Source organism: Diadema antillarum, unplaced genomic scaffold (assembly GCF_040938485.1).
Source record: "Diadema antillarum isolate AM-2024a unplaced genomic scaffold, OU_Dant_1.0 seq00000460_RagTag, whole genome shotgun sequence".
In the NCBI taxonomy this organism is placed as follows: Eukaryota; Metazoa; Echinodermata; class Echinoidea; order Diadematoida; family Diadematidae; genus Diadema; species Diadema antillarum.
The window spans coordinates 41,856-113,944 of NW_027271431.1; the positions used below are offsets into that span (position 1 = coordinate 41,856).

The 72,089-nt window shown below is 39.0% G+C and overlaps 1 protein-coding gene across 1 annotated transcript; it reads left to right on the forward strand.

Moving 5' to 3' along the window:
- Nucleotides 1–515: 515 nt before the first annotated feature.
- On the forward strand, nucleotides 516–38,659 carry LOC139733013 (uncharacterized). The gene is made up of 4 exons (XM_071643856.1): nucleotides 516–1,021; nucleotides 16,866–17,895; nucleotides 33,419–33,494; nucleotides 38,272–38,659. Exons 1-4 carry the CDS (start codon nucleotides 845–847, stop codon nucleotides 38,453–38,455), a joined length of 1,467 nt encoding a protein of 488 aa, XP_071499957.1. The 5' UTR covers nucleotides 516–844; the 3' UTR covers nucleotides 38,456–38,659.
- The last annotated feature ends 33,430 nt before the right edge of the window (nucleotides 38,660–72,089 follow it).

Genomic DNA, 72,089 nt, shown 5'->3' on the forward strand with positions numbered 1-72,089 from the left:
TGAGGGCTAGACTTTCAGAGGCTTGCATTGTCGTCTTTCCGACTTCTTTACAAAAGTCTTGTACACACAGGCACACTGTCACGCATACTCACCAGACGAAAGAAAAAAGACCCATACATCGAAGTATTTTAATAGCAAATTAATTCGTGTGATCACACGAGCCTAGATTTCCATTGCAGCGTGACGGCTTGCGAGCATTGTGTTTACATCCGTTACCAGGCTTTTCGTAAAGTTTGACTGAGTGGTTTGACGTCATGACTCCATTCACCGACGAAACAGAACAAGGGGAAAAAATACCTGACATGGAGAGAAGTCTGTGTTTGTTTATACCTTTCTGCCAGCCGCAATGCCATTGGCGTACGGCTCGAGCGTTGATTGGCCAATGGCTGCTACCAATAATCTGTCCATACTGGTATGTGCTGCCCCAAAGTGCACAGTCGCCGAGAAGAGCGGCTTGAGTGGCAGGCAGGCAGGCAGGCAGTAGTTTATCGCTGGCAAGAACTCGCCCGCCCGCCCACGCGCCCGCGCTGAATTCACCTCAGGTACGTCTGCATGCTGGGTGGGGGACTGACTGCGCATGAGACTTCATGCTCCTCAATGCCTTGAGACGAGACGTAGTAGTCCGTCAGTCACTGAGCATGACCTCAGACATCTCCAAGCATTCCAGGAGTTATTGGCCGATTCAAAAAGTCTTCATTCAAAGAGAAGAGTCTTGAAGTCGCAAAGCGTGTTCGCTCTGGGATTAATGAATGGAAGATCACATATTTGCGGTGTAGAGTTTGTATATTTCAGCAACATTTTTTTCTTTCGTCTCCTCATCTCACTGTGATCTGCCTCAAGCCTCATGCACCCTCACCAGAACGTGAACATGACCGAAACGGTCGGGATCTTACCAGACCTGTCGCTCTTCGGGAACGAGGGACTTCTGAACGAGCTGGAGAAGTCCCCCGCGGCCAGTGACGGGGACTTCGTCCTGCCCGCCAGCCCTTTCATGGAGAGCGGCTGGCAGGAACAGCAGGAGGTGAGTCCCTGGCTCCATCTCCCTCTCTCTCTGTAATACTCTCACTTTCCCCTTTCTCATCATCCCTCACACTCACAGCATCAGCGGCAACCAACAATTAGCAACAGTAATAACAACAATAGCAACAAAAATAACAACTACAACTGTGGGTTCACATGTAGAAATGTAGACCTACACCTACCGTACGTTTCGCCATTTGTCAATTCGATTTTGCTCCAGCTATTAGAGATGCTAAAAGTGAACCATTAGAGAGTATCCAACCGTGTGGATGACGTCACTGCTTGGTCAAGATGGTCAGTGAGATGTGCGGTGATTGCTAAGAAGTTGATTTGCTGCTTGCTTAAAAACATTATAACACAGCCTCTCAAATGATAGGCTACCTGTCTTTCACCATGCAATCTCTTGAGAAATTTGTCGTACCTTTCCACGAACCCCGACTTTACCAATTTTAAATCAGCGTCGTTATCATTGCTTGTCTGTTTATATGTTTATATTCACTAAGGCCCGTCAGCTATAATTTGTATAAATGCTTCAGCCTGTTCAAGAAGTGTACAGTAATTCATTATACTTATAGGTAAATGAATGTTCAGCCATCTTTACTTAACAGGTCTATTTTTTTTTTGTATATCATAAGCTCAAATATTTTGTTGCGGCCGATAGTGAGTGCACTTGTCGTATTTCTAATTCTGTTAATATTGCGAGCTAGCCTGACGATGCAGCTTCGATCACGATTGAGAAAGGGAGTTCCCATTGTACATCCCTGTAAACACTGTTCGCCCGGAGAAGGTGCGGGCGTGTCGCTTGGGTGTAGGCGAGGTGAGAGGCTTGTGAGCCAGGTATGCACCTGCCCTTGAGTACTGGTTCGCTTGCCTCTACTCGATGGCAACAGGGAGGTGAGACCACCTCCCCGATGGCAACGATGCCAAGAAGTTGTAGAATCAGGGGGGTGGTCACTCCTTAGCTCCTAGCTCCCTGGTAGATAAGAAATGCTTTCACAAACATGGCTGCCGTGCAGAAAAAAACCCTTATATGAATGATCTATACGGAATCCGCCACCTATTCAATCCTTTATAGCTGATCATAATTTTATACACGGCCTAGAGACATTTCACATGTTTACAGAGCTTTTGACAGGCCCCACAGCGTTACATTATACTCTAAAAGACAGTATCTCTGCATTTTTGTCTTTATGTGTTAGATGGGAGGGATCTAGGGAGTGACAATAAAAAGTAGACTGGCCACCTGTTAATGTGGTCTCCTTTGTGCAGACTGTTAACTAGCAATTCTCGTATGTTCATGAACATTGCTGTCGGCAAGAATTGGTGTGGAGAAACTTTATATTTTGTTTCTCGTCTACAATCCTTCCCAATATTCATAATCTTCAATTTTTTTAATGGGATGGGGTGTACCCCCTCTAGACAATGTGAATAGGCATGGCTTTTGTGAAGAGAGAATATCCCATTATTTCTTTCTGAGAGTTGTATGGAGTGTTCAAATCCCCTAGTGATCATAGCTTCGCAACATCATTGACATCATTATGTCATGTATGTAATGTAGTTGCAGTTGGCACTGGCGTGGTTAAGACATCTTTCACTCGTCTTTGAGTTGTGCACCAAAGGACATGACATGTTATATCAATAACACGATAGAGAGATATATACAAAGAGATACAAAGCCTCATTTGTTAGGGAATCGGCCTTGATAAGTCCCATATGGTCTTTTCTGATTCCCACGCATGCTGATTATAGCTGTTTGCATCATTCCTTTTGTTTTTTATGTAAACCTAATATGCAATATATGTTATGTCCATGTACATGTACTTGTGTTTTTTGTATACTTTTTAGCATGTGGAATAAAATTGAATTGAATTGAATTGAAAGATATAATTCATGCATAATCCAAGCACTGTAGTTACTAGGCTGACTTGTAATGTTTTGCCCCCTCCCTGGCTTTACAAAAAGGTAAATTCCAATGCGAATCATAACCGTTCAGATTCATAAATCCCCTAATCACAGACCTCCCATTTGGAACTGTGGTAATGATAAAATGTATCAATGTTCGGAAGTTATGGACCTCCCTGTTTCTTACACTGAACATGTACAGTTATTGTCACAAACCGACTATATCTCGTGTCGGTCAAGTTAATAACCATTAGATGTGTATAATGCTCAGTTCTTTGAGAGACATGCTCACTGCATAGTGGCGACGCATGTACAACAATATTACGTTGTGTTGTCTGTATCTGGCCATTCGGAGCTTTACACCTGAGACAGTCGGAGCTCCACTGACCTGTGAAATATATCACCACAGTCATCACCATCATAATCATCCCCACATCATCATCATCATCGTCATCAGTATCAAAATCAGGAAAATTCGTGATGACATATAGTCATTATCGTGTTATGATTTATTGTCAATCTTCATCGCGTCTGCGACGTACCTTGCTACCGCCCGGTCTTCACACAAGCCCACCCCGCATGCTTCCCACGTTGTTCCACACAGCTCTCCGCCCCTCGTCTATCTTTTATACACTCAAAATGGAAAAACGGGCTAAAAACAGAAACTTGTTCTGCCGTATCCTCAGCACCTCTATTGTTTTGATTTTCTGTTTTAACCTGTCCTTAAATGTACGCCTCCCGTGAACTTTTCAACATTGTAGGCGTAGGCTTGCGTTAAAACCAGCATGCAGCACGTATTATTTACACACTATCAATCATTCGTATCGAATTCATACTGTCTCTTTTTGTGTTGCCATGGTTATCTACAGTATTTATGTTTACTTTTTCGATGCATACCTACGAGTGCATTCAGTAGTTGACTTGTATGTTTTCAATAAGGCTGAAATCATAACGGTCACCACACGGACGGACCTGCTAATTCGTCTAATTCTGCAGAATACTCCCTGAAATAATATCATGAACTACCAGTTCAGGTTCGTCCTCAAAAAGTGTGTTCAAATGTCACGTTTCTCTGTAACGGATGCTGCGCAATTAACTGTCGCCCTTTTTTTCGCTCCTCTGCAATGGCAGTGAAAAACATCCGTGAAGCTACCCTCACAACTTTTAAAGTTTGCTTACCATTGCACAGTCATCTTGAAGAAAATTAAATGTTATGGCAGGGTAGACTCAAGGGTAATCCCCCTCCCCAACCATTCCCTTTGGCCACATTTTACACAGAAAAAAAAAGGATATGTACCTATAGAAGGTCTCCCATATACACATATCTGGTTAGAGTTCAAAATTAGTACAAACTGATATGAAACAGCAGCTTGTGTTCTTGCCCGCTGTGTTTTACCTCCAATAGTCACGCTCAACAGGGTCTCATTACGGAAACCGAAGAATTCACCTTCGTAAACTTTGTTATTTCCCATCTCCCTGTTATTAATGACGTTGAAGCTCCCCTTGTTACTATGATAGTGCCTTCTTGTCAGTAAAATTGTGGAGGTGGGAGACCTTTCTCCTACCTCCCTGGACAGCTATTTCCCATGTACACTTTATTGTCCTGTTGAAAAGGAAATGAAAACAAAAAATCAAACTATTCAAAGTGCCCCAAGCATTACTCATTGTTAGTGCCAAACGTAACAAAATTCAGTATACTATTAACTAATATTATATCAATGCTTGAGTAGTCAGTTGATAGACGTCATGGTTCAAATTGATTTTGTATTTTGTTTTGACTGATTTATGGAAGGACATGAAACGACCTAATTCATGGCAATGGCAATTTTCGACGTTTGTTCAATTGTTGTCGAGCTTCAAGCTGATGGAAGGATATATGCGACAGAGTGGAAACTATTATGTTCACCTGTGTTGCTGGGTTGTTCGAACTGTTAACTCCATGACTGCATTCAAGGGAAGGTCAACGTGACGCACAGCTTAGTCGAAGCATAAAGCATTTCACTCCCTGACTTTTTTAACGTCAATGCTATTCATTCTTGTTATGAGATAGAATTTGAAAGAATCTTCTTGTCATCCAGACCTCGCTCTTTTGTCGCACAAGCTTTGTAAAAGAGCTGAGATTGACCTGATTCAGTTCTTCCAACTCATAATCATCAAAACTTTGCCCGCAAGATTGGAATGTGTCGATTATACCTTAGGAGCTAGCTCCATAATTGTACTATGTATGTACATCTTTTGGGCTCATAATGGCTTCAGCGAGTTTCCTCTTGATAAAAGTGTAAAGAAAGTAAATCACTCCGTGCCATTACCATGTGCCTGGAGGCAGAGGTGATACACAAATACAATTTCTGATTCTTCTGTGTAATAAAGAGTGCAAATAGACATAAAATTTTACAACAATATTTAATTCTCCCTCTCTTTCTCCGTATATTGATATGTATATATATACCAGTATGTACGTGTATATACATTGGTATATATACACATATATGTATCTACTCTTCACGCCGACTGTAAAGGAGCAGCTATAGCAGGGATCAATGGGGGCGCTACAGGAGAGATATATGTCCCAAGAAATACAAAGTGACGTGTAGTCAAATAGACGCATCGCGTCCATCGATTCGTGAAGAGTGCGAAGCGTTCTCTGTCTACACCAATCGCTCCTCTCTTGGGCTTACTTGCCTCCACCTCACCACAACCACAAGAAAGCTTCCGAGCTTGAGGGAGAAGAAGAGACAAGTTTTCATTCTTTTCTTGAGAGGGAGATGGGAGTCTTTCTCTGATTTGATGAAGCTCTTGCACGATAAAGACAAAACCTTGGTAAGCAGATCATCCCAATTAAAAGATGAATCTCGAAAGGGAATGAGAAAAAGAGGGAGGAAGAGGTAATACGAAGAAATCGAGGGTAGGAGGATGAGGAGAAAAGAGCGAAAATGGGAGAAGAAATACTTATGCCACGAATATCGAATAAATTTATCATGTCGTTTGATATCTTCAGCATTTAAACTTTTGTGATAAGTCAAAGCAAAATGATTATTAAACTCAGACACCTTATAAGGATTTGAACAGTACAGTAGTTTGTTTTATTACTTATCCTAGATCAAGACGAAAGGAATATCGCCATAAAATTGACGCAAAAACTTTAGGGAAACAAACAAGACAAATTCTTTTGACTAAAAAAAAAAGAAAAAAAAAGAAGAAGTAGTATTCAAGTAGATTTAAACAAACAGAAAACTTCCATGCTATTATTCTAACGAGAACGAAATCTCTCACGAAGAGGCCAATGAACTTTATCAGTCTTCTCGGCTGTTTCAAACAGACATTTCATTTTCATGGAAATTCCACTCTGGAGTTTCTCGCTACTCCACTCCGTCGTAAAATCTACCCGAATTTAAAACCGAAAGGAAGAAATCAGTTCACTTCGACAGCTCACAACATAAACACAACCTCGAGACCCACTTGATGGACAGAATTTAGCCAAACAAACAAAGAGGATACATGGCTTGAAGTGCTGTTCAGAGAAAGCACAGTAGACCTACACAGTTGTACCAGAGAGGTGGGACTACTATACTGACTGTACATACCCTGCATTTCGCTCATGTGTTACGTCCATTGTCTGAGAGTACATTTTTTTTTCCACCGTCTGAAAATAATCAAGCGGTAATGAACATAATCGCTTACATCGTGTAACATGCGTATGGCGATTATTTTTTTGTTCACGTCTGGTACACAAGGACGACACACATTTGTTTTATCCAAAGTGGATGAGGAGGAGACTGATGTGCTTGAAGGGGTGTGTATGTGTGTGTGTTTGTGTATTGTGTGTGTGTGTGTGGGGGGGGGGGGGGGTCCCGTGTTCCCGTGGAGGATGGGGGCGGGGGGAACAGTACGCATCTGCTTTACGGCTCGCGAATTGTAGTCTCCACTTTCGACTAGTAAAAATCAATTGCGTAATTGAAGACTTCCGAAATGAGAGTCTGTGGGGAGGAATCCAAACAATCAGAGCTTTACAGCTCGGGTCATGTGTTTCTCCGAAAGAAACCGATTATTATAATATCTCGAATTCCACGGAAGATCAGAAGTAGTGGTGATGGGGAAGGGGGGAGGGGATATGGAGAGGGGGGCATTGTGACCACCACAGATTTGCCAAATCTCCCTGTATGAGTCTCCCTGGAAATAGATTATCCCTCCACATCCTGACAAAGGAATATCAAAGCCTCCCTAAATTTGGTATAAATTTTCCCTATATAGTGAGATACATGTCACACACAGGTATTTCCCTTTAAAGGCATTATTTCCCATTTGCAGATGAAAGAAAAACCCAGCTTTAGTGCTTCAAAATATTTCATATATGTGAGTTTGGGATAGATATAACCAATATAAAAATTTTAATCAGTATGATCAATGTTAAGCATTGTTAGATGTACAAAATGCGAATAATAGTTATGATAAAAATTGTCTCCAGAATAAACAGTCTACACTTATGGTTTAGTGAGAAAATTAGTGTTATCTCCGTATATTTCAGGCTTTGTTACAACTTTTTTATATGGTAGGATGTTTTGTAATACTATAGGCCTACAACTGACCTACACATTATGCATCAAATGTGATAACACGTACATGTTTAAAATCACTGCTCTCAATGACAAACAGTACTTTTAAGCTCTCTAGAATCTCCCTGATTTTAATGTTTGAATGTTGGCAACACTGCTCCACAGAAGGCCTTTCAAACACTGTATTTTCTCTCTCTCAAAAAACCCCCAACAAAACCCCAACAACAACAACAACAACAAGGCGTGAAGATCTACGCAGAAGTGCAATAGTTTTCCCAGAGGCTTCTGTGTTGTTTCAGGGAGACGGACTCTGTTTGTTAATGCCAGGTTGAATTGAGGTCAAGTGTATTCATCAGGACTGAATTTCAATAATCATCACTGTGATGGCAATGACTTCAGCTGATGGTGATGAGATTATTATGAAGATGATCTTCAAAATCGTTTTCATCTTTGCCCTCGTCACTGTAATCATTCTTTTCACAACAAGTCCCCACTGAGCACTGTAGAGGAGACTGTTTGATAAACCTAATCGAAGATCATCCCAATTTCAATGACAGGGATGAAATGATGATACCCTGTCTAAAGGCGAGACCGAAAAAATGACAAGCAATTTTTTCCCCTCTCTGCTTGGTTATTTCAATAAGCTTTCGTCATTTCGAGTGTCTACAAGGAAGATGATCGAGCATATTTGCCCACTGAAGAGGGCAGACAAATTCGTTACCAAACTGTTATCGGTATTTTTCTTGAGGATAGGGACTTATTGTTGGCGGGAAGAACTTAGCGCAAGGAATACGTGCTGCCCGTCATCTTTCTCTTCGTGTATTCAGTCCAAACTGCAAAAATTTCCGCCTATATATATCAAGGCAAATATTTACCGAGGAGGACAGAGTCGTGACGAACAAAGAGCTGGGGGCAAGAGAGGTGTGAAGTTCTGCGAGATCAGGGTTAACCGATTGACACGCTTAGTGTTGACAGAACTCTACTCGGGACAGAGATAGCAGTGGTGACTTCTCGTGTTGACGCTAGCCCAGGCATAACACAACGTGATTGGACAAACCATGGATCGATCTGCAAACGGTGTAGTCAACAGTGTATTTAATGAACGATGATAGCCACGAAACTGCCCCCCATCTCCAGTATAAAGATTCCTCCCTTAACATCCCACCCGCTGTCACCCTGTAACGTAACGTCGCCCTCTCCACAACAAGGAACCATAATTTATACTAGCTTTCACTTGTTCTCTTTCTCATGTCAGTGACGGGGTTTAAAGGTTTAAAGGTAAAACAAAGTTTCCACACGCCTGCTGAAACTGTAAATTTTTGCCCTCAAATGGACACATAATTACAGTACATGTAGTCCCTTTTACAGATAAAATGTGTGAAATAACGCTGTAATGACACGGTATCACCTCGGTAACGACAAAATTGCGAAATAATTGGCACATAAAAAAAGTAACCAGAAAACATAGCACTCTGAGAATATATCCGATCGTAGTTGCTACGTAATGTTTTAAAATCGATTATCGATAATTGACAAATCAGGCCAGTAACAGTATCCACCGATTTTCTGCGCGAGAGTGAAACGCAAGTATAGCTTGTTAAAAAAATACGATTGCTACATTACAGGCACGATCGATTATCAAGTATTAAACGTTCTATCTACCCACTACTGAACGGGGAAGGCGCTTCAGTCGGGCGCCTAATTATGATCGAAATTATTGTAAACTCCAAAACAAAACAACTCATTATCATGGCAAACTGCGTCAGCCAGACAAGATTCTTGGCTGAAACTTTCGATATATTGTAAGCAAAATCCAAATTATGGAAGATGAATTTTGAGCCCTTCTGAGAACTATGTTTTGTCTTCAAGTCCTCATTGGCGCAAGGAGCTCCTTGATTTGCGTCAGATCTGTCTGTCGCAATGTGTACACAACACATAACTCTAATATCTGTAGTAAAAAGTTTCTTTGCCGGTTTTTAAGTGAATATTGCCGTTTTTTCTTTCATATCAAATAAACTTCAATAACTATGACAATGTCTCTATCATGCTCTTTAATGCCATTCATTCCCTGTACCACATATTTTGAGTGTTATATACTTCAGAATGCAGATTTGCGAACCTCGTCACTTTCCCGAAACGTTCGCTTGTATCTGCTCCTTACTAGAGCTGTTGAGAGACCCATTGTTTATGATTTCTGCAGCCGATATTCTGCCACAAACTCTTCAAAACTTACCGTTTCAGAAGAGCTCCGTTGTCACGTCGAACTCTTCACTCTTTTCAAATTCTCTTACTTTTTTCTTTAACCTTACTTTTCCTCCTACTAACAAATATGTATATATTACTATCACTGACAGACTCAGGGAACGCAATACTTGATTGTCGTAGCTTGCGGCACCTAGCGCGTGTAACGTAAACACAAACTTGATAACTTGAAGATCGTCGCCGGCGGCAGTGCATAAACACCTACGAAAATTAGTAAACAGTCAACCTGATCATTACACATCATAGTGCGCTTGTTATACTGCAGAGCGATTTATTGCGAAGGTTACTCTTTCTTCCAGCAAAACAGCAATGCTTCTGATTATACCAAAGTTCAAAGGTTAACAAAGCCAGTTGGAGTGTTTGTATTCTAAGGGAGAATAATTTTCTTTCCGTGCTGACTTATGTTCGTGTGAATGTTAATAAAGTTAAGGCAGAATGGATCAACACTAACATATTTCCACGCTCTCGTCAAAATCGAATCAATTCTTATCAAGAATACCGTCTAGCGTCGTTACCACGGTTCGTGCGCACAGGCAATAATGAGAAATGTTTACATTGAGATCTGCGTCTGGAGGGTATACGACAACTGATGTGGTTGTCAATACTATAGTATAAAGTGTTATTGTTGCAAATAAACTTTTTATGAGTATCAGTGTCAGCAGCGAAGCATTGTTGGAGACAAATTCCAATATTTACGAGCAGAAGCTATTCTAAACGATCTCTTCTTTAGCTGTCTTCCCTCACCCAAAGGCATGCGTTTAAAGGATAAGCGCTTCTGTAAAGTCGACTTTGAAAAGACATCGCGATTTTCCAAGGACACGGTAATGACATAGCAGATTAGCAACATGTTGAATTCATTTGGCAGCAGCAACAACAACAAGAACAACAACAAAATACATGGGTGAGGAAGGAATATGAGATGTCAAGTTCTCACAATGATTGCCGCATTTAACATAAGGACCAGTGCTTTAGTCCTCTCTCTTAGTCTCAAAGCCTCTCGTATACCCACATCTGAGATGAACTTCACAACGGAATGATATTTCTTGCAGTTCTCTGTCATTCTAGTTAGTATTCAGTGGTGTAATTGGTAGTAAGGACCCTAATATGAGGGACCTCGCGACCCCCACCCCATCACCCATTCCCTCCTTATGTCCACATGACGATAAAATCCTGCGACCCCGCCCCCTTCCGTGTTTCTGATAAGTACAGGCAACGCTGTGCTGGAAGAGGCGTTCTTCGTCTCCTTCGGCACGGTAGTAGTGGTGGTGGTGGTGGTTGGGGATGTTGAACAGCTAGCAGGACACGCCGAGCCCCAAGAGTAACTACAACATTTGCCCAAATCCACTACCTTGACTAAGATACAAACATTCTTTTTTTTTCATGAATTTGTTTCATGAAATACAGAGGATTTTCCTCCTGAGATATCTTTAAAAATGGTCCACCAACCCCCTTAAAAGAGGAGAGCAATGGAAGGACGTAAAAACCAATTATCAGTTTGCCGGCTTACTCAATAACGACTCAACGAAAGAATGACACTCAAGTACATGTCCCTTTGATGCCTTCTTCCACTCCAGATCGTTAGAAGCAATCTGAGCCCTTCTGTTTTTCATGGGCAGCAAGATATATCATGTGGAATTCCCTCTTGATCCTGTCTTCTTTTCCAGCGGAAATGCACATATTCCGTCGAGGATATCCTTTGTCTTCCTGCAGATACATTTTGATCTGTATTAAAATCGAATTCTTCCTCGTGAAGAATGTGCAGATTTGTTTTAAATTCAAAGTTGATAGAAATGAAAGCTAATGCTATGTAAGTCCAACGTACCTTCCGCCTCAAACCACTCATTGAGAGGAGAGGAAAGAATTTCAGATTTGTGTTAGCTCACGTAAAAATAACAAAAAACAAAACAAAACAGGGGGAGGGGAGCATCGGAAGCTGTGTTTCCTCATCTCCATCCAAGCCACCACAGTCCTATACCGCGTCCCGTAATATCCTTAGCGATTATATTTTGACGATTGCTGGCATATTTAATCCTGCGGTCAAAACGTCAGGTCATTTTTCTGTCCTTTCATTTTTTCTTCTTCTAGAAGTACCAGCTGTTAGGCCTCACGATGAATGAAATCCTTGTTACAAACGATCACTGGTTGTTCTGTCGTGTCCATTATAGTAACGTTTTGCTTCTGTCTGGAATGTACGCGCATGTTACTAACGGCTCGAAAAAAAAAGACCGATGGTCATCGTAAATTCTGATGGCTATTTACTCAGAAATACGCAAAATAAGTCTGTCACCTGTTTACTCGCAGCCAATCATGACGGGGATGATTAGGATCTACGTCATCATTCATTAATTTTCTTATGTTTTGTACTGTCTGCAGCAAGATTGATAAATTTCGATGTGATTTTACAGTTGATACGTAGAACGGAAAGATTCATGATCAGTGCAGCATAACCATCACATCCAACCAATATTCGCAGGTTTTCTATAAAAAGAAATACATTCATTGGTAGTCAGAAACAATCATGGTTTATTATATATCAAAACTGAAATAGCCAAGATTATCATCCATGCAAAATGTGTGCGTAAGATCGTTTGCAGAAGAGGTTTTCCTCGGGTTGAAAAACTTTTTCGAGACACCAAAACAAATCCATATTATGCGACTGTGGCATTGCTTTTGTTCATGTGACCTCCGCCAAATACGATCATGCATGGCGGACCAGTGCACAGGTGACAATAAGTGTAGTTCAATATTTAACCAAACCGTCTGATGAACGCAACACAGTGTGAACTGCGTGGCGTTTTGTTTTACAGGTCTCATTGTCTTAACTGATTTTTCATGGGGAGCACCGTTGCTATGAAACAATGGAAATAACCCAACATTTGCCGCATTCGTTAAAGATGCAGTGTGTGATTCGTGTTAATTCATTCTTCAGCTTTGTACGTGCGTGTGTGTGTGTGTGTGTGTGTGTGTAAGTAGGGGTAAGCACACTCTCTGCTAACAGATAGGCCCTATGTATAAACATGCTCATTACAAAAACAAATACAGTAGCTATAACGTAACAAGTCAATTTTGATACTTATCTATGAAACGCGCGCAGAACGTTACATCTTTGGTTCATTTATCTTTTTACTTAATCCTTAACGTGTTTCTGAGGAGGGTTTACACCCTTACCGGTCACGAGGCGTGCTTTCAATCCTAACCAAAGCCGTCATCTTCGCATCACTGTTTGGACACTTATGCCAAAGAGAATAGCAGATACACACGATTCTTCCTGTTTTAAATGGATGTACCGACATCCCAGAGAGTTTCTCACTCCAAAATTATGGCGCTGTGGCTTGCGATGGCAAGGTTTCATCCCACCTGTCAGGAAGAACCGTAAGACAATACTAGATACTCGGTTCGCAAAGTTTAGAGTGTAGAGGGAGATGCAGGGTGTAGACTGAAGAGGGCTGAGATAGGGTGTAACTCTAACCAATGGCAATGATGTTGGTATTCATCTGTAACACATCAGGAGTGGATATGGAGGGGGGGGGGGGATGGAATCTCCGTATCCCCACGGATGAGAACTTCACTGGATGATTGATGTGAAAACATTAAGCTTAATGACCAAAAAGCTCACATGCACGTAAAATGTTTACAAACTGTTGGAAATGCGTCTTATCATACATCGACGGAAAGTTAACATTTTTGGCTCTCTTTGTAACATGTCAAGGGTAGGATCTCATCTTCAAAGCGTGCTTTTGATTGCCATTGTCGAATGTTTTAAAAATATTCCCATAACATAAAGACGCAACAACAGATAACAATCAACTTGATTTGATATCGTTTTCCCAGTTTCGTACCATAGTTAGCGACCCTATTGCAATCGTTGGAAGTGTGAGGTCCTGTTTCGTGAGCCTATGAAGTGGCACCTCCCTGGTGGGCCGGTTTTTAGTTGCCTATCCATGTATAGATTGCATTGTCTGAACTGCTATTGTCACTGCTACTGCGACAACATTAACAAAAAATAATAATAAAGAAAAATCAGCGATTCTAGTTGTGAGTAGTAGATTGAGAGGAGGCGAACGTGTATGGAGAAGTCATAACGGAGTTAACACACAAATGTGTCGCACTTTTCATACAATGAGTGAACACATTTAATTAAAACTCGTCTTGAAGACAACTCTACACTCTAGACATATCGTAATACATGTTTAGTTTGGGGATAAGCTCCGTTTGCTATTTATCATTTTTCATTTATTATTATTATTATTATTATTATTATTATTATTATTATTAGTAGAAGTAGTAGTAGTATTTACAATCAGGAATCGTTCGACCGATGGTGCTGCAAGACGCATGAGTCAAACAATAAGAAGAAAAGACTCTCCGACATTCATTTGAGCGCGTAAATAAGTGAAGAGAAAGATGGTGGTTCCCCTCAAGTTATTCCTTTTTTTTTCGTTTTTCTTTGAAGAATTTGGAATTGAAAAAAAAGGTCATTTTATTATCTCAGACAACAAAGTCAACTTGTGTCAAGACGGTGCTGTGCGAGGAATTCGCGCTAAGGATAACAGGCTCCCCGCTGTCTCTCCGCCTGACTCATCCCCAGATGGTCACTTGCTGGTGTTTTTACCTCCGTTTTGGGGGCGAACTATTACGGAATCTACGTTAAAAATGTTTTGTGGTGGCTCTCCGTAAGTAAGATCGCATCGATTCATCTATGTAATGATAAACCATGGAGCTACGTTTGTAGCTCCATGAATAAACTTACCTGAAAAGAAGAAATCGGCCTTGAATTCAAATTTGTCACCTATACAGCGCCACTGCGAAACAAAACTAAAGATGGTGATGATGATGATGACTCACATGCATATTCAAATCAGGTGAAGACCAGATCATTGTGTCAATTCAGTAACTCAAAAGTAGGCCTATGCTATTACCATTCTCTCTGATCTGATTGATAATACAAGTACATTAATCCATTAGGGGACTGTCATATCACATGAACATGAAGTGAAGATCTACCAAGATACTTATCTTAGAGTTAGAGAAAGACTAAGTAAAACGAAACAAATCTTAATAACATTGCACATTCTTTCTTAAAGGTGTATCTATTTTGTGTCTGTGAATCAAATTCAGTTTCAATGATTGTTACGTCACAATAAATGCAGCTGCTTCAACAATGATGTGTCGCTGGACTGTCGTGACCTCGGCAGTTGAAGTTTGATGTTGACAACTTCTTTTTAAGTGTTCGGCAAAGCAGTCTTACTTTTTGGCTTAAGTGCGGTGTGAAGCGCCCTCGTGTGACTGTGGCGTCACACGGTGCTCGATTTTGATAAGAGAAGAGCCTTCAAAAAAAAAAGGAGTCTCAATTGACTTGCTGTCACATAGAACGTTGGAAGTGAACATAAATGTGAAGCTGTCCAGCTCTCCATTTCACACTCACTTCTTTTATTACTATCTATTGAAACATTTTATTCGAATATTACACGCAAGGAATACGTTTCCATCAGTAAGTCAACTCGATAACTATGTATGAATGAATATTTGTGTTTATAATCAAAAGTTCACAAAGTTCACATAGCGCATGAGTTCCTACTGGTCTCTTTATGGAGGGAGGCAGACTGAAAATATTTGTTTTACAACTTTTTTCATCGTGTCATCAGACAGACTTTCTAGGAAGCAACCAGTCTCACTAGACCGCAAGAAGAAAATGAAGTGAATGGTCTGCTTGTTCCAAAGTCGGTCAGAAGTTTAAGGATAGAAGTCGTGAAGATCACGACCTGTCACGCATGAGATGCAGTCATGCAATTGCTGAACCAATTTAGTCCAAATGCTTTTTTCGTAGTGTTGTTCAAATTGACAGTGTACTTGTGCTTTATTTAATACCAGAAGACATTACGCAGCAGAACTCTGCTCTTTCATTCATTCCATGGTTTAATAGGAGAGTGACTAAGGAGGATATAAGGATTTATTCATTATTTATTTATGTATTTATTTATTCATGTATTTATGTGTTTATGTATTTATTTATGTATTTATTTATTTATCTATTCATTTATTTGATTAATTATTTATTGAAAGTCTAATTATATCAATAGTGACAGGGAGTTCCTGAGCCCTAAGCTGGCCTGAGCAGCGATGCACTCCAACACAAATGCCTACTGATGCCGTCCGGTGCTATTCTTGCTTATAAGAACGAAACAAAACAAAAAACAAAAGCCACGTTAGGACCTCTATGGAAAACAGCTACCTGACAACCTACCCACTGAATATGGCTATCCGTGGACAATATCATCCTTATTATTTTGCATGTCTGCCACTGTTTTTTCCGTCGGAAGTGAATTAGGCATGAATGAAAAAAGTGTGCAAATACACATGTTTGTGTTTGTGTGGGGAACCATGCCGTTATTTTTGATGCAGCATGTAGCGAAGCAGCGATGCAAGCAAACGCTCATGTGTAACAGACTTGAACGTTCGTCATCTCTCACGTGTAAACTTGTTTGAAATCATGATATTTATAATGAAATGTGGCCCATCTATTCAGAGAAATCTCTTCAAATGTTTGCTCTGTTCTCCCAGAGGGCCTCCTATTATCATCACCCCAGTAAAATATCAGTTATTTTTAATAGTCCTTACACCTGAGGACTAAAGGGAGTAAAATGAGTTGAATATCATGTTCATAAACACATGCATCGCATAAGATTCGAACCGGAAAGTTCGCTGTTTATGATCCTATATAGAGTCCACTATATCGCAGTGCTCCCTTAACACGAAGATATTGCCAAACTTTTGCAGAATGAAGCGACTGAAAAATTCTTAATGATTGATTTCCAGCCTAGCTGTACTATGACTCTGATTACTGTACTTGGATGTCATATACCCTAAGAAGAGACACTCATCTTACTAATAGACATCTGAGTCAATTACACTTCACTGATTTCCATGTAAAAATGACAAATACATTTGCTTACATTAATATGAAATATATAACTTTTGTCACTTGCTTCTTTTCGTCAAAGTAGGGCAATTTTGTTAACGATACGAAAGCACAGCGATAGAGTGGATTATATAGACACTAAACAATATTGTTATAATTGTCAGACTGATACTGATGTTATGATTTATATTTCATGTCCTAACTTGCAGGGAGAACAAGGATGTGACTCTTTGACGGATATCTTGTTCAAGAAGGAGCCCCTCAGCCCTGCTTCGGACTCCAGCGACATCATCAACGGCAAGAACCGGCGTGAGAGCGCTTCGATGATGGAGGACTTCTTCTACTGCGGCGACTCCAAACTCGTCGTGGGTATCGACAACGGGCACGCCGTGCTCGGCAACGGGACGATCCTGCCGAATGGGCAGCAGTTTGCCCACATCAAGGAGGAGATGGACTGCGACTTCCCGGCGAGCTCGCCGGCTTCAAGGTTGGGAAGTAGCGGACTAAATGCCAATGAAGCGAGAAGGCTCTCCATGAACTTCCAGTACATGGATTCGAACAACAACAGCATTGGAACTTGCGGTCCGAGGATGCCGTGTGGGGAAGGGATGGTGTGTCATTCCCAGCCCATTACAGTGGATGGTGTGACTATCAAGCAGGAACCTGCGGACAATTTATCTTCTCCATGCCACATGCATGGTAACGGACTCAATAGCAGTGTGCCCATGGGAATTCCCCCAACCACACCGGATGCCTGTCATCTGGGCATGGACACCAAACCTATCATGCATTCCCCCTCGTTTCAGCACCACAGCCAACAACCACAGGGTCATCATCACCATCAGCAGCAGCACCACCCTCACCAACACCAAACACCAATCACGAACTCTTTCACATTTAACATCAACTTTCCTCCAGTGGACCACCACCACCAACACCACCCCCAGAGCCAACATCACCATCATCACCACCAGCAACAACCCCACCACCAGTCATACAGCGGCTTCCCACCCACCCCGCCCAACTCTCATCCTGGTTCCCCCGCTGACCTTCCCATTGGTTTGGAAGGCTCCGCCCTATCGTTCAGACCACCGCCGCCTCCCTACCCGATGGCGATGGCTGGTAAGTGTGGTACGATGTCGGGGGTCTCGACAACATCGATCACGTCATCGGTCAAGTACAACCGAAAGAACAACCCTGACTTGGAGAGGCGAAGAATCCATCACTGTAACTATCCAGGTAAATCTTGATTTACAAGTAACACGGGTAAAACGTGATTCATGGATTCACTGTGCATAATCATGTTGCTATTTTAGAAAAATCGCAATCATGGCTGGAAACTAACCACTGTTCTCAAAATCCGTCATGAAAGATGTGTGAAAGGATGTCTGAAAAGAGTGTGGTAAGGTTTACAGCAGAAGGATCACATCTTTAATCCCTTTAAGATGCCATTCTCGAAGTAAAACATGTGATTCCTCGAATACCAAACACGAAACACTGACTCCGCCGATTGTCGTTGGTACACCAACTGTTGGTACACTAACTCTTAACCTACGTATGAAGTATTAGGCAGACTTATCTACACAGGTGCGAGACCTTTAAGGCTCTCTTTGCGTGGGCGAGAAGGAATGGCTGGCTTGTCATGACTGCTACCGACACTAACTGAGAGCTTCAGAGGTCAAAGAATAATCGCAATGATGACATCTATTTTCATAGTTGTATCATAACCATCAGTAGGATAACGCCCACGATCTTCACTGTAGTATAATTATGAAAAGCACCGAATGTACTTTGCATAACAATAATGTATATTTATTTAGGGAATGCATGTGTGCAAGCGCGGGGGGGGGGGGGATGATATGTTGTATATATAGCGATATACATAAAGACAAAATCTAATTCGTGCTGATCGTGACCGAGTAATGCAAACGCGCACGTACGACGAACAAAATTGTTTTGTATCTAAATGCAATTCTAGACGTGGCGTCTGCTTCTTGTGTGTTTTTATGTGTTTATGTGAGTGTGTGCTAGTGTGTGTGTGTGGGGGGGGGGTAGGGAAAGACAAGTTTGTGTAGGGCCTATAGTTCTCATAGCTGTAAATGGTGTTCCGCAGATACGCTGCACAAAATCAAGAGATTATAATCATATAATACACGAAAGATCCAGTGTCTTTCATGTTTCATATCTACAATAAGTGATAACCTTATTTTACTCCATTCCTCAAATCTGCAAAAGGAGGAGGAGTCTGCTCAAACTCCACTTACTGGTCCTTCAAGAAAGACTTGGTTTAATTTACTTCACTCAAAAATTTCACGTGTTTCCTGAATCTACGCTAAAACAAACTGTAGTTCCCCGAAGTATAAGAAAAAGCGTGCCACACCTCCAAAGTTGGTGTATCTTGTAGGAGGATTCACCACCATCCACCACGCCTAATTCGTTATCAACAAGCTGGTAACGGTCATTTTGATTTTCCCCATATTTATTTAAATTAGTATCTTTGGTATGACAAGATGATGGGACTATTGCTTGTCCTTTTTCATTTATAGGAGTGAGACATTTTAGTGCTCTCCACAAGTGTAGGACAGAATCATAGAGGAACCATTACGAACAACAAGAACAACATGGACACTGTAGAACATTAAGAACAACAAGAAGAACAACAACAATGCAAGTGTTACAAACAGGACAATATCATTAACAACAGTGACCCGTGCATCTCCATCGTTGCCATTGGCAACCATGCTGAATATGATACCTGAAGCAATATGAAAAGATTTTCTCTTGCTGGAAGGGTGTACACAGGCCGTCACCTGAGGCGCGACATTCGAGAGGGGCAAGTCTTTGAGCGTGAGCGTTTGGGCGATAACCCCGTGGAGCGTGCTGGAGTTGGGTCAGTCGGGGAGTTTTTTGGGGGGAGTCGATAACCTTACGCCGTTCCCTCTCTGTGCTGAAGGGAGCGAAGAGGTAAAACCTGGGTCCCGCCTCACGATGGGTTTAGTTGAGGTCAAGGCTCGAAGTGATCAATTCTCAGGCCGACAGGCCCGCAATGCCCTATGGGAGATGAGAGACGAAGGAGAGGGGAAGCGGGGTTGGCCCGGGGGAGGAGGATGGGTGAGGAGGGGGAGGAGGAAAGGATGAAGAGGGGAAAGTGGAGGGGATAGAATTAGGAAGAAATGGATGTTCGAGGAGGAAGGATGGAGTGGGAAGTGTTCGTGGGAGAGGATAGATTGAGAGACACTTCAGGAGAAGAGAATTCAACACTAACGTCTTAAATGGTGTGAAAACACGCTTTGAACACAAGTCTTTAAGCGTGCTAAGACATATCCAACAAAGCTCCTTACTTGAATTCAGCTGCAATTAGATAACACTGGAGACAACTTTTGTGTCATTAAGGGAAGTAGTCAGCTATAAGTTGACCAACCTTCCTACTGTTCTTGGTTGTCCGAATGACCAGCCTACGAAACGTGACGTAAAAACATAGACCATTATTAAAGTATATAAATGCTCTGAGTTCGGGTTCACGATATGTAGCCTAGTCCATAGACAAACAAAATTAAAAGGAGGAAATTTCATCCATATGAAGCATGAAATGATATGCGTCTATGTATATCATATTTTCACCAAAAGAGCAATGTTCGTCGTAACCAGATATGCAAATCAGATTAAATGACCATGTCATGACCTCTACACTTTCTCTTCTTATGTCGTAACATGAAATGTATAGTAATGCCTTGGGTCGACAATTTAAGAGATGCAAGCTCCTTTCCTTCAACTAATTACAAAAGCTTTGTATAAATCTATTATACCTGTAATTTGATTACAGGTACAAAGCTCAAGCAAAAGATATATAGTGAAGATTCGTACCCAGGCCATATGAGACTTTAAAACGATATTAAGTTCATTCCATTAATATCTGTTTGTTTGAACTTACTATAGCCATCAGGGCAAGTATAGAACAAGGGATGTTATTTTACCTAGAACTCCTCTTTGGCAACCAATTATATTGAAAGCTGACACAAATGTGTTTGTGCTTTTATCTGACCTTGATTACCAAAAGTGAGATCAAAATAATCTGCAGCAAAAAGTAGGTCCTTCTGTTAGTCATTTCTTTCAAAAGAATTATTCAAAGGATTTCCTCTTGCTCGGTTGAATGCTTCTATGGTGGTGAAATAAAGAATCAAGACGCCTTCGAATGGTAACAGGATGCACGGTGAACAGTTCGTCAAAAAAATACACCTCAAAGTCATCGCTCCGAAACGTGTCAACTCAAATGGGGTAGTCAAATGGAAAATTTGAACTTGTTTTCCCCGACAGTCCTTTTCTCCCCCCCCCCCCCTCCAACATCTATGCAGTTTTGGGGTTTACAAACATGCGCCCGATTATCTCGATTATAGTTATTATTATTATTATGTTATAATTGTGAAATTGAAAGAGCAAAGAATAAGTGGAAGCAAGGCAGTCCTTCAACAACCCAATACAGTAATGCTGAGTTTAAGATTAGTAGAAACACCCGATGAGTCACCATCACTTTAGTAGTGTCACTAATCACTTGGGAGTATGTCGGCATCGTGGACAAATCATACGAGGAGGGAAAAAAAAAGAAGGATATTAGGTAGGCGTTATCACAGAATCAGCAGGTATTAATGTGATAACCAATTGACACGATCAGCGTCCCCGTTCACTCGGGATTGGATCCTCCGAAGGTTGCGGGTTTTAGCGGGCGACATTAACTTTGTTGATGGGAATGATCACAACTCCCCGAGCAAAACAAGTCGGAAGACTATGCAAATAGTTATAATCACGTATCTATTTGTGTGTTGTAATATTTTGGTTTGCTATAAGACATAAATAATGTTTCTAAACTTTATAGAGGGTTGTATTGACGATATTGATGTGCTCTCTGTATATTTCTATTCTTTCTGTTTCTTCCCCTCTTCCGCGCTAAAAAATTCCCCTTTTCCCTGTTCGCTACCTTACATATCCATAGCTTGTAATCTAATAATCTATACATCTGTCTTCCTTTGATTACTCTTTCTTTCCTTCTTTCTTTCCTTCTTCCTTCTGTCACTTTCAATTTGATAATCATTTCGAGGTTCCAATCTCTTGGTGTTTGATGAATTCCCTTTCAAATACACCTGTTGCCAGCAGCGATTAAAGGAGATATCGATCACCAAATGCGGCGAAACCCAACACGTCTGGAAACATACAGTATTACAGCAAAGTAAAGATCAGTCTCAATTCGCGATCGCAAACCAAAACCGAGTGGAAGAGCATCATTGATCGATCGCTTTATGAGTGTGTATATAATTCTGTAGTGATGGTAATGGAGTGTGCGTGTATTTGTGTTCTTGTATAACATCTCCGATAATAAACAGAGCCGCAGGCATCTAGTAGCCTGTATTATGCATCGTGTAATTGACACTTAACAGCAGTCGATGCGACTGAAGATTATGAACGACAGCAACCATGAAGGACACGCATGAGACATGTTTTGATATACAATTATTGACTTCTCTCTCTCTCCTACTCTCCCTGTCCCATGAAGATTATAGACTCACGCGATCCTGAAATGTTATCTCATACATCAAGGTTTGAGTGTGAATTTGATTGAATATTGGTTCTCACACCTCCCTGGTAAGAGCGAGTTCTTTTGTGATGTGGGACCGCTCTGCTCCTCTCAAAACTTTTATACTTCAATTAAGATTGTCATCTTTTACAGTATCGATAGCTGTTGTAGTGAGGAGGATAATTTACAGTGAGATCAAAACGATTAAAATCTTGATACTGAACATGCCAGGATCATCTCTACGTACAGAGGAAGAGGACGTGTAGTCTTTTCAAAAGTCATTGCCCAAATTAACATCGATTTTTGTCTTTTTGTTTGTATTACGAGACATTTGAAGAACCGTGATCCTTCCACAAGACATCCCTCTACAAGTAACTTCTGTCTCTGCTCACAGTGCATACCATGAACAACGAATGATGGTTATAACGTTAGAGGACTTGAAATTGAATCTTGACTTTGCAATGTGGGAAATGACCAAGGAGGTACCTCCTTGGAATGACGATTGGAAGGGACAGTTACAATAGTCTCATGGAATGGTGCTTTATAAAGTTCATCGTCCTCATCACGTTCCCTGGTTCTCTCACGTCACATCTTGAAGATTTATACCAGTACTCCGTGATTCCACCGATGATACCAGGGAGGTGGGAAGAGGTCTCATCCAAGCTCCCTGGTGATAGCAAGGAGGTACCTTTTCGGTGATTGTAGATATGTGCTGTGTATGTGGGGGGGGGGGGGGGAGAGCTTGAAGGGGGTGGGGGAGGGGTGGGAGAGAGGAGGATGAGGAGGGATACCATGGAAAGATGTAAAGAAGAAGGAGGAGAAGGAGGAGAGATTGATGACTTCTGTCAAAAATGGCTGGTCTTTGATAGATGAGAGAGGGGAGGGATGGTGTGGGATATCCCTGTACTTTTTTTTCATCGCTCTTCCTTTCTTTGTTAGTGTTTGCTTGCTTATTCGAAATCACAAATGTGTGGATAAACAGAATGAAAGAAACAAAGGTAAAGAGAGATCGATAGAGAGAGAGATGGAGTTAGAGAGGAATGATCTCAGTCCTAAAAGACTGCTTCCAAGGACATCATCATTCCTTCATCACCTAGCATGACATTGCAGTCTTTACCTTTTTGACCTTTTATATTCGAGGGATTATTGCATTTATTTGATGTGAGTTAGAGGAGAAAACGTTCATTCTTGATTTCGACATAACCATGATAACCGTATCTAATTTAAGTTTCACTTCATATCATTAGCTTTAACCGGGCACACAATGGAGAAGCAATGTCATGACCCTGTAATTTAAAAAGTTCATACAATTATAACAAGTTTTGAACCGATTTTCCCCTGCACGAACGATCGACTTAGTCGCAATTATAGTTTATTTCCATTTTACTAAGCATAAACCACATCATAAAACCATATAGGACCTACATTTCACAAAGCACAAGTATGTTGTTAAGGGAAACTTTGCAAGATTGACAGGAAAGTAAACGTGATGTTTGAAAAGAGTGATCTACTGCAAAGCAGAACTTGTAATTCTAGATACACTTAATAGCTAATGTGTAAATATCATCCCAAATCTATGTGCATCTTTGACTAAAATTAAAGAAATTAATGCAGTTGATATAAAAGCATATTGTAAACAGTAATTATGTCAAAGTCCAGGAGAAAATGAGAGTAAGATATTCTAGTCGCCTCTACACATAGCATGTCTGTACTTGTTATTACGTTAGAGAACAATCATTATACTGTTTATAAGCAATTAATACCTCATATTGCTGTGAGTAACGCCAATGGCTTCAAACGACAGTAACGACGTATTATATGCATATGGATGGAAACGTAGTAAAATCTCAACTGTAGATGTAGATAAATTGATGTATAAATCGATACATCTATCGATAGACAATTGATAATACAGCATTAATCGGATTGGAAGACAGTCAGATAGACAGAAGAGGTAAGGTGATTGATGGTATTCGTGTGTGTGTGTGTGTGTATGAGACAGACAGACAGACAGACAGAGAGACAGATGGAAAGGGAGGGGCGGAAGAGGTATATAAGGTAAAGAAGAAGAGAAACACTCGATAAAAAAACACTTCAAACTTCAGTAATGATTTACAAAAAGTTGACACAGCTGCCCTTCTCTTCACCCTCATCTTGAACACTCTGCTGTCTTGTTGATGATGAATATTTTGCGTGTGTGTGTGTGTGCTAGAAGTTTCTTTCAGATTATCGAACAAGACTAGTGTTTTCATTCTCCCGTCCAGAAAACTTCGTTTGAGGAATATTTAAATTCTGTGTCGTAGATGAATAGTTACCTTTGTTTTAAGAGTCATCTTTGGTTACACTGTAAACCAAGTAGTGTGCATTTGATCATGGTTCCATAACACGGACTGAGTGACCAAGTTGCACTTGTTTGTTTACCGCGGGAGAGCAGATGCCTTCATGCTATTCGATACGTAGAAAAAGTTGTTCGTCATATTTATTTCGTTCGAGTTGAATCAATATGTGCTTTGCGTATATTGCCTAGCCCAGAGGGCATTGTAATAGGAGCTTGGCATATGCCGTGTGACAAGGAAATTAATTTCGTTTCCAAGTAGTAGGCATCAATACAGTGCAGCATAATGGCCCGGAATATTCTCTCCACTTTTTGCGGGAGCGATTTTGTGGGATCATTACGATGTATATACTAGGATTGACCGAAAGAAACATTCCAAGAATGATTTCCTCCACACTCTGTAAATATTTGTTGAATAAGACAAAAGCTGAAGCAAAATGGGTGTAGTTTAGAAGAGTTTCCTTTCCCGAGGAATTTTGCGAGCAGCCGACAACTGACACTCGTACGCGTAGTACGCACGCACACAGTCACGCACAGGCACACTCCAAGACATCACAAAATACATCAATGAAAATAATGCGCTTATATCGCGTAAAATACATGTATTTATCACGTTCTAAGATAGACAACCCAATCCATTGAATAATTCTTTGAGTCTGTGATTTTTCTCTCAGGACAATGTCATGGAGCAGAAGGTCTGTTATGGTGCAAATAGACTGAAGGATTGTAATATTTCTGCGCGAATAACTCCCATGATCAATGCATTTAACTTGTGCTGACTCACTGGCGCAGCAACGCCACAGTTGTACAACTAACTCTCTCCCTAATTTTCATGATACTCCAAGATCTCATGATTATTTCATGAATCCTCGTTCACATTGGTCTCTCTTTCCAGAGACTCCCTTCTCATGGCGTACTATACCCTGTTCTTCCAATTTCTCTCCTTCAAGTTAATATTTACTCCCCTCGGATGAAGACTACACCTTCACATCCTCCACTGCGATGAAATGATTTCCCTTTCTATAATAATGAGAAACAATTTGCCATTTCTCTACATAGGTACACACTTTCCGAAGAAATTTTGATAACTTTACTGATACTGCGTAGCCTGTGAGATAAAGAGTCTCATTTTTTATTCATTCCAGACCTTACAAAACAAACAAACATCCAAATGAAATAGTTGAGCAGCTAACGAAGCTTTCATCTTTGGTGGTAAAACATGACCCGGATAAAGCCAACTGGTCCCCGTATCCCCCGCCGCACAATCCCCGGACTTGAGCCATACGAATCCCGTGATGATCCCTCCGGCCAAAACAGGTTAATCCCCGCGGCAATATTGTTCATGACCAAACCTCATTCTCCCTCCCCGTTCTCTCTCTCTTATATAGGAAATATCCCGCTAGGAGAATTAATGTTTCTCCCTCCGGTTTTTGTTTTCTTTTGTTTGTAAGATGTTGAATTGAGACGATCACTTAGGAGCCCCTAGAAAGGGAGGCAGGAAATCCCGCTTCGCTCACAATTGCCAATCCCATTAATTGGAGTACCTCCTTTGGTTCCATAAGTACCAGGAAAAAGGGAAGGAAGTTGAATAAACTTTGGAAAAACCAAGAAGTTACTGTTGACGGAGAGTCCAAAAGTGATGCCTGTCTTATAAGTGTATGCACCTTCATAGAAGTGTGTTGGTTGAAGAGATGTCTTCTTCTTCTTGGAAAGTACAGTCCACCATCGGGTGTAATGGGTATGAATAACGCACACACACACACACACACACACACACACACACACACACACACAAAACGGTTTCCAAGCGAATTATTCACCCCTCATTAAAGATGAGACATAAGAATGCGTTCTGGAGTCACGTTTTTCTATTATTTACACGAGTGAAGACTTCGTCGATTAAAGCCGGATGACATTGTAGACTAGCATTTGATCAAGCTTAAAACAATAACAGCAAAAAAGAGTCTCATGAACATTAATGACGTATTTGTACTTTTTGGGGGTATATTGATGGGTTGAACTTGAACAACGTGACTGGTATTAACATTTTTTTCGTTCAAGCAACAGCATGGAGCGTGATGGATATGAAACAATCGCCAGCCTTGATCTGAGCCTGTAAGCGTCTCCGCCCACGCCTCATGTACACCGTGCATCGAACATCAAAAAATGGACACTGAGATAGAGGGCATACGCAGGTAGCGAAACAGAAACAAATATTTTGTTTCCATGGAAATTTTGAATTGGCTATTCTGGGATGAAAGAAGTCAGTGAACTGAATAAATTTGAATTTAGAAAACACGAGATGTGTAAGAAAGACAGCCCAACTCGTGGCGAACATTAGTCAGTCGTGAGCAGACTCAACACTTTTCTCCAACAGTCCAAAAAAGTGTTTGCTTTAACATTCAAGACTCATGAGGCTTATGCACTTAAATTTGATTAGCAGGCACGCTTGTCTCATTATATTTCATTGCATTGCATTAAATGGTCCGAAGCAAGCAGGGAATGAATACAACTCTCAGGGAGAAATGTTTGAATACCATTAACACGCAGAGACAAACGCCTTGACGGTTAGCCGGCCAGATCTGATTTATAAGGTGACTAATGTTTTGCGTTGTTATTATCTCCGTTTTATAAAAGGAGAAGGTTTGACCCGATTCATAAAGAAGTTGCGTACTTCTAGTCTTTATTTATCTACTAAATATATCCAACAATTTGACGTCCTCATTACCGCTTGATTGCTTTAATGAGCTAGACGCAAATATGTGTACATAAATATCTAAAGTTACAGAGCAGAGGCACAATTGGATATGCCCATTGGCGCATGAAGAACGAACTTGACCCAATGACACCAGACAATATAGATTCCACATTGAAAAGAGTCAATGAGGTGGGAACAATTGGAAATCCTCATGACTATAATTCCAAAGCAGCAATTCTATGGGACTTTTTGTGAGTGTGCCAGTGATGACAGGTACAGGGATTAGATGATATCTCAGCTGTATTCTTGTGTCTCTTTTTTTTTTGCCAGGTGTACTAGATATTTTGTTTATTCAACATCAGTTGCTCCAATTTAAAACCAGACGCAGTCACCCTACATGTCTGAAATACAATCTTGAACAAATAAGGGCAATCGCTCCTCTGTCGCCTCACAACCGCAATAATGGTTGTGGTGACAGTTCTTCATGGGCCAACAAGTAACGTATTTGTGAAGAATTAGATGTCTTATCTTGCGGCAGTATCATAAGAAAAGAAAAATAATGAATTAGATACATTTCTGGCCATCCTATAGCAGGGATATTCTCACAATAATGCTCAACACCCAGAGGGTTTTTATTGGTGGCACGTTGATCATTATTTTCATTTGCATAACAATTGTATTTCGAGATGTAGAAATGTTGATCATGAAAATGCCATAAAGATCTAGTGATTTGTGTGTGCGTCTTTTTTAACTTACTGACGTGTTATTACAACCGTCATCATAGGCTGCGTGGTCCCTCATGCCACTAGCGTTTTCAATTTAATGAAGAAAATGAAGCCATGAAAACACATTTTGTTGGAAAGGATGGTTGGATCTTTCAAAACGTGAATATCTGTAAATGGGCCTATTAATCGTCCTCGTTTGTTTTCTGTATTCACACTGTACCACTTAAACAACCATTCTGTAAACTTTGTTGTTGTTGTTTTTTAGCATGGTGACAGTTGGTCATAGACCGTTGATACCATTTTGATAGCAAAGCTAGTGTTTCAAAACTGTGTATTTTTTTTTTTTTTTGCTTCATCAATTTTAACATCATACAGCTCAATCACAGTTTAATTCGGTTGAACCACCACGATGCTAAGTGAAAGAAATGAAACGTGATTGAAATGGTTGGGTGAAAAAAAAAATGATATGGTATTGCTACTGATACAGGGGCGGATACAGAAATTCCGTAAAGAGGGGGATCCTATACAATATTAAAGGGGGGGGGAGCACTCATCCCTCCCCCATTTTTTCTTTTGATATCTTTTGTTTTAACAAAAAATAAAGGGGACGCGCGCCTGGCGCACTCCCCCCCCCCCCCCCCCGATCCGCCACTGTATTATGTTTGGCTAAACAGTAGTCATAGTAAATAGATTTGATTAGTAAAGAAAGGTCTTTGGTCGCAGCAGAATGACCAAGCTTAAAATAATCACACCGCTGATCAAGCATTGTGTATGCAAAATATAGATGAAAGCAGAGAGGTAGAACTGAGCGTAAAGAGTCACAAGTTCAAACTCTGCAACTGTGATCATATTACTACGTCAGTTGTTTTCCACCGACAATACGCGGCCGGTTTGAATCTGTTAAAGGTTTTCGTTACTGCAGAAAAAAAAAATTATTTTCATAAATGGTAGAACTATGTTTAATTAGTAACAAAATTGACAGGAGGTAGCAGTGGAATATAATGACTCGAATGCACCTTGTGCTGAGTATAGGATGAGATGTTGTGGTTTTTTTTTTTCTTTTTTCAATCGACTCTCCACGTCATTATCAACTGATGGTTTTTGTAGATAAGCGACAATGCATGTCATTATTGAACATCGCTGACTAGAGAGCCAATCACTGAAGTCAAGGAATGTGTGTGGGAGAAAACCATTGCCCGAAAAATGCACCATGTTTTGTTCAGTTTTACGACAACAACAGAAACAACAAAAATGATAAAATTGCGACAGTTCTCATGTGTTTTTGTGCTGGAATTCACTTGTTAGACTATTAGAAAACTTCCGTGTAGTGAATACAATACCAAGGAGGTATACCTCGTCGTAAATATCAAAGTGAATTCATGCCAGGCACGCATGAAATCCATCATTACCCCCTTCTCCACCCCTAAGCGCCCCTCCTTCCCCCCCCCCCTCCTCCCACCGTGTTCTGTTTTCATCCTCTGGATAACAATCGATCAAAGAGCCATGCATTTTATGTCTGATTCTCTGCCATCTTCATGATCGATGTTTGTCGGAAAACAGTTTCCCCCAATCTTTGTCCAAAAGAAGCTTGAATTCACTATCGCATACCTTCAGTGAACGTCGTTAATGAGAGAGGGGGAGAGAGAGCAGGGTAATGATGTAAGTGAGCACATCTATGCGTTGGGGGGGGGGGGGGATAGAGGGGGATAAATAGAACGATACCTCTATTGTACATACATAATAATGAAACTGTAATAGAAGGATATTTATGCGATGATTTCAAAACGGGTCGTGTATAATCGATCCCCTCTGGCGGTTGCTTGGCATCTCTGTCAAAAGAGTGTCAACATTTTTTCCCCCGTCATTCCTCCACAATGCACCTCCACATTCTTTTCTGTCTACATAAGAGCTTAAATGAGGCCGCCTCGAGCTCTAATGAGTACTGATGGAGATCACGCACATTATACTTTATACCCTGGAACATTTCAGTCGCGAATTCAGCTGGTTGACGCCATTCTTAAAGGGATGGTATCGTATTGGTTGAGATGAGGATGCCGTTTTTATTTATTTTTTTTTTGCGAGATACTTAGAAACCCCTGCATGAAATGTTAAAGAGCATGCAATATTCTATGATAATGTCAAATTTTACTTGATGAAAATCGGTTTTGAAATGACCGAGATATCCAAAAACGAAGTGAAACAAAGCGATGCTAATAGGAGGTGGGTCCAACCTTTCATCAGGATGACTTCGTTTTGGATATCACAGCCATTCTAAAACCAATTTTTATTAGATAAACTTTGAATTCCCCTTAATGCTCTTTCATATTTCGTGGGAAGTTTTCTTATTATCTTAAAAAAGAAAAACGATCTTCAAAAAAGTCTCATCCTATCCGAAACTATACCATCCCTTTACTATATACCATCCCATTAAGACTGGATTTATCAGATATTAATCCTCCTTGCATCATTACCACCCCGTCCCCATTTGAAAGGATCAAACTGTGCGTGCTCTGGCTGCTAAGATCAATGAGGGCAACATTGTCATTCAGCCAAAGGCAAAAAGAAATGAGAGTATTCCAAACAGAGAAATACATCATTTTAGATCACGGTACAAATTAGACGAAAGAGCCATTTATCACATCGAGGTAAGCCGCTATTGGTTGACTGAAAGTTTTGTTCCCAACGAATCGAGAGGCAAGCATCATTGTAGTGGAAGAAAGGATAGATGATAATTAAATGTTAAGATAAGCGATTTTGGTTGATGATCAGTTATATATCGTTATTCGCAGAAGCTTTATGTTGTCGACGGTTGTGTAAGGAAAACAACGAGTCGTGTATAAATGGGTACCAGGCAACGCTAGGGTGATGATAATGGCAGGGCCCCCTGGTAGAGCAGCAGTGCTAACACTGAAGAGGTTATACCCTTGGTGTATAAGACTAAGTTATTATCATTCGTGAAAGTAGCATGAAAACATATTTTGTGGTGTCCATATTCAGCATTTCTAGCTTCTTTTGAGGGTATCTTTTCATTCTATAATGGGCACTATCTTGCTGCTGTGACACTGGAATTTTGCTGCTTCATAACTATCTTGACATCTGAACTGTAGTATCATGCTTTTACATGTCGTATAAGTGCGCCCTTCATGTGTCATTGTGAAGTCCCAACTTCATGTAAGCGCACAGTGATCTCAAAACTAAATTCAAAACTAACCTGTCATGAATTTCGATCTTTACCAAGCCTTGTACCAATTTGAATTATTTTGGATCTCAAGAGTTAAGAGGAGATTTTGTATTGATTACGATGTTTAAGTCCTCCTCGGCTTTTGAAACAATCTGAATCTCATGCATCAATCTTTGATGGTCTTCAATAGGATCCTACGTCTCCATCACCATGCAGTTTGTCTGTTTTAGTTGAATTGAATTTAGATACCACTACCACTATGTCAAGGATGCAAATATAGCGCAGAATACAAGCTTTCAGCATAAAATAACGGTGAAACAGTTGGTAAGATCTGCTCCGTATAATATGCTGAGGTTATGATAGGAGTTTCAGTAACACTAGTAAAGCAAGCACACACACAAAAATCGCACACACACACAAGCAATAAACAAACACATACACAGACAGACAGACAGACACACATACACACACAGAAAAGCACAAACAGACGCACATGCAGACAAATACATACACTGCACGAAGAGAGAAGAAGATGATAAAAACCTATGCCTTCTTCGTGTCGAAAATAGCTCAAAAGGGGTGGCCAGGCCAATGGAGATAAATCGGCCGAGATAACGTCTGGCAGGTATCGCGATAATGGCATCTAAATTTCAGTCGTAGTTTCTTGTGCTCGTATCTTCACATTTTTTTTTTTTGTGTCTCTCCTCTCTCACTCTTCGCACTTTGTCGAAAATACACGTACATCGAAAGAAAAGGTGTTGCCAGCAATCGTACCTGTACATGAAGGTGTGTTTGTAACTTGCAGTGAATTACATCGACGTACCTGGGCGCCGATAATGCTCCGGGTTTGACAGTTCATCGAGATATCACACATGTATGTTCGATATAGACGCCCCGATTGAGACCGATATATCGCTGCTATATCAGCGTTATATCAGGGAGGGCGTAGCCAAAACGTGTCGTCTGCGTGAAATTCAGTGAGCGCCTTGGTTGATGTACTACCAAGAGTTTTACAGTCGATTGTACGAGATTTAGGCACAGCCTGTCTTCCCGACATTGGGTGATTTTCCTCTCTTCACTCACTATCTATCTTGTTCCCATTCTTTACAATTAATTTCGGAGAGCACACATTAAAGGGTGTGTACAGTTCTGGTCGAGGTGAGGATTTAGCATTTAACGTTTTGTGAGAAATTCAGAAACCACTCTATGGGATGTCAAAGAGCATGCAATTCTAAGGGGTATCAAAAGTTTATTTGATGAAAATCGGTTTTGAAATGGCTGAGATATCAAAAAACAAGGTGAAACAAAGAGATCCTAATAAAAGGTGTGGCCTGTCACCTTTATTACTATCACTTTTTTTGATATCTCAGCCATTTCAAAACCGATTTTCATCAAACGTTGAATCCTTCTTAAAATAACATGCTCTTTCATATTTCATAAGAGGTTTCTCATTATCTCAATTAGGAATGTTGAAAACATGAATCCCCACCTCAACCAGTACTGTAAAGTCCCTTTAATACAGGGTGCAGTATGATAATAGAGTACAGTATAGTTATATGGGTCATGACATGACGTCTGATTGCAGACTGTGCATTCCACTGTCTTTTAGATTAACTTGTCTGACACGTATCAATCATGACTTAATTGATCTTGGTTATCTTGAGCCCAGTCAAAGGATGAATGTAGTAACCAAAGCAATAGCCCGAAGGCGCCAACTCAAAACATACTCAAGTACGGGAAAATTAGGGAAGACGTTGGCAGTAAACCATAGGGTCAGTTAAATCAGGACCAGAGTCCTGAACAAGCTAAAAGCATTCTTTCAAAATCTTGCCCTTTCATGTGATTTAATTCCTACTTTTTTTTTTCACAAGTCCTGTACCAGGGTCCCTCTCCAACATTTAGATTTCTTTATTTTGGGTCTCCTTATGGTCACCTTTGTTCGTTGATGCACTCTTGACGGATGTATTTATTTATTTATTCATGTTCTTTGTGTTTGTAAGCATGCGCGAATTTTGTTTCATCTGGCCGTCCTTTTTCCGGAACCTCAGGTGGATCCGTACTCACATAAGCGCCCACGGTAGCCCAGCCTTTTTAACTCTTTCTCCTTTTTGTGTGTGTGTGTTTGTTTGTTGCGTGTGTGTGTATGTATGTGTGTGTATATGTGAAGTATATATGTGTTATGTTATTTAGTTGAACATGTTAACAGATATCCGTACATGGCGGTAATGTTTTCTTCTTCCTTTTATTATCTTGGCAGGTTGCACAAAGGTGTACACGAAGAGTTCACACCTCAAAGCTCACCAGAGAATACATACGGGCGAGAAACCATACAGGTAAACACAAGAAAATGTTTTGTAAACAAAAGTGAATATTTCTTGTGAATAGATCGAGACGTCGAAAAGGCGGCGATAAACATGTAGTATGCCGTCTCTGAGTAGCAAGGTCACACGGATTTACTTACCGGTAGATATATATATGTATATTTTTTTACACTGATTTGTGCTCGGATGAACAAATTAATTATTTATGATGAATGAATGAAAAGGAGATGAATGGGTGGAATGCTGAAAGTATATGTGAACACAACAGAGCAGATTTGTAAATTGATAAGTGACGGTATGATCAGATGATTAAATGAATACCGGTACTTAAAGGGAGATAACTCGAACTTGTTCAGCTCCTAACCACCTCACACAGACGACGATAACTTTAAATATTTTCTCCAGCTCGACTGTGACATAGGCTTCCTAATGTATACCTTATATCAAATTCTAACAATTAGCTGGTCCACATTGGTCCACCTTCCTTTAATACGACGTCAGCAAATCATCCATACACCACCCGTCTCCTCTGGCGTAAGCTCTCGGTATACACGCTTTTGTTGTGTTCCCGTCCATACGTATTGCGCGGTAAACGCGTCTGACAGACTGGGGATATGAGAAGAAGACAATGATATTCTAGGTTCAGTCGAGTTCTGCACAATTATAATACATTTAGCTTTCTGTGAAAGAAGGACAAACAATATCTCTTGGCATACTTTTCTATTTATAGACCAAGTATGCCAGCACATAATGGGATAAATGTCTCCCTTCCTCTCTGCCTCCCCCCCCCTCTCTCTCTCTCTCTCTCTCCATCTCTCTATCTCTCTCCCAATATTGTTGTCTGCCTATCTCTATCTATCTATCTATCTATCTATCTATCTACCTACCTATCTACCTATCTGAGTATATATATATATATATATATATATATATATATATATATCTGTCTACCTATCTAATCTGTGTATCTGAATATATAATATATATGCCATATCTATCTATTGATCTATCTTTCTACCTGTCTGTCTATGTATGTATGTATCTATCTATTTATCTCTTGGAGAGAGAACAGAAAGCGATGTGGAAACACTGAGCGCATGTTGCTTGTTGGATGTGTGTCCATTCTCCTCTCCTCCCCCATCGCAACACCCATCTTCCTATTCAATCCATCTCCCTCCACCTATATTTTCATCTCTCTTTTTCCTTACCTGCGTGTGTGTGTGTGTGTGTGTGTGTGTGTGTGTGTGTGTGTGTGTTTCTATGTATATGTGCGTGTGTGTGAGGGAGAGAGAAAGACGCCGGTATGTTGTCTGAAGGTTTCCCTTTATACGTGACCTCATTTTAGGTCGTCTTTGCAACACGTCTTTTTGTCCGTTCCGTCTGATGTTGAGCGGTCCAAAAGCACGAAAACAAAGCCGCGGACAACATTCAGACACGTTTTTATGTTTGCCTGCACGCACGAAATGAAACATTGTTAAAGTTTAAAAAGGCCACCTCAATGCCGGTCAGATTACGAAAGGATGTGTGATAATAAACAGCTGGATATTATAATCGATGAAGTAGACCGAGATAATTAATCCATGAAATAATCCGATATTTTTGAAGCGTCTCGCTGTGTCTTTCATTGGTATTTTTAGACATAATCCCTCCACGATCATTGCGCATATAACAAGCTTAAAGCTCATGATAAAACACTATCCGGGATATTTACCTACCAAAACATGATGACTTCACGAAATATTAGCTACTCTTTGACGTTGTTCCTTAGAGAAACATTAAAAAGAATTAAGGGTGCCATAATTACTAAGATAATATGACCGATTCTAGCAGTCATTCACAGTAATGGAAACGCAGAGAGATTCGAATAACCATTTCATAAAACAAATATGGCACGATGTTTTAGCCATTTACCTGCTTTTCATGTGCAGCAAATCGGACCATAAATCAAGTTCAAAACGTGCATGAAACATGTCAAACAAAGGTCAAATTTATGTTTGGATATAAATAAACTCTTCGTCCGCCTAATGACTTTCTCCTCCCAAATCCGTTAAGACAAATACCACGTGTCCGATGCACCATCTTGTATTGAGGAAATGTGTTGAAAAAGATGCTAGAAATCTACGACATCACGAGCTGACAGAAACAACCTTTAAAGCGGTTCCAACATCCGAGTCTTTTTACTTGGTAGTTTTCCCTCAAAAATACTTCGATGGAGTTTTGACTGGAAGCGGTGCGTCTCGATTAAGTATTCGTTAGAACAGTCTCCGTTAATCTTCAATAAGACGATGTTCATTTAGCACCTCACCATATCCTTGTAGGTCATCACCTGGAAGTGACGTCACCCATTCGTATTGACTATCAAAATCAACAATAAGAATGAGTTATGATTGAACCTGGAATATAGATTTTAAGAAGTAGTTCATCTACCGGAGAAAGCGTAATGTTAGAGATTTTTCATTCCAGGAGAATGATAATAAGTAATGTCTTATCATTCTAATGAGATGTCTACAAGTGACGCCGCAAGACTCTCATTTTAAAAGTCCACAAATCAAGAATAGAAGCTAGATACTTCCAGTCATACCGTCGTGTTGTTATTATCAGTTGTAGTAATAGTAATGCCCAGTGACCGATGAAGAACGATTGCTATTCATATTTTTCTTCGTTGTGTTATCATATCACTACATTATTGCACTTAACCCGAAAATAATTGCCTGCTTATACCGCTATCCGTGTCTATACTTATTACCAAGGATTGACAAAACCACAAAGTGCGAGCTCGGTGCCTGGGAATAGGTGAAAAAAAATGGTGTATTATTTGCATGGTACAATTTCCACGCTTCGACAGTTTACGCACAATTCTCATGATAGGCCGGTTATCGCTCATTCTCATAAACGGACGCGTAGTGTTCGATCACTGTCATTGTCGTAGTTAGTTCACATTATCGATGATTGTTCTACCTTTATTAGAGAAAAAGATTTAAAAATAGTGACAATAAACAGCAGATGGAGAGGGTTCACACACAACGTCTATTTCATTGTAAACACTCCGCATCGTGTGAAGACAATATTCAGTCCCTTCCAAACACAGCCAGCACACTCTTTAACAGTTTAAGGTCATTTTTGTGTATTCTGAAACCAATATTATAGTAGTCTGCATAAGGAGTAGAATAGCACTTTATTCCGAACAGTAGTTGATTGGTGAAACTTAAGAGAAACAATTCATCTTTGTTTCAATAACTCATCTGTAATACTTGCCAAAACAGCCCTGATTTTTTTTTTAAACAAAAGAATCAATCGTACGTGAGAGCAAACTAAGCATGTTTTTGTCTATCTTAATAGCCTTGTACAAGTGACATGGTTGAAATATTATCAAGATTATTGTCATGGCTTCCATGTTTTGGCATCATTGAAATACAATATATGTGCGGATGATCTAGCGCCTTATCCTTTGATTGTATAATATACTCACGTTTACATCCCCTACCTTTTGGTTGCTTTAATTCTTTTCATTTCACTTGGAATAAAGTGGCACTAAGATCACATGATTTGATTCGTCTTAACGTGTTCCAAAGCTGACGTTCAAGAGGCAATCTTCGTCTATTTACAAAGTTTGCAGATTTACTGTATTATATAAACACTGCCGTGTCACGATGGAATTTTCCTCTTCTCCCACGCATTGGCATTTAAAGCTGAGTGTATAATTATGTGTCTGTGTGTTTGTTCGTGTATGTGTGTGTGTGTACGTTTGTGTGATTATGAGTGTGTGACAATATTAGTGATAGTTGAAAATAAAGTGACAATCTATCGAGTGATAATAACTGAAGTGATAAAAGTAACTATAGTTAAGGGAACATAACGGGTAAAAAAAAAAACCCCGAGTGTGTGTAAGTATGTAGCTATACACACAGGAAGCAAGTTATTCATTGTAAGAATCTTATGCATACATGATGAAAGGAGATCGTATTGTAGCTCTTTCTTTGCAGGAATCTGTACAACTTATTTCGGTACAGATAAGAATTAATGTGATCAAACAGCATTAATGGAATACTAGCTGCTACGTTTCTTTCTCTTTCGTCTGTAGTATTTGATTTTTGATAAAATCAAAAGGAGTAAAAGATAGCGATTGAGCAAGACCGTGGTTACCTGAGAAGATGCTGGTCACGGTCCTTTGTACATGATATCACTATGCATTTCTCTCAAAACAAATTTGCTCATTAATTAAGAAAAAAAAAACCTACAGCGCAAACTATGAAATATTTGACATTGTAAGGATAAAGATTTTTGATTGATATTGGGAATGCGGTGCAGTCATTTGAATTGAATGCAGTAAAAGCAATCAGTATCTTAACCGGTCAATTGATTGATCCCACGCTATGCTGCATTGTAACCATCATATGCAATTATGATATAGGCTTTAGTGTCTAAATCATTGTACAGTGTCTACATATAAGTGTCAGCAAAGTAATAAACTATTAGCTATCAATAATATTTTTTTTGGTGGTTTATTATAACGTGATGTCAAATAAGATGACATTAGATATTTTTCATATAAAGCTCCCAGATTATTTTCGTAAAGATAGTTCTGACGAAATTGTGCCATTTCAAGTTTTCACCTTTTAGTTTGATAGAACACCTGGCGCATGAAATTCTGAATTAATGTCCGTAAGCGCATCCATTCATTCAACTATGTATCTATTCGATTCGGTACATATTGTAGTAGAGTGAAAGCTGTATGGATAGTATTCCCAATTTTTCTCTCTTTTCTCTGTCTCTTTGCATTCCTTTGCAGGTGTACATGGAACGCTTGTCAGTGGCGGTTCGCGCGGTCTGACGAGCTAACGAGACACTACCGCAAACACACGGGGGCCAAGCCGTTCAAATGCAAGGTGTGCGAGCGCTGCTTCTCCCGGTCTGACCATCTCTCGTTGCACATGAAGCGCCACCAAGACAAACTGAACCACCACCGACAGTAACTTTGGCGCCAAAGTCTGGGCCAGGGGCGAAGGCCATAGCTGGCCAGCAATGAACTACAAAGAACCGGACAGAAATCCACGTAGCGGGGCTCGTATTGATCAGAAAGACTCGCGATAGGTTGGTGTGTCGACGAATAGTTCGCTGGAACACTATTGTCAGCTCAAGCGCTAGCTGAGGAACTTACAACGCTCGGAGTAGACAACTCGGACAAGACTCTCTCGTGATTCTAGTTTTCTCATTGTGATGTTTTATTGCTATACATATTTTCTTTACCTTTTATGTTATTCCAATGACGAGGTGCTACGCTTTGTTTCTGCACTTCAGCAATAGGACGCCCTCCAGCCGGCAAGGGGAACTCCGTCGCAGATACAAACGTTCGCCGATCTATGAGCGTATTTCTTGTGCCACTCAACTCAAGCAGGCAACGATGACACCGAGCGTGCATCCCTCCCTCTCTTTGGCCAGGGAGGTGTGAGTTACCTCCCTGTTTTGACCTTATTAGACATGGGAGTTGAGACTCTGATCCAGGCACAACTAGCTTGCCCGGGGAAAGAGGAGGGGGCAGAGACACTTATCTTCCCCGCTTGATTCCGGAACGGACCCTGGAGGAAATTGCCGCCGGCGTTTCGCCGAGTGCTCGAGAGCCCCGGGCTGTGTTTCGCGGGCAGGTGTGAGGCGTAGGCTCGCGTTCTTACAACGTAGAATATAATTATTCTTTTTCCACTGTCTCCTCAAAGGTCCTACCATGGACTGTCAGCCAGTCCCGACGTCATTTCGGGAATATTATGATCATACTTATGGCTCATTAATCAGACATTCACGAAATTGCCTTAAACATAATACCCTCTTGCAATCAATATTAGCGATAATGTATATAGGTTTGCCCTATGCAGTGGCAGCTGCACTGTGTAATGGTAGCTGCAGTGAAGGTCTATAGATCCGGATACAAAATTAAGATGAAAATGGACATTACTCACTTTGTATAAGGTTCAGACAACTTTGCCTTTTTTATGTCATAATTATAACAAGTCACTGTGCATTAGAACATCAGAACAAAAATCTTCGGTTCTCGGGTGCTCTCATACAAATCAAATGTTGGTATTTTTTTGTTGTTGCATTGAAGATGTCTTTCAAGTTTTGCCTAATATCTAGTATTTATGTATTGCCTCTTTCTCAATCATCGTCAATGACATGAAATTATCACACTCGACAATGTTATACTAATCTCGTGTCTTCCACTATAATGTATTTTGCGTATTTGCTGCATTTCCATGAAAACAAAGACGTGCTATTCGTTGAATGATATAACCGGTGCCTTTGATACATGATTATAATTTCGATGTCTTCACACATAATGCGACAACAGCAACAACAACAACAAGAACAACAAGAACAAGAACAACAACAACAAGAACAAGAACAACAAGAACAACAACATTCTGTCTTTATTCCAATTTTAGTTATTCTAGACAGCTGTATGTATGTGGTTGACGAGTGTCCCGTTTGTAGAAATCAGCCCAAACTCTGTGCTTCCGAATCCTTCACACCCCAATACCCCTCTCGCAGGAGCACGTCATAAAATCGTAATTGAGCAGCTGATATCAAGTAGAAAGAAATTGTGCATCACTGTGCATGATATGAAAAAAGTATCCTCTAAAGACATGCAATAGATCAACATATCCACTTGACAAATTGACCAGTAGGAGAAAGAAATCGTACCCAATGCGCCATTTTTGAAGAACAAAGTCAATTATCTCTTATACGTTTTGGTCTTGGTGTATTTGCTGACGTCATAATGACCAGAATAATAATGAGATTATAATAATCATGATAATTATAACAACGATAATGATTAGGACAGTGATTATAACAATAAAGATCATGGCAATTAACAGCGATGAGAAGGCTCGACGATAATGATGATAATGTGAATGATTAAACACTTTACGGGCACAGTTGCTAAAAAACGTTCAATCGCAATGACAAAAAGAACCTGCCACTGAAAAAAAAGGAGAGAAAACTTACTGGTAAATTGTCGTTTGGCACACGACGTAACCCCACACACGATCCATCGCAAACACATCGGGGAAGTTAACCTATGGAATTTGTTCAGATATAGATCGTCGTCTCTGTTTGTGTTAACGTTGTTTTATTTTAGCGTTGTTAAAAGACAGACAGAGCTTGGAAATTGATTAACTTAGGAAGAGTCAATAGCAGACTACACCGAGAGAGTTTCAGAGGTGCTATAATCGAAGGTCAAATGCACACGAGAAAAGTTCATTTTGAATAACAAATGAGCGGGACGTAAAGGAAGAAGAAAAGTAATGTGTATGTGTGTGTGTATGTGTGTGTATGTGTGTGTGTATGTGCGTTTGTGTGTGTGAGAGAGAGAGGGAGAGAGAGAGAGCGGTGACCATAGTCGTGTTTACCATAGTAATATCGGTCACTATGGTGACCCCGCCTCCGCAGTTGATCCTGAAAATGATAGTGCTTGCATTTCGTGACCTTTTGCTGATTTTTCAGACTCTAAAGTGATTCAGACCTGGAATGGGATTCATTGATGTGGTATTACAGAGCCAACATTTTCTCGGGAGTTCTATTGAGATTCAGTATCATGTATGCAGCTTCTTACAACTTCTAAGACACTGTACGATGTCCCATGTAATTCCTAGTGTGGGACCAAGGAGTTTTGGTGGGACTACGTTGCCTTTGATTTCAAGTCGAAGTAAAATGTTGCTGTTGTGCACGCATGACTGTGACCAGCACTACTTGAAAAGCGAAAACTTACCTTCCGACACGGTCATTCTTTTTAATAGACTACGATTGATTCAATAGATCTATATTGTTAACCCTAAAGCGATGGATGACGTTTGCACATTTTAAGTGCAATTAAAAAGATGACATCGCATCATCCCGTATACATATCGACGGCCTACATGGGCCATCAAATGAAAAATCAATGTTGAGAAAGCATTATTGAGGACGATGTAGTGAAGGAAGAGAGTTTAATGGATTTATCTAGCAAACTAATTTGTTTACTGTACTTGACAATGATATAGAAACTATTTCTGCTTCAGGCTGGTTTTGTGTTGTGATTTTAGTGTTTGATTGTTTGATTGTTTGAATAATGACAAATATGTCTTCATGACTTGGCAATAAAGTGTGTATACTTGACAAAGTGTCCCAGGGTCAGAAACTGGTAACGGGCATTGCGAAATTGTGAAAAAAATCCTCTCGAGTAGTTCTGACTTTGTACAATATTGTCAGCAGAGGCGAAGTGTTGTTTTTTCCCCTGCTTCGTGCTGCCGTGTCGGCGATAACATTTGGATTTCATCGTTGAACTGAGATATGAATGCAGATCCTCATGTAATCTTTGTAAATTCCTTATACGTGTTAATCAGGCTACCCCTGTATAAGAAACACAAGACTCCTTGTACACACATGCGTGTAGGTATGTGTGTTGTTTGAACGATAATCATTATCACCTGCCTATATCACTAAGTCTTGAGTAAAGCGTCCTATTGTTAATCGCCTCAGAATAAGACCAACCACAAGGAACATTGGACACCATTGGTCGTGTTATAAATATGTATGATTATTTTCCTAATCGATGCGCTATTATATGTTGCTACCAACGACTAGAGAATGTATACATCTGACAAGAGTTGCCAATTTGGTGACGCGAAGGAAGTGAGCACGTGACCCAGCCAAGGATATTTTTTGTTTGTGTGTTTATTTTTCCTCACCATTTGCATATAGGCCAAGAAAGACTGCAGTGCAATGATCAATTTGTTTCAGCTTTGCCTGCTTCGTACCGTGGGGGGGGGGGGGGGGGAGGGGGAGGGGGAGGGTGGGGGGCTCTTGATGTACATCTCCCTGCTCATAGCTTTTAATATGGTAGCTCCGAAGCGTAACCATTTGGACATGTTTAAAGTTCCTTCTCCTATAAACTTACCCCATCCCTGTTGTCTGTTCTTTGCATAATTAGAAAACAAAAACAACAACTATGGGATGATGCCTATAATTGACAAGCATGACGCCAATTAACAATTATTCCAGGATAATGCAAATGATCCGAAGTATCACCAAAAGTTTCATTCTATCTTCTTGTAGACTTTGATATTACGACCTTGTAGAATGTACGTCCAAAACGATTTGCATCAAAATACCACATCATCAGAATATCAGCAAGTACTTCTAAGATTGTATGATTCATATGAATACTGTGATGGTGTTTCGGATCTTGTCTTCAAACACTGAGCCTATGCTGTGAAGTTAATTATTTTCATCAAAATAATACCGATGTCAAGGTGATGGTCTAATTATCAAAAGGAGGTTCAGTCTCGTGATGTCTTCCGTATTTCAAATAATTCTTCTTCCTATCTTGCTCTTACAATGGGACCCAGTCAGAGGACGACGTCCATTTTGATCTAGCCATTTCATCATGGTGAGGACGAGTTATTTTCACGTTATCAATCTCATTGCCTTACATTACGTGTAAATATTTTCCCAATAGATAAACTCACCGGTGAGTATGTTTCATGATACAAATGGTCTCACGGCTGTTTGCTGTTTGTCTGTCGTTTGGTTCTCTGTTGGAAAATAATAAAAGTGGATAAAAATGAAAAGTCAAAAATCCTGTGAGTTTTTTGTGTAACTTTTTGTGAGACGTCTCTGAGTTACCGACCTGGATACTTTCGCTATAAGTATGTACGAAGGATTCCTCAGCACTTTGGTGATGCTTTTAATTCAATTCAAATGAAATCAATTAAAATCACGAAGTAGCTCCTTCTTGCCGTTTGGTGACAACTTCTGAATAGTTGGTTGACCGGAGGAAATGATGTGTTTAAAAGTTTAGGCCTCTGAAAATGTCATATTTTCATGTAAAAGTGACATTGGCCACAAACATCATGCAAATAAGACGGCGTAATATAGAGCTGTCACAGTATCTTATTGACGTGCGCACAAATTTTTGCTAAATTAGTGTGTGTGTGTGTGTGTGTGTGTGTGTGTGGGTGTGTGTGTGTAATTTGAATTACAATAAAATGTCCGAACGACATACATCCCAATTGAGTATAGGAAGAATTGAGCAATATTTTATACCTTAAAGTGTGATGGTTGTTATTGCTAAATTCTTGAAATATGATTTGTGTAAACGAATTGTGAGATGACAAAAAGGTCTAATTTGCTAAATTACACAGTAAAATATCACATTTAGTTATGTAAATTTCATGTCTTTTTTAATGAAATTTGTTCTGTTCGGTATGTGTGATTGTGATATAAACACATATTACAATGATAGTTTGTCGTATGTCATTAATATACACACACATAATGAAAATGTATAAACATATCTCGTATATGTATGTATATATATATATATATATATATATATATATATATATATATATATATACACACACAGAAAGAGAGCGTATAGTAAATTTGAACCTGACTTGGAATGGAATTAATATTGCGATGTATAGATCTCTCAGTTTTGAATTAACCTACAGAAAAAGAGAGTCTCCACACTGGGCTATGTAATATACAAGACGAAGGAAACTGTTGACACGTTATGTATAAACATAATCAACTCACGGATCCCCAACGCCATCCCACTCTAGTCTTTCATCGTGAGCAGTAGTCATTCATTGGTTGATTGATATATCGGATAATGGAAGACCATGATTGATCTTCCGACAATGTACCTCCGTATGTATATTATGAACAAACTCTTTTTTTTTTCTATCCCGATCTGATCACCAGATTGATGGATGATTTCATAGAGCTACTGACGAAATATTTGATTGCTGAGTAGGCACACACATGCATCAAAGTGACATAATTCACTACGTTTGTCATAAAACAGTGCAGTCCAACGAACGTGAAAGCGTTAAAACGCTTTATCTTTAAAAGACTACGGGTGATGTTCGCTATTCCGATGGTTCGTTAATCCGAAAAGGAAGTGAGGTTCGCTATTCCAAATATGCACAGAAAGTGTGCCATAGCGAGCCTTCGGAAACACGAACATTAATTTCGTTTTCGGATGACAAACTTTGGGATTAACGAACTTTATTTCATTTTCGGGTTAACGAGCCTTCGGAATAACGAACGCTTTTTGCTGTAGGTTTACATAAATCTTATACCCTGTGTAGTATGGTCTTTTCCAGAGATATACAAGACCATTAATACGTCTGCTCTCCCAAATTATGGGTACAAGTTGCATTCACATTTGATGCAGGAGTTGTTTTCGGATTTTTGGTTCCGAGAAGGTACTGGAACATGAAATTTTTGTAGAGTGAACAACAAAGGGCGCAATTTTCCTACGAAATAAGCAATTGTTTAAAAAATGCCCAAAACAAACAAACAAACAAACAAAACACTCTAGAAGGGATCCAAGAATATTTCTGCACTGTAGAAGTCAAATTTGTGTATGTACATATACAGATATACCGACAAAGTCTTTTTCCATCTAGGTGTTTCCGGCAAAGTTCAGTACACAGATTTATCAAGTATGTGAAATTCATGGGTATTTCTCCCTCCTCGCCTCCTCCCCACATAGGTAACAAGCCATTTAATTTCAAAAGACGTTTTGATAACTTGAATACAACTTGAATTTATTGGTGGACGAGCATTCTCATTGCTGTCTGAACAAACCTCTGTTCTAAAGGATGCACAAAATTTAATTTCATTTCAATCGATTTTCATTTTTCTCAATAAGCTTTGACGCACAATAAACAAATACAGATATATACAACAAAACTTGACTATAGATGTTAGTAAATTAGCTAGTAAACTAACTAGATCTCTAGCTGACAATCAAATCAAAATGGTGGAAACATGATGATATAATTATATTCGTTGGTAGTTTGTTGTTGTTCTGTGGTGTAAATTTGCGTCTTTGTGTTTGTGTGTGTGTGTGTATGTGTGTGCGTGTGTATGTGTTACTTGCACGCGTGTTCTCGTAAGCGCATTATGTTTGCTCGCTTACGGATGTGCACGTGACTGTGTGCGCGCGTGAGCGCACACACGTACGTGCTTGAGTACGTTTACGTGTGCGTGTTCTTGCTTGCGATGTTGAAAATGTTTGAACAAGAGCATGCTATCTTTTGCCAGTTAGCAGCATGTGCAAGCATGCAGAGTGCTAGACTGATCTTTATCATCAATTTTTGCCTTGCATTTCTGCACATCTTCACTCGACTTGGCGGGATGAATATCAAGTAGACGCAGTTTATTGTAGAGAATGACATTCGTGTCAATAGCCATGTCATTAAAGGTTAAGAATATTGCCGTCAGCGCCTTTTAGAATGACTTCAAAGGTACGATCGAGACCAAACCAACAAAGGTCGAGTGTTTAACTTGCTTGGGTCATACACACACACACACACAAACACACACAAACACACACACGCACACACACACACACACAAACAAATAACAGCACCTCAATACAAGAGAGGGAGACAGATAGACAGACAGACACTCTGACAAACACGGAGAATTTGCTAATAACATGTTTTCTAAACATTCACAGCAACTATGATATAATGTACTAAGTATATGTAATTATATGTATAAGATATATAAATATATATATATATTTAAATATATATGTGTAAGATAAATATAATACACACACACATTTATATATATATATATATGTATCACATATTCAAATAGGATGAAGTATTCATGTTGTTCTCAAGGTCAAATATCCCTTTAAGATCTCAACTTCCCATTAAATCGTGCGTCGTGTTTGGCTAGTGTCGCGTTTTCAACCCACGCATCATTCCACTCTTTTTTTCCCTCTTATTGAAGTCTGTATCTACACAAACACATGAACCCAAGGAAAAAAGAGGAGAGGACAACGAAGAGAATGGGAGAGAGAGAGAGAGAAAGAGAGGGAGAGAGAGAGAGAGAGAGAGAGAGAGAAAGAAAGGAACATATATTGGGTCTTCTGTTCTTTTTGATATTGGTTGTTTTGTTTTGTTTTGTGGGTCTTTTTTTAGAAGGCGCAAAAGTTCTCTTTTGCCCTGATCTGAAACTCAAATATCCCGTGGCCACATCGTACTATATTCTTTTTCCTTCTCGGTCAAAACATTCATGGACTATACCTTTTAAGAACGCTGGCTACCTTGAAAGCTGTGCAAAAGTGAGAAGTATTTATATCTATTAAATCTGCATCTGACATTTACATCATAGAGAACAGCTTGAGGCTATAATGTTTGATTAAACGCACATGCCATAATCTGTATAGTTATGAACACACAGATGATTGTAATACATATACATACAAACTCACATGCACACAGACACACAGACACGGAAACACACACACACACACACACACACACACATATATATATATATATATATATATATATATATATATATATAGGCCTACATATATACCAGGTATATGATACGTGTTGAAATAGATAGTTCTACAGACAGACACACACACACATACACGCACACACACACACACATACATATGTATATATACACGTGTTGGAATAGATGTAATGTTGAAGGCAGATGTGATTGCAGAAAAGAACTAAGATTGACTGCACAGACACCTAAAAGTTGGAGACAAGCAAGGTCTAATCAGTATCTAAATTTTCTGTGGTATCATGCATTTTTTTTTTAATTGCTATACATGAACTTGAATCTTTTTAGCAATCCCAGTATGCATACATTGTATATCGTCTATGCCTTTTCTTCCCTCTGGAGATGAGATTCGATAGATGAAAAATTTGTATGTTTCTTATCCAGTGTTTTCCCATCCACTCGACTTCTTACTATCAGTCACAACATTTATGACTGATTGAAAAATTACCCTACATCGGCGTGAATAAGCACGGAGTAACCATGCCAGAAGAAATCATTTGTGGACATACATAATCCTATACATATGCCCATGATTTATTTTGTTATTGCTTCTACTGCAACACTGATCAATTCAGTCCTTATGTATAAATGTATTTTTTTTTCTCAATTTGTTTGTGAGCATGTAACTGTAATTGTTGACTGGGTCTTTTATTTTGTAAGATGTATTTACATGTTATTCTGTATTGTCTTGTGTCTCCTATTTAATCCAGGAGGCGACCAAGGCCTTTCATGTCACATTGTTTATTTATATAATAAGGAATGTTGAACAACAAAGTCGAGGGTGGGCAATTCGTCAATCAGTTGCAATAAAAACTACTCGACGCAAGACTTTTATGAATTTGAATCACAAAGTTTGTTGACTCCCGGAGGGTAACATGAATGAGTCAAAGAAATCAGGCTTAATGAAATCATTGCGAGTAGAATTGAAAGCTGTAATGATGGGTCTGGAGGTGTGCCCAGTACAAGGCCTCTTAATGTCAAGTACAGTTGATGTAAATCGCATTCTCATTTCTCAAACAAGTAAAATACTTCCCAAGCGGGGGCTCTGTAACGTTATATATTACAATCATGTACCTGAATTGATGCTTAAAAAGAATAAGTACTTTCAATAACGCCGATATGGAAATTAATATAAGTCCATAATATCCAACACATCAGCATAATATTTATTGTTAACTCAGCCAGTGGATTCAAACACGATTTTGCAGGCCCGTAGCCAGGGGGGGGTGCGTCGGGTGCGTACGCACCCCCCAAAATTCTGAAAGGTCCACTTTTTCATAATAACGGTTTTTAGCAATTCTCAAGATAACAATCCAAATAAATATAAAGACACATTATATGCTACGTAAATGTGGAAGAGTACGTTTAACAATGTTAAAAATAATTGTACGAAACCCTTTTGTTGTATGAACCATCGGATCGTCCCCATGCACACAAACACAAATGTTATGTATCAATTTGTGCGAGCTATTATTATATTGGCACTGCATGCCATGGCCCTTGGCGCGTGTGACCGGTGTTTTTTTTTTTCCACTGGCCGCCCGAGTACGTGCGATTCGTGGATGACATTGAGGTTGACACTTGCATTTTTTCACAGGAACAGAGGTAAGTGGATGAAAATCTAATAGCCTCAATTTTACATAGATGATAAAAATTAAAGAAATTCCCTCGAAATTACTATAAGAAAACCTGAGACATTTTATATCTACGTCTCACAAAGATATAGTACATGTATATGTAAGTACATGTTGGCATGATAATGCCTGGGGATAGATTATTATGTCAACTATTTTCCATTATGAATGCATGCTTCAATCAAATTGTGAAAAGGTGGTCATGAATTAGCATTTCTTACGAACGATCAGGAGAGACAAAACAAAATGAAAGGCCTGTCTTAAAAACAAGACGTATTATAGTACAAACGATTTCTTGAGCCTGCACCGTTTCAGGCTCTGTTCTGGATACGGCGGTAGAAACTCATTCTTTTTTGTTGTTTATTTTATCATTATTTACTAATCTCTTTTCTAACTTACAGGTAGCGGATTTCTTTGCAGGCCAAATTCGGAAATGTACTGTTGATTATTACTTATACATTTTCTCATGTTGTGATAGTTCTATTTGTTCTCATTTTAAAGTGAGCCAAAACCTAGGAACATTCTCACTTATAATTTCCAAAGAGTATTATGCAGGCACGCAAACTCATTTTAGTTGTATTTCATTTAAATGTAATGGGTAAGAGGGTATGAGAGAGAATGGAAAGTGCTGAGCTATGAAGTAAAATGTTAAAGTAAAAAGTTTGTCAGATAGTATTACAAAAGAAACTCATTCTTTTTTGTTTGTTTATTTTATCATTATTTACTTATCTCTCTTCTAACTTAAAGGTAGTGGATCTCTTTGCAGCCCAAATTCGAAAATGCCTAGAGACAGCTAGTAACCAAATATGCTACTATAATTTAATAAATAAGAAATAACCATTCCAGTATGTATCTTAGTGTGCACAGTAAGACAGATCAAATCAAATAGGAAAACATCTGAGCACTAAGCCTGAGGTCTGAATTTGCACTCAACTTCTTGCAATGGCTAACGGATGCTTAATTTTTGAATTTCACTGACCTCCAAATTTCACAAAGAAAACCTTCTTAGCATGATGGTTAATATGACATTTGACTGATATTGGAGATGTTTGCGAATCGGATCTACTACCTTTAATATTATTAAATCTAAAATGATTATTTGAAAGTTCGGAAATGCTGGAAATATCCTACCACAAGGAGGCAAAATATAAATGGTTCACATTTACAATTCATTTTGTTTTAAATATTTTCTTATTTATTTTCGTTTTTGAAAAACTCGCATACCAACGGCTGATATACTGTATAGTAAAGTGAATGTTTCATCTTCCAAACAGCATCCAATGGGATGGAAAACTCCAACTGAAAGGTGGACACTGTGACCATACTCGCTAAAGAAAACGCGTAATAGGGGTCGTTTTTTCTCACGGATTAGATGGAAAGTGTGATGTACGAGCGTATATAATCAAAGGGTATCAAAAAGGCCGAAATTTGGGAAAATGGTATATTGTTCAATCATGATGAAGTACTTCTTTAGGATGCAGGAAACATTTTAGGAATACTTGTTTTTAAGGCCCGAAAAAATCATATGATCATTACTCGTTTAGGGGACATTTTGAAAGTCCATGTATGAGCATGGTGTCCATCTTTTAATTGTCGCTACCCCTCCCGGGACAGTATCAAAGGACCGTTTTGTTAATTAACGCAATCCCCCCTTCCTTTAAAAATCCTGGCTTCAGGCCTGCTAACGCGGGTATACAATAGAAAAAATAAAAGTTAAAACAACACCAGGAAAATCACTATTCTCAATTATGCGGCGCGCTACGCGCGCAGAGTCTCGAACACAATTAAACTTTGCAACTTCCTGGCAAAATGAGTTTTTACTATTTCCTATTAGATGAAATACCGTAACGCGATCGCATGCAACAGACAAAAATACAAATTTCCTCGAGACTTTAAAACGTCATTGCAACGGTCAAAATTCACAATTTGCGGCGCGCTTCGCGCGCAAATTCTTATACAACTTTTGTAGTTCGGTCGTCCAAAGAATATATATATATATATATATATATATATATATATATATATAATTGTGTTTGTGTGTGTGTGTGTGTGTGTGTGTGTGTGTCATCATTGATATTGGTACCGAAGGTCCGTTTTTTTAGTGACCGCACCCCCCCTTGAAAAATCCTGGCTACGGGCCTGTTTTGACACTGACAGACATACTGATACGGGGGCTTCTCAAGGCAAGTTAACACACGTTGCTGTCTGGAAGAAACTTGAATGCAGTAATCACTGATAATGACAAGCACCCGACAGAGCCTTTTGAAATTAAATCCTCCATTATAAGCGTGTAAATATGACTCGTTTCGCCAGGTTGAACATTTGATTTCATCGACAATGCCCCCCTGCGGATTAAGTGGATGAAGTTGGAAATATGCTAGGCGTGAAATTGGTTTTCCACCGGCCTGGATACCTTGACTGTTGTGCAATGATATATCGGATCTAGAAAGATGGAGCGTGTTTCCTTGGTATGCTAGGTTTTTAATACATTTTGTACTACACTGATTAAAATCAAGACCAAAAAAGGACTTTCACATGGGTTACAGTTCGTTATTCCGAAGGTTCGTTATTCCCAAGATTCGTTATTCCGAAGATTCGTTATTCCGAAGGTTCTTTAATCCGAAAATGTGATAAGGTTTATTATTTTGAAGGTTCGTTAATCCGAAAATGAAACAAAGCACGTTATTCCGAAGGTTCGTTACGGACTCTAAGTTCATTGTCGGATCAACGAACCTTCGGAAAAACGAACCCTGTTTCATTTTCGGATTAACGAACCTTCGGAATAACGAACCCTAATTCATTTTCCGATAAACGAGTCTTCGGAATAGCGAACCCTATTTCATTTTCGGATAGACGAACCTTCGAAATAACGAACTCTTTTTCATTTTCGGACTAACGAACCTCTATAAATAGGTATAGGGAATTTGTGTGTTATGGATTAACGAACCTTCGGATTAACGAACCTTCGGAATAACGAACAGCACCCTTCACACGTAACTATGCCCCTTCAGAAAAACACGTTCATACTGATAAGTCAACAATAGTGATAGATAAAGGCCAACGTTTAACAATAAAAAGTACGTTTCGTTTATCATGTTTATCTTTAAAGTATTCAAAGATCACTCCATATTTAGATTGGTTATTTTTCCATTTTTCCATTTTCTTCAGATGAGCATGCAATCTTACATAGTTTGTGTATCTACATCAGAGCAGCAACAACAACAGCAACAACAATAGTAAATAATTCATCATTTGAAATTCTTATGAAAGTGTTTCAAAGTGTCAATTGATAATAGGACACTCTACACTTAAGATTTCACATCTAGTTTCGCATCGCACATATTACAACATGACACAATCTCACCACAAAGGAGTTTGCAACACAACAGGATATGAATAATACATGATAATACATTAGGAAACAACAGATATACTTTACAAGTACAGGTAGCAGCAATTAGCAAAAGGAGTTGATATAATACGACCAGATAGATTACAGTTGGGAAGGTACGTGGCGTTAATGTCACATAAGCTGGAGAAAAAAAAACACACAAGACATTGCAAGATGTCTGTGCAGTTTGATATAATACGGACGGGGTATGCGAGAGGTCCCGGATTCATTTCCCGGACAAGCCCCCAATTATCATGACATCTAGGAGATCATCGCATTCAACATTACACGCGTCATTCAGTGACACAAATAGCAGAAAAAATGCTATATTGCCACCAAACGTTTGTGAGGAACCAACAAGGACAAACTTTATTTCTTGATATTGAGCACCATGTATCTGCGATCTAGAAACTAAATATTCATCTCTCATATTGCCATACTTAGATTATGATATTCTTGCGTGGGGAAATACATATTAAACACTCTTAGATAAATTACTTTTATTACAAAAGAAGTCACTCCGTATTATATGTCATAATGCATTTCTGTCTCATATTGACTCGTTATTTTTTGAAAGCAAAATATTGAAAATTAAGGATTTGTATTTATATAATTTAGGACAATTTATGTATAATTATGATAAAAATAATCTTCCAAATATATTTGAAACAATGTTTCCAAGAAATCAATCCGTTCACAATTATCCAACAAGGCTTTCGAATGAATTTCATTTGCCCTTTTTCAGAACTCTGCTGGCTCAGAACACCTTCATTTACGATGGGCCAAAGTATTGGAACTCACTTCCTAACGATATTGTAACAGCACGAATTTGAATTCTTTCAAGAATAAATTGAAATCATTTTTATCGAAATTTTATAACATACAACCTGATTAGGTTTGTTTCATTAACTCAATTAAGTCATCATCTTTTTTTTAAGTATGCATTATCAATTGCATATCAACTATTTTCTATTATTAGAGTAAAATAATCTGTCGAATATAAGTTCTCCTCAAATGTTACTGTTATTGAACAATGTATCATTGTGTCTATTCTTTCCTTTTAATATGTCCGCTCTTTTGTATTTTTTCCTGGTATATGTACCCAATTCTTAATTCGCAATATCATTCCAGGGTGCGTCTTATTAATCCTACATACTGGAATTAAGTTTGCTTGTGTCCACGATGGCGTGTGTTGCAGTTTCGTTTTCTTTTTCTCTTTGCCCTTTTTTTTTCTTTTTTTCCCGTTCCTTCCTGTTATTTCATTTCATGTCAGTTGACATTGGCTTCTTTGATTTTGTTTCATATATTTGTTTGTAGTTTCATGAAGTCATTATTCGTTCTCTTATGTATTTCTGAGGGTCCCACATCGTACAAGCTTGGCTTTTTAGCGGGACCCTCCATTTCCATTCCCATCCTTGTAATATGCGTATGTATATACCTTATAAATGCAATTACGTTTTTGAAATTACTACAAATATGTTCTCTTAATGCATTGTATATAATTCTCCCTGTTTATTTGATGGAAATGAAAATAAAGTTGAAAATAAAGTTGAAAAAATCTAGAAGCTTCCCACCACGCGGGTGCCCTCAACAAGCATGCAGATATTCGCATAAATTAATACATATTCATGACATAGAAGTTGATAATTTCTGTTGGGGAAACCACTTTTTTTAAGGGGAGGAACCTAATGAAAAGCTGATAATTTAAAGTTTGTCGGTCCCGAGAGAGAAAGAGAGAGAGAGAGAGAGAGAGGGGGGGGGGGGGAGATACGTGGTGAAGTGGAACAAAGATTATCATTTATGTTGTGGAAGTCATAATAAATGTCGGCAGTATTAGCTTTGGATACACCTTTATATCTTCGACAGCCTTAGAAGAAATTGTCGATGTAATTAGTGTCCTTAGAGTACTGGTTGTTGTGAGATTTGTATGGTAAATTGGGTTCCCTTGAACTGAATCCACAGGGGCAGTATGGTTAAGATGATGCTATCAACAATACAAAACTCGACCAATGGTTAGAGCAGGGGCTACGAAATAGCTCCATGGTCAGAACATACAATTTTCGCACAATCACTCACTTTAAATGACCGATTCGGCAACTCCAGCCCTTCACCCTTGAGAGTCATCATTGTAAGGTAATTTGCAACAAATAATTGAAGCAAGGGATACGATTTTTATTTGTATTTGGAGTTAAAAAGGAGAAACCGAAAACGGGAGACTTGTAAATTGATGACGTCATCTCCTCTTTATTAATGCACGTAACGTGCTTGCAAGTAATGTGTGTGCAGGTAATAGTAATTTTTAATAATAATTGTTTTGGATATAAACTCCAAATTTTATTGTCCAAGAATTGAAATTCATTTTGCCCAATTGATCGTGGGCCCGGCAGCCACTGAGCAGCGCCAGATCGACGTTACTCTAACCTTTTCAACTGTTGAATGGCAAACAAGGTAGCAGCAACTCCCATCTTTTAACGTCTTTTGGTATGACGCGGCCGGGGTTTGAACCCACGACCTCCCGATTGTGAGGGCAGCCGCTCTACTCACTGAGCCAACACATCGGTGTACATGTATGACGCTTGAAAATTCCCTAATTTTCATATTCTAGGTCCAATGTCGATGATATCATTACTGCCACTCTGTTGGTTTGAGTTTTCTCATGAAAAGTTACCTGACTACTGAGTAAAATGCCCCTTTTTCATATTTAAACTCTTCCTGTGCTACTGAGTGAAATGTGTACACATTTCACATACACATTTCACACACATAATTATGGATAGAAAATTCATGTGGCAAGCAGAGGATCAATAAGGGTGTGATGATCAGTACAGAATGAGAAATTACAGTATTGTCGAAATTGTGTAGTTGCTTTTATTTCATCATGTTGATGGATTCCTTTCCGATATCTACCATAGCTGGAGGCAGCAGGATTTGTTTCTTTTACATCCATAATTAGGGACTGTTTGTTTCAAAGCAGATTTGTACAGTTTCTATCTTGTGTACGTGTGTGTACGTGTGTGTGTGTGTGTGTGTGGGGGGGGGGGGGGGTGGCGGAGTTGTTGCCGGGAAACGTGAGCAGACACACATTCAAACTTCTAGACAGGACTCAAGCAAAGTGGTTTACCTGGATGATAAACACTCTACTCATTGAAAATATAAGAAGAATCATAAAACTGCACAATGACAAGTTCACAAAGGCAGGTTAGATGATGTTAATAGGGATGACTTCCTTAATACAATGCACCCCTTTGGAGGCCATGCACGCTTTTTCTCTAAATCAAAGGGTGAAATATTTTTCTCTTCGTCGCCCACAAGAAGATTGAGATCAAAAGCTCTTGATACATGTATTGTCTTTGCCTTGCATTAGGTTTGCAAAGAAAGCAAAGGAACAGTAATAGTTAGCTGCAGGTGTCTATCTGATATTTGACACACCAACGCATATTTTATTTACTTTGTGTCGCTTTCCTGAAGGTCTCTTCTTTTAGTCCATGGGCCAAGACCCGAAAAATGGGTTGTTGGTACCATCTGAGGTGGCACAACCTTTTTGGTATCATTTTGTTTGTCGGGCATAGATATGCTTATCAAGCTATGATAGCATTTCCAAATGAGTAGCTTAGTCATAATAAATGAATTCTTAACCAATTTGGTCTTGTATTTATATCCCTATACTTCTGAATCGAAACTAAACCCGCTATACAAAGAAGAGCACTGCCTTCTGTATGTCCACAGGTGTTCTGTTGTAAACGCGGTGCGCTTAGTCTTTATTCAAGGCAGCGAAGGGAATATCCAAAGGGTTATGATGTCCACAGCTGTCACGCGGTGCGCTTAGTTCTTTATCTAGACCAATGTACCGTTATCATATCTAAAGTTCCTCATAAAAGGGATTATCCATACTCTTTTTATACAACCCTATCAACAAATACATCAGTTTTAAACAAAAATCACTGTTCATTTACAATATCATTCATTATAATGTATCGTAGTGTACCGGTACATCGTTTTTGCATTATCTTTTATTGTTGGAGGGAAATAAAGTGACATTGGCGTGGTATCAGCGTTTTCACCGTAGCGTTTTCACCGGAAAATTATAAATGATTGAAAAATACGGTAAAATTCACTAGGAATTGCTTTTGTTGCTGTTGTTGTTTTTAGATAAAAGGATATACACTGTATCATACGCTTTGGATATTCCCTTCGCCGTCTTAGAATAAAGACTAAGCGCTGTGGACATGATAACCTTTGGATATTCCCTTCGCTGCCTTGAATAAAGACTAAGTGCACCGCTTTTACAACAGAACACCTGTGAACATACCATAGAGCTGCATTTTACAGCTCTATGGAACATACAGAAGACAGTGCTCTTCTTTGTATGGCGGTTAGTTTCGATTCAGAAGTATAGGGATATAACAACGAGACCAAATTGGTTAAAAATTCATTTACTATGACTAAGCTACTCATTTGGAAATGCTATCATAGCTTGATAAGCATATCTATGCCCGACAAACAAAATGACACCAAAAAGGTTTTGCCACCTCAGATGGTACCAATATCTGGCCTGGCCCATGGACTATTTGTCCCGCCTTATTCCGCATAAAAGAAATAGTATCCTTCGTGTAAGAGTGACGAAAATATGCCTGATGACATTTTCATTTGTATTGACATTGAACAAAATAACTGAATTCTTCTGTCTTGGAAAAGAACAAATAAATCATGTTTTAATCTCACCCCAATACCAGGAATAAATGACACTTTATTTTTGCTTTACATAATAGGCAGGGAGTCAAGCGTAACAGCAAAACTTCTGGTTGGGGAGGTATCTTTTATGCTAACTCATCAAACACGCAACGGAAGAAGCTCTCTTGGAAACAATATGTAGCTGTTAGTATCACAACTCTCAAACTTCCCATCTATCGGTTTGCAGAGAAAATAAACAATTTGTGAAGTGATGGCACCACACCCCTCTTTACTAATGCACATTAATGTGTTTTCAAGTTATGTGTCATATGCATGCAACTAGGGTTGAATTTCAATTTCAATTTCAACTACTACTGTTATTCTGTTGGTTTGAGTTTAATCATGAAAAGTTACCTGACCACTGTGTAGAAATTCATTTGAACATAAATAAAGGTTGGGGTGGTCAGTAAATATGAGAAATTCCCATATCGTAATAACAATGTCGTATAGCTGGGGGTTTTTTTGTTTTGTTTTGGTTTTTTTTTTTTTTGGGGGGGGAGGGGGGTCGGATGGATTCCTTTACGATATCCACCATAGCTGGAGGCCGAATGATTTGTTTATTTTACATCATTATGTTGGGACTTTTTTTTTCAGAGTAGATTTGTGGTAAACAGATTAGTATGTTGAGTACTTGTAGGGGAAAAACTGGGTTTGGGGACGTGAGCAGGGGCCCCTTTAGAATATCGAGACTGGACTAAAACACATTGGTTTTACCTGGATACTAAAACATGTTACATATTGAAAACGTAATAAGATAATAAGCTATACAGATATAAACAGAGCCAAGTTCATAAAAATAAGTAAGGCGACTTTGTAAACACAGTGCATTCCTTTCGGAGGTTAAACATAAGAGACGCCGATTCACAAACAGAGTTCAAGGCGAAGGAATCGTTGTAAATGCATCTATTGTCTTTACCTTGTGTTACTATTGCAAACAAACAAGAAAGGAAGGCAAAAAAGTAAGAGGTTTACAGGACAGGTGTATGCACTACATAAACCGACACATATTTCTTTTACTTTGAACCAGTCTCTCGGAGGATTGTTCTTTTGTTTTTCGCATTCGCATTCGGCATAAAAGAATGAGTGGGCCCAATCATACCGTGTAAGAATGCGAACAAAGATATGCTTGGTGACATTTTTATTTCTATAGAATTTGAATAAAAGGAATGGATTCTTCTGTGGCGGAGAAATACAAACAAATCATGTTTTGTTCTCAAACCCCCTCTCCTATCAAATTTAATGATTTCTTTTATTTTTTGCTTGGATAACAAGCCGTATTCGAGGCAAGTGTAATACCAAAACTTTTCTGGTTGGGGAGGTGTCCTTTATGCTAACTCATCAACACACAGCTAAAGGCATGAAAGGTGCTTTCTGAGAAATGAAACAATGTTATTCACTGTAGTGTATCACCATTTAACTCTCAAACTAAACTTAGTCCCCACCTATCTGTCTGCAGACGAAATAAACATATAATCAACATTCGCACGATCGGTATGCTTTCATTCACACTCACAATCATATACACACTGGACGGCAGCAAGTAATAATCGTGCAATAGACCGTTTCTGTGATTTATTACAATTTATGGATGTTTCTCTTCCAACAATCTAGTAACGAAGCATTTCAGGCAAGCCTCCGGCAAGCTTTGTGGTTGATCTTGGAAGTTTTGTGAAAAAGCATGATTAAAATCTGATATAATACAGAACCAGACTATTCCATAACAACAGTATACGCAAGATTAGGAATGGCTCTACTTAAAGGAAACCAAACCCCAAAAAGAAATGTGGATTGAGTGAAAGCAGCAACAGTATAGTAGAACACATCGGTGAAAGTTTGAGGAAAATCGGACAATCGGTGCAAAAGTTGAGAATTCTTAAAGATTTGGTGTTGGAACCGCTGGATGAGGAGACTACGAGAGGTTATGACGGCATGTGTGGACAACAATATAAAGAAAGTATAAAGGGAAATCCACAAAAGTTCACTTTTCTAGCAAAATGAAAGAGCACTTGACTAACCGCTTTCAGAAAGCAGGGGGAATAATTGCTACCACTAACATAAAATTATGTTAGTATCAACTTGGTGGAATGTGTAATTTTCATTCTTTTTTTTTCACGTTGCTTTCGGCAATGTTATTGATGGTAGACCTAGGCCTATTCCAGATTTATGTACAGACTTAGGTTTCACCAGTAGAATGGCACTGCTTACCCTTAGAAAGGCAGTACCCTCTGTATATGACGAGGAATATTTTATGATGATTATTAATGAAACTTTCTTGGCAGTCGCCGGTTCGAGACAGACTGCATCAGTTAACTAATGAATCATCCACATGGCGTTACTCTATCAATCTTTTCCCTCCCGCTCTCTTCTCTCTCAGTCCCATATTGCCAGGCCAGTCAACTCACCGTCGCCCACATTCGCGCCAAGACGTTAATTGCATCGAACACCTGAACTACGCGTTGCTGTGGCAACCGTCAGCTCTGCGCATCGTGAAACGCGGCAGTGCGCGTTGTCTCTCTACCGCCGCTGGAGCTGCAGCGCCGCATCGCGCCGCCGATAACGTCACTGCCCATCCACGATAATTGCTGCGCGATTCTTAATCTTCACCAAACGATTTTATTTTAAAGCTGTATCTCGATTGCATCGATATTTTCCCGCCATCCGTCAAATATAGAAAGGGGAATAAGACTCAGAATGAGATGACATCGCCACGCATTCACGATCTTTCGCCTACGAGGTTCCGACTTCCAGAGCGTTGGGTATGTGTGATAAAATTTCGCGGAGAAGCCAAGGACACCACGATGGTACGTGCTGCGGGTGGCCTCGTACATCCTCCTACAATCCTCAGGATGAAGACAACGTCGTCACGGGTTTCATACCGAGCGTTCTTCCATTTAATCTTTTTTCACTCGCACTTTTGCTGAAAGTCTCGACCGTGCACGCCGCTCTGTGACATGCCAGTAGATCACTTATCCACTGTCCGGCTAGCCAATAACTTCTAATTTTTTTTTTCAAGATCTAGGGAAAACCACGGGTTAACACGAACAAATTTCGCATTTTCAGAGACGTATGATAAACATTTGAACTACGGCGACCAGGAACCCTATGTACTATGTGACGTAAAAGAAAATTGTAATCGGTCCATCGCAGGCATGTTGATGATTGCAGCCCGTTCGTTCAACACACAGTGTTAAGTTAGCTTCGATAGCTTGTATAAAAAAACAAAAGAGAGATAGATATTCTCACAGAATGGTGGATGTTTCAGAAAATCGGACCTAAAATTAAAGAGTTGTGAAATTTCGTAAGTTTCACATGTATTAATGAAACAACTATAACCACATACACACACGCACACGAATTGGATTTGATGTCTTAAGTCTCCAAATGCTTTGTACAATCACTTTCACATGATCTTCAACATCTTGGCATATAAAATTTTTGCAATAAAGCCTAAAATATGAGGAGATATCAGTATTTTCTTCATCAAACCGTAACTGCATAGACGGTTTAGTCTAGAAACATTATTATTATAACTATTGTTCACATTTTCTGTATTTAACAATACTTAACATCGATCATACGGATTCAAATTTTTACAGTTGTTGTTTCTATCCCTAACTCACATTCTGAAACTATTTTAAAGCATTAATACTGGGTTTTTGTTTCATCTGCAAATGTTAAATTATGCCTTTAAAGGGTATACGGTCTTACAATCGCTAAAGTATCGACTGAAAGGGAAATGATTTCTATCTAATTTTACAAGCCAGTGGTTGTGGGTAATGACATCATCCCCAGTCCTCTTCTTATCTGCGATGTGGTTGTGACCACTATTAGTTTTTGCTTAAAACAGGTGAAAATTTCGGATTCCATAACTTTCTTTACATTTCGCATCTAAATTCTATGAAAATTCGATCTCTTTGTTAGATTGTACTACATATATTCAGTCAAAATGAGCATGGAGTACACTTTTGACATTACTCACAACTTCAAATAGTTCATAGAGAAAGAGGACTTTTTATGATTAAATGACATAATTCATTTTAGACCGTGCAAAGTTACTTTTTTCCACTATTTCCTAAGAATGCACCACTGCAAAGTGTAGCGACGACAGCCACTTTGAACAAACAAAAAAAAAAGAGGAAAAAAGTAAGACAAATATGTAAGACACATGATTGTGAATAAGGACACGCGCGCACACATACATACACACATATACGGTAATGTGATAACTGAAACACATGTTAAAGAGTCTACCGGATATGAAGCAACAATGGAAGACTTTATGACAGCTGTGGCGGCTAACACATCCCATTGTGTTCAACCACAGTAGGGCGCCAGCGGTGTCGTTAGTTTTCTACCAATACGATAAAACAATCGTGCTCGTGTTGTGCAGCATTGTCAATAAAGCCACATGACATGCAATTGTATCTGTTATTGAAATAAGAACAAAGAGAGAAAAAAACACAAATAAAACAAGAGGTCAGGAGGTCCGTTATTCACGTTGTTTGATGACAAGAAACTTTCTTATGCAGATAACGGACAATGTCGTTCATTCCATCCCTCGAAAGTGAGGATTAAAAAAAAGGACTTCCGTTACCCCCATCCTTAATATCTGACAATCCTCAAGGGTACAAGAGTTGCAAATATCAGATTCGGATTCAGCACTTGCGATATGTCTTTTTTTTAATACAATTTTTCACTATCTGTCTGAAAATATATGGACACTTCTGCATTTGGCGACAGTTTTTGCGGCCATGTTGAATCCAGAGTTGCATTATCCAGATTTGGATTTCATAGCACCCTCAAAATAGGGCAAAATCATTGAAGAACATTCGAAGGACGACAATATAAGGGTAGACTGAAAATCTGGCTTTCTGGCACCCCCACGCACCCTCAGATTTTGTTGTATTGATAGCCAAATACATGACTTCTGGCGACGAAAGTAAATTGAGTTTTATTACTGTGTTGGAGAAGAATGATGTACGGTTGGGACTAACAGAATCGATTCTTCGCGTTCATCAAGCGATGGCCGCACTGAAACTTCGAAAATTCTGTAATTTTCCTCAGATTTTTTCTGCCAATATTGCTGCATTCTCTCAAATCACACGTATATGAAGATGTGTCCTTTAAAGTTGGAATAAATAAGCAGTATTGCTGTTGGGTTTGTTCGGGAATGGTGGTGGTGATGTGTGGTTGCTTTACTCCAAATAGAACTTGTCGTCAATAACAAGTTACGACAGTTGTTATAAGCTACGGAAATCGTTGCATCCGATTGGCTGAGAGCGAATTTGTCATAGAAATTGTTATAGAAATGTTGAGTTTGCGTTCCAAGAATCCTTTATAATTAGAATAAATTAGCAGTATTACTACTGGGTTGTTCGAGATTGGTGGTGGTAGTGGTGTGTTGTTGCTGGGCGTGGGGGTGGATGGTGGTGGTGGTGGTGGTGGTGTGTGGTCTATACATTGTGCCTCAGATGGGTGTGTCCACGTGAGGTGCTTTTGCTGCACGTCCGCTCATGGCGAGATCTGGGAGAATTCCACCCGACCATCCGGGGGTTGCATCTCTTTTATTGACTTCTTGGTGTTCTGCTTGAATGACCCCAGTAGCCTAGTTTTTTGTTGCCAGCCGTTTTCTCTAAAATCTAGAAAGGACAGATTCTAAAATAATACATCCACAATACTCATTATATTGGGAGATGCGAAAAATCTTGCACATGGAGACTAAACTCTTACTTGTCCCGATCAAGCTACCACAATGTGGCTACAGAATAAAGAATTAACCCCCTCGAAGCCACAATCGCATCAGAGTTCCAGTGATTCTGTATACAAAAGGTTGTGAATAGCAATGGCAGTTTGAATACACCTGTTGGTAGAGACCTCAATCACCCGCCGTTGAAAAGGAACTTTAACACTGAGAATTCAATCAGTATAGTCGAGGATTTACTGAAGTTCAACAGACTGTGGAGTGAACAATGGATAATGCAAGCCGGGCTTACTCTAAAACATATACGGATTGCGTAAGAATACCACCGTTTAGTGTCGAGGCTCTCTGCCCGTATTCATTCGCTCCGCATTTCAGGCGGGGTAGGCATCGGCGCAAAATGTAAGAATATAAATGTCACGCCCCACCCATAAACTAAAAACATTTATACAGAGCAAGACACTACTTGCCCTTGTCTTAAATTCGTTACTTTTTATGTCATAATGTACATCTCACTTAAAAAACTGTAAACGACATGAGCTCACATTGTTTAAAAGAGTGCCTGAATATCCGCTGTAACCCTGTAAAGCCGAAGCTATTTTGACCCCTTCCAGGCCGGGGGGGGGGGGGGGGGGGGGGAGCACATTGTACCCCCCTATATAACTTCTTTAGTATATGATGTATGACGGTCATATTTGGCACCTAGGTAGAGCAAATCATACTCTATATGACCAACTTTTGAAATTTCTCATGGTCATCCACTGAGGGCGCTATTTATCAAAATATAAAGAAATACATAGGAATTATGCTAAAATCATGTTTTTTTCTTTTTATTTCTTTATCCCCAGTATATATGTTTTTATTTTATATCAATCATTTTCATATTTACCACAAAGGAAAAGCAAGTCAGCCTTTACTATTTGTTATGGTTGAAATTTCGCATGGTCAACATGGGGGGGGGGGCACTATTCATTACAATATAAAGAAATATATGAAACCTGTATGATGTATTGCTTGGAGTGGGTACATAATATACTGGTATCACATTTCGTATTTCCAAAATATTGAAATTTTGAGTTTACAGATTGATAATATGATAAGCAAATGATATTACTACAGGCAAAGCTTGTGTGAAGATAACACAAAATAAAAGGGTAGTCTTTGGAAAATGCTGTATTTTCGATTATTTCTTTTATATCTATCGTTTCATGCCTATGTCGTATAAAGAATAAAGGAAATAGTAAGAAGTCTATTTCAGGGTAATTCACAAACATCATTACTTCACATTTTGCATCATTCAGCAAATTACAGCCAAGAAAACCCCCATTTCATCCATTATTATATTGTTAACTGAAATTGGAACAGAAAATCATGCAAAATCTGACGAACATGGTTGTCAGTTTACGGTTGCCATGGCAACCAGCAATGTCGGACATAGCTAAATCATATATTAAAATGTTTGCAATAAGATTTTAGGAAAAGTCACCAAATTTGGTTGAAATCGAGTATAGGATGTAGGAGTGGCAAACGAAAATATGGTAGGGGGCACAATGTGCCCCCCTCCCCCCTTGGGCTTTAAAGGGTTAAGACATTACTTTCCTTTTCCCAACACAGGTCATGCTCCACTTTCAAATTTTGGGGGTCACATTTATTTTGAAAAGCTCAAAATCCTTGAAGATGCAAGAGATGAATTATCCTAATTCGGATTTCAGCGCCCTGATAGAAGCAGCATACAACCATATAATTTTTCTTTCCCGTTTTCATCGCTTTTATGAAGGAAATGCAAACATGTTGGATTTCAGATATTGACGGTCATTTTGGCAGTCAGTTTGGTGCCCATTTTGAATATCTCAAAATCCTTCAACAGTGAAAGCATTGCATCGTCCAGATTCGGACTCAGTGCCCTCGAAATGGGGTGAAACTATCACTATTTTTTTTTTCACAATTTATATGGAAATATGCAGGAATTTCAAATTTTGGCTGCTCGTCTTCAATATCTCAAAATCATCAAGGAAGCGAGAATTGCATCATCCAGATTCAGATTCAGCACCCTATAGAAACAGGGCAATACCACAGAAAAAGAATTGGGCCAACGATAAAAACGGTTGGGCAAAAAAAAAAAAAAAAAAAAAATCTGTCTTTGGCACCCAGACTAGATGGGTGAAAAAAGCAACAGCAGCGGAAAACACAGAAATACTGCTAGAAGATCACTGAAATATCACTGGAAGAGCGTATACTCGTCGTGAGAGATTGCAGAAGGGCTACAGAAGAATGATCCAAACCCCTATCTCTGGGTCAATCCCCTTGTATCAATGTTGGTTGCGACACACATTGCCGATTATGGAGATAGACTATACTGCACACTGAATAAAAACAAATGCAAAGCCAGAATTATTGAATTTTTAGCGACTTAGCACGTAAAAACAATCATGACTCTGTTTATCCATGTACTTTTCACTGTGACAATCCTCCTCAAAGCTTTACGACTTATGATGTCTAATCATACACACACCCCATCATTTCTTAGAGAATCAGTAGGGTGTACGTACCATCTTGAATTAGCTTCTCAAAATTCTTTAGCAGGCAAAATTCTTCAGAAAGTGTGCAGGAAGGGAGTTGAGGTGGCTTAATCGAAATGACGAAAAAAAAAAAACTTGTGTTACTCGAAGATAAATTATTAGTTACGATTCTCATGATTTTATAATTGTTTGATACAAATTTAGCATTTTACAGGTATGTGCACGGTCATCGGTAAGTTCACATGACTCAAGTACACACTCAAGTCTATCCACTGATAGGAATTACTCCAGGCAATCACGAACATCTGCAGCCCCCCTCCCCCACCCTACCCCATAAGCAACATCCTGAACTTTGGCTCTTGATAATCACTAGGCTCCTGATATAATATCCGAGATGTTTTATGGAGTTAGTGCAATTAATAGCGCTAATCATGGAAGTCTATAACTTACTGGTTATTAGATTAAACACGTGTAGCATGCTTCAGCAGATATCACGTCGTAGAAGAAAATGTAAAGAAAAATGTGCATCGGCTATACACACCTGTAAACATTTTCCCTCATAGACGTTTGATAAAATCAGAGACGACGAAAAAGGAACATAAAGATATAAGAAGTTTCATTTTTTGATTTCCAAGGAGACCGGAGTGCCATATTGATTCATGCTAGTTAATATCGATTATTTTAATTATTGATTGAATTTCTTGCATTCTGCTACATGATAAGTACAACATTACATACGTCACGGCATACATACTAGAAACAACAACACTTAACTATTTTGAGCTTCCTCAGCATTTCAATCTGCTTAAAATTTACACAGACTTTCTCCTTTTTTTTTCATGCTTTTATCTGCAAGAGAAGAAGCGTGAATGGCAATTATGAAGCGAGTCAGGTGAATATAGGAAGTGTTGCATGTAAGTGTGTGTGGTCATCAAGACTGTTTGATACCATCATTTCCTGTAACTTCGTAATCACTGTCACTGTAAGGGGTGGGGAGATCGGTCGGTAATCGGAACAAACAACAAAACACATACACAAGACAAACCAACAAAAGCATTATCGATGCAGCAACAAAGGAACCCAGACTATTCACGGACACGAAGAACAAACGTGCAGATGACAAAATCCAATCAATTTTAAGAGGAAGCATGCTGTTGTCCTGCTTAAACATTTTTCATGTTTTTAATAGTTATCTCTGACGAAGCAATAGATTATGGCTCAACACATGCACGATATAAAGATAACTATCTCTTTCTTATTAAATAAAAGTATAGTAATGATAATTGATGGGTAGATCCCAATCAAATATGACATCATTGGTACTATATCGGTCATACACTTGTACATCATCAACTTTGGTTCTCTTGTTACTGCTACAACTATAGTGAATGTCATCAATATCATTATATCAACGGCTTTAGTTCCAGTTTAAAAAACACGATCTTGTGGGGTCCCTCAAGGATCCCTCTTAGGCCCACTTTTGTTTATTCTTTATATAAATGATTTCAAAAATTCATCTAATGTTTTATCTTTTCTTCTTTTTGCCGATGATTCTAATATATTCTTTTCACATCGAAACCCAACAACCCTTTTAGATGTAGTGAACAGAGAATTAAAGTCGGTTCAAATGTGGATTCAAGCAAATAAGTTGTATCTTAATGTAAACAAAACTGTTTATATGTTATTTAGTAACTCTGTTACCCATTTGCCTGGCGATATAAAAATGAATAATGATCGTTTGATTCAAGTTGAATCGTTTAAATTTTTAGGTCTTTATATTGACCGTGAATTAACATGGAAATATCACATAGATTATTTATCAAAGATGCTCTCAAGAAATACAGGGATTTTGAATAAGCTAAAACATTTTTTTCCCAAGTATATTTTGAAAAATTTATATTCAACGCTTATTTTACCCTATCTCAGTTACGGTATACTTGCCTGGGGAAAATCACACATTGATAACATTTTCAAACTACAAAAACGGGCCATTCGTTCAGTAAATCTAGCCGATTTTTATTGCCACACGAATTACTTCTTCTTTGAAAACAGACTCCTTACGATTGCTGATTTGTTTTTATACAATTTAGGCACATCTATGTTTCAGTTATCAGCCAACGGCTCGCCTGACGTATTTACCCACATGTTTCAGAAAAACAATGCCGTTCATGCTTACCCCACAGGACAAAGAGATTCATTTCACCTTTCACGTACTCGCACACTCCTTGCTCAAAAAACAATCGTTTTTACCGGACCCACATTCTGGAATGGTCTTCCCGTTGACTTAATCAAATGTTCTAATATGTTTACATTTAAAGAAAAATCAAAATCAATGTTACTTAATGAATATGACCTGCCTGATTAGAATTTTTTAATATGTTATCTGCAAGATTCATTTCACCTTCCATGTACTCGCACACTCCTTGCTCAAAAAACAATTGTTTTTACCGGACCCACATTCTGGAATGGTCTTCCCGTTGACTTAATCAAATGTTCTAATATGTTTACATTTAAACAAAAATCAAAATCAATGTTACTTAATGAATATCACCTGCCTGATTAGAATCTTTTAATATTTTATCTGCAGTATGCTCATGCAATGTATGGTGGATCAACCTGCAGTGTATGATCGATTTACCTCTGGTTTATGCTCCCATTATATAATCACTGCATCAGTACCTGTATTTACATTTTGAACTCGTTATGAACTTGATTCTAGATATGTGCTCGTATACTTGTGTATCTATATGCTATTTTTTTTTTCACTCAGTTCTTATTCTTTGGGTTCTTGTTTTCCTTTTTATTTTCATTTTTCTTCTCTTCTATTTCTTCTTCCCTTTATACCTTGATACTTTAGCTTTCATATCGTTTCGTCATTATTACTTTGTGTCCTATCTCCATTGATAGCATAGCAAATTTACATTGGTATTTTTTTCCTGGAACCTGCGTTTACCAGCTTTGCTTTTGCGGTTCCATCATATTTCACAAGTTATAGAGTATTGTCTTATGTACATTATGTATGCTGACACACTTTCTATTCATGACCCGGTTTATATCATATTTTGTATCTTGCTTTGTTTGTATTCTTTTCTTATGTATCTCGATGTCAAGTTAGTAAAATATGAAAATAAACATGCTGGAACTGTTCACTGTGTCTCGCGTGTAAGACCAGTGCAGTTTCAGTTATTCAATTCAATTAATGTTGTTTCAAAAAAGCGAGAGCTTTAGTCATTGCTATCAAGAAAGTACCACTAAAAGTTCCCTTTAAACCTCCTTTAAGACCGCAGTATCTCATATTTAATCGTAGAGTCCGTCGATGGTCGTTAATTTGTTTATTGGGCGGTGCGTGGGCACAGAAAAAACATTCGTCGATATAAGTAGCGTACCCTATAATATGGGGGCGTACGCAGATAACCACTTCTTTTTTTGGGGGGGGGGGAGGGTACGTGAATATGGTCAGGTACTCGCCACTTCACATTTCTTTACGTTGTCCTTATGCTATGATTATTTAAGATCTTTGTATGCATTATCCACCTAAAAGTATAGGACATTCTAACAAGTAATGTGACAATTAATTTTTTTTTTGTATTTCTGTTTTTATTGAAAACTATAACATATGCCATGAAACAAAGTACATTATCATATTTGTGAAAGTATAATGCTCAATTGAGCATAAATGAACACACAACCAAGACAATACAACACAATACAATACAATACAACACAACACAACACAACACAACACAACACAACACAACACAACACAACACAACACAACACAACACAACACAACACAACACAACACAACACAACACAACACAACACAACGAAAATGTCTCCCTGCATATGCAGTGGAGTCCCACCATAACAAGAGCCATGGAAATAAATTATGTTCTATAAAATAATAATTACATGTATTGAAATCACACAACAACAGGGGAAAGCATTCACAATAATTCGATATAAAGGCCGGGTGCCACTTTTGAAAGAAAAAGAGTAATCTGACAACTAATCTGGGGAAAGGGGGAATTTTCCCCAGTTGCGCCCCCCCCCCCAAAAAAAAAACCCGACCTCGCCCAAAACGTAAGGTTATTTACTTTGAGTAGGTGTTCTAAAGCAATTATAGAGAGGGATGCGAGTAGGAGAATAAGATGTGGAGAGCGTGAGATAAAGAGGCAAATATACGGCAGGTAGACAAATACCCTGACGGGCAAGCAACCAAAGTTCTTTATGCAAAGGTTTCTCGACGCAGTTGTAATGAATCGCCCACAGCACTCCACAATAATAATAATAATAAAAAAAAGATAACAAAATACGGGAATCTACATTGTTCATTCTGATGGAACATCTCAACATAAATGCTTAAAACATGCTTAATGTCCCTTGTCATATTATCATTTAGTTTCTATGATTTTGCACCAGTTTTAAGAAGAGCTGCTACATTACGATGTGACTGCTTCAAGTTGTGTTACATGAAAGACACGGTTTGACTCCTAAGGACTGAAGGACTAAGACTTTGAAGGACAGTCATTTTTCAAACAGAATCCTAAATTTGTCTACAAAAGGATTATTTCTACCAGCAGAGCACAGATCAGGAATCATTGTGTTATCAGTTTACATTTAACTGCAATGTTTCCTCGGGGGATCGTTATTTCCATTTTCCCCGTTCTGTCAGAATTAAGGAAAATTTATCATTTTGTATTTCAACAGAATACAAATTCTAGTAGGTCCTTTTTACGTTTTGCTAACAGCGAAGATCTAGTGAATCGCCTTCTGCATTATGACTATACCTCAGACTAGTTTTCTAACTTAAGTAGTTTTTCAAACTTTAGTCAAGTCTTTGGCAAAGACCCTCTCGCCGTAGTAGCGGCGAGTGGAGGGTCATCCGCCTGTGAGAGGCAAGCGCCGATGACGCGAGTGGGTTCGGCTCTCTTCGCTCGGAACACTGTCAGTCCAACCAGGATTAAAAAGCTTCTTCGGGCCGATTCTGTAAAACGCCCTCTTATGTCTGATATTATTACACCTTCAGCCATGGGTACCATTCTTGGTGATATTCGCTCTTATGGTCTGTTTACCCAGAGCACGGTAGGTTTTTGCTATGGTAGAAACCATGTCTGCTTCTGTTAAAAACAATCAGTAATTCGGCATGAAATCACCCAAAATGTTATCCTTATGTCAAATTCAAGAGCAGCAAAATCAACAGTAGAGGATTAATTTTGTAACAAAATTGTTAGCGGGGAGGTGACATTGTAACAGAACCAGACATGGTTTCTTTTGGTGTACCGTAGCAAAAACCCCGTTCCGTGACCCGTGCCGAATTTGGTGTAAACGCAGCTTTACTCCCTGATACATTCTGGCCGACATATAAGTTACAATGTTTTAAAACCATAGGTCTATACCGGGCTTCTGTTCTTTACTGTCTTAAGAATTTCCTTCTCTTAAAGGGACTGTACAGTACTGGTAGAGGTGGGGATTCATGTTTTGAACATTCCTAAGTGAGATAGTGAGAAACCTCTTATGAAATATGAAATAGCATGTAATTTTAAAAAGGATTCAACGTTTATTTGATGAAAATTGGTTTTTAAATGGCCGAGATATCCAAAAGAGTGATGATAATAAAAGACTACAGGCCACGCCTTTTATTATGATCTCTTTGTTTCACTTTGTTTTTGGATATCTCAGTCATTTCAAAACCGATTTTCATCAAATAAACTTTTGATACCCCTTAGATTTGAATGCTCTTTGACATTCCGTAGAGTGGTTTCTGAATATCTCGCAAACGCTAAAGCCACACCTCGACCAGAACTGTACACACCCTATAAACATGACATGGCAGGAAAAAAAAAACTATGTACGAATCCGTAACGAGATAAAAGTGGTGTCATTGTTGGGTTGTGTGTGTGTGCGTGTGTGTACGACATGACTTTTCCATAAGAAAAAAAATCACACACACATCGTACATAGTGATTGTAAATAATTTGAATATATACATGAACTAACATGAGTCCCAAAATTAAAAACGTTAAGACGTTTGATTTCATTTACCGTTTACTTTTTCTCTTACCAATTTATGTTTTCCTTATAGTCATTCTTTCGATCTCGATCTCTCTTTGCCCCCCCCCCCCAAAAAAAAAATGAAACAAGATTTTCGTTTTGAGAGAACAACTAAGAGGAGAAAGAGGGAAAGATCCAGAGAGAGAAAGAGACATAGATAAATAGATAGAGATAGAGATAGAGATAGAGATAGAGATAGAGATAGAGATAGAGATAGAGATAGAGATAGAGATAGAGATAGAGATAGAGATAGAGATAGATAGATAGAGAGAGAGAGAGAGAGAGAGAGAGAGGGGGGGGGAGAGAAAAATAATAGATAGAAGAATGAAATAGGTGCAAACGTTCTTAACCTTTAAAAAAGAATATATCGCCTTTAATGTAATCCAAAAACGTATGAAAACGTTGATGAGTTTTTCCATTCAGTGGAGACACAATTGATTGATAATTTATTGTCCACTCTGGAAATTCTTTGTACATTGGATATCACAACAAAATAAACATTCAATACATCACAGGTACACCACAGACATATCACAGGATACGAATGAAACTCACTCATATTAACATACGGAAACGTACTTAGACATTTTGGTTGAAGCCCATCAACACATGAGGGGTCATGAATATTATGATTGCGTCCAATAAGAGACGAAAATCCATCAGGCCTGGTCAGTCCGACCTGTTTTCTCATTGATTTCAAAAAAGAGACAGAAAAAAAAAAATGATTCGTGTTTGTCCGAACAAACGAACTCTAGAAAGATAGGTAAATAGTGCGTGCTTGCTCAATTATTATTTGATGGGGTATTTTGATAAGATTATTTTCGTGGGCCGTCGGTAGGAAAAACCTCACATGCCACCTCAAGGAATCGCACATGTTTGATATCGTCCCTTGTTCCCCCTGGTTAGAACACAGTATGTGTGTGTCCAACAAAAGAAATAATCTGTGTGATGTAACAGAGTATCATCCTCAACCATGCTCCGCCCGCCTACTGTCGGCAAATATTCCCACCTAACAACCGCCGTGATTTCATATTGGCTGTAAATTTTCCCCCTTGAGAAATGCCAATTCTTTCTTTTCCATGAGTAGCACGCATATACATTATCAGAGACCCCATTTTTCAAAATAAGAAGAATTTCACTCTAAGCGATGTGCTCTCGGAAGTTATAAAGGGATAAATAACTGTGACCTAAGTTTGAGATGGTTATCAAATAATC

Coding starts and splice junctions, on each gene's coding strand:
- LOC139733013 (XM_071643856.1), top strand. CDS start 845: ATGCACCCTCACCAGAACGTGAACATGACCGAAACGGTCGGGATCTTA. Junction 1,022..16,865: donor GCTGGCAGGAACAGCAGGAG/GTGAGTCCCTGG, acceptor CCTAACTTGCAG/GGAGAACAAGGATGTGACTC. Junction 33,495..38,271: donor ACGGGCGAGAAACCATACAG/GTAAACACAAGA, acceptor ATTCCTTTGCAG/GTGTACATGGAACGCTTGTC.